This window comes from Nerophis lumbriciformis, linkage group LG03 (assembly GCF_033978685.3).
Source record: "Nerophis lumbriciformis linkage group LG03, RoL_Nlum_v2.1, whole genome shotgun sequence".
NCBI lineage: Eukaryota > Metazoa > Chordata > Actinopteri > Syngnathiformes > Syngnathidae > Nerophis > Nerophis lumbriciformis.
In genome coordinates this window covers 29721924-29792500 of record NC_084550.2, presented here as the reverse complement: position 1 = coordinate 29792500, position 70577 = coordinate 29721924, and the positions used below count along the sequence as shown (strand labels likewise).

At 41.4% G+C, this 70577-nt stretch overlaps 1 protein-coding gene across 3 annotated transcripts; it reads right to left on the bottom strand.

The window, feature by feature from the left end:
- Positions 1–28313: 28313 nt before the first annotated feature.
- ca8 (carbonic anhydrase VIII) lies at positions 28314–57529 on the bottom strand. Of its 3 annotated transcripts, none has more exons than XM_061936641.2 (9): positions 57265–57529; positions 50847–51062; positions 47361–47485; positions 44072–44167; positions 42064–42126; positions 40942–40990; positions 39896–40008; positions 29417–29607; positions 28314–29328 (listed from the first exon to the last, which is right to left on the bottom strand). In XM_061936641.2, the coding sequence occupies exons 1-8, from the start codon at positions 57335–57337 to the stop codon at positions 29470–29472; spliced, it is 873 nt and encodes a 290-aa protein (XP_061792625.1). In that variant the 5' UTR covers positions 57338–57529; the 3' UTR covers positions 28314–29328; positions 29417–29469. The 3 variants fall into 3 exon arrangements, with proteins under 3 accessions (XP_061792625.1, XP_061792640.1, XP_061792632.1); XM_061936656.1 differs by having other exon boundaries at positions 50847–51032; positions 57265–57528; XM_061936648.1 differs by having other exon boundaries at positions 28315–29328; positions 50847–51038; positions 57265–57527.
- Positions 57530–70577: the final 13048 nt, after the last annotated feature.

Below are 70577 nucleotides of genomic sequence, written 5' to 3'. Positions count from 1 at the left end.
CGGTAACAACACACAACAACAGCAGTCACGTTTTCGTCTACCGGAAAGCAGTTTGCCTGCCGTAAACAGCAATGTTGTGACACTCTTAAACTCTACTGTACATGCATATGTGACAATAACATCTAGGGCTTTTAGAGAGTGCAGTGCACAACTGCGCACACAACAAGGAGACGAAGCAGAATAACGAGGAAGATACAGCCGTGGCGACGCCGACGACGAGTAAGATGAAGAAATACGCTTGTACGTTACAAGCTGCAGCTGGGATTGGACCTGGATAGCCTCCGGGAAGAAGTAGTGGACTACCAAGTGCTTGGCAGTGAAGATCTTCCTCAGGAAGCAAAGATTGATCGGTTTTGGGCCATGCTAGGGAGAGATGGAAGATTCCAGACTCTAGTGCATTTGATGAAAGCATTTTTGTGCGTGCCACACAGCAATGCATCATCAGAGAGGGTGTTCAGCATGGTTAGAAAAATAGTGACAGGGAATAGAACAAGGATGGACAATTCAACCCTTAACTCAACAATGAGTAGATGAGTGTTATGTGTGTGTATATGTGTAAATAAATGAACACTGAAATTCAAGTATTTCTTTTATTTATATATACATATATAATAAATATATATATATATATATATATATATTTATATATATATATACATATATATATATATATATATATATATATATATATATATATATATATATATATATATATATATATATATATATATATGAAATACTTGACTTGGTGAATTCTAGCTGTAAATATACTCCTCCCCTCTTACCACGCCCCCAGCCACGCCCCTCACCCACCACCTCCCGAAATCGGAGGTCTCAAGGTTGGCAAGTATGTCGTAAACAGCTGTTGTACTCGGTCACAAAACAGTTCAAAGAAAAGATGCCTGGAGCCTGCGTCAGGTCCTGCTTCTTCTCCGCTTTGTAGATCTTGGGTCAAGACAAGATTTTCCTGTGGATCACAATAGATCAAAGAAACTGACACCTTCATGTCGCTTCCCATCGTACACAGTGGAGTTTGACAAGCCTTTTGCTTGGTAAGATCAAAGACAGCTTTTGTCTCCTCGCCGGGAACTCATGGGAACAAAAAGTTTTGTGATAACTTACAAACAATTATTCTGACAATAAGGGCTGTCAAAATAATCGAATGAATCGTGATTGTTATTTGTGACAAATCTTAACGTATTCAAATACATAGATATATAATTAAATCATATTTTTAATTTAGATGAGGGTTGTCCAAACCCCGCCAGTGTCTTCAGTTTGGGCCCACGAGACACCAGTTTAACTTTAATAAGCAACTTCGCCGTGCATTCCTATTACATTGAAATACATTGAGGTCTGACATCTTGTGGACAATGTGACAAACTCATGATGCATGCAGCATTTACTTATATGACCCAATCCAAACAATCCTCCCTAGTCATGGTGCAGGAATGCAAAACCTTCAACCAGCACAAAAAGTACAAAAAACATGAAGCAACCTGCTCACTGACTGTTGAAGTCAAGTTAATTATATTTATATAGCGCTTTTTCTCTAGTGACTCAAAGTGCTTTACATAGTGAAAGAGAATATGTAAGAAACATTTAAAGCAGTGTGGGTGGCACTGGGAGCAGGTGGGTAAAGTGTCTTGCCCAAGGACACAACGGCAGGGACTAGGATGGCCGGAGCAGGGATCGAACCTGGAACCCTCAATTTGCTGGCACGGCCACTTTATACCGCCCCTGTAAATATGTATTTTTTAAAACGTCCCATCTCCATAAAAAATGTTAAATTATACCCATCCATCCATCCATCTTCTTCCGCTTATCCGAGGTCAGGTCGCGGGGGCAGCAGCCTAAGCAGGGAAGCCCAGACTTCCCTCTCCCCAGCCACTTCGTCCAGCTCCTCCCGGGGGATCCCGAGGCGTTCCCAGGCCAGCCGGGAGACATAGTCTTCCCAGCGTGTCCTGGGTCTTCCCCGTGGCCTCCTACCGGTCGGACGTGCCCTAAACACCTCCAGAGGGAGGCGATCGGGTGGCATCCTGACCAGATGCCCGAACCACCTCATCTGGCTCCTCTCGATGTGGAGGAGCAGCGGCTTTACTTTGAGCTCCCCCCGGATGACAGAGCTTCTCACCCTATCTCTAAGGGAGAGCCCTGCCACCCGGCGGAGGAAACTCATTTCGGCCGCTTGTACCTGTGATCTTGTCCTTTCGGTCATAACCCAAAGCTCATGACCATAGGTGAGGATGGGAACGTAGATCGACCGGTAAATTGAGAGCTTTGCCTTCCGGCTAAGCTCCTTCTTCACCACAACGGATCGATACAGCGTCCGCATTACTGAAGATGCCGCACCGATCCGCCTGTCGATCTCACGATCCACTCTTCCCTCACTCGTGAACAAGACTCCGAGGTACTTGAACTCCTCCACTTGGGGCAGGGTCTCCTACCCAACCCGAAGATGGCATTGCACCCTTTTCCGGGCGAGAACCATGGACTCGGACTTGGAGGTGCTGATTCTCATCCCAGTCGCTTCACACTCGGCTGCGAACCGATCCAGCGAGAGCTGAAGATCCTGGCCAGATGAAGCCATCAGGACCACATCATCTGCAAAAAGCAGAGACCTAATCCTGCAGCCACCAAACCAGATCCCCTCAACGCCTTGACTGTGCCTAGAAATTCTGTCCATAAAAGTTATGAACAGAATCGGTGACAAAGGGCAGCCTTGGCGGAGTCCAACCCTCACTGGAAACGTGTCCGACTTACTGCCGGCAATGCGGACCAAGCTCTGACACTGATCATACAGGGAGCGGACCGCCAAAATCAGACAGTCCGATACCCCATACTCTCTGAGCACTCCCCACAGAACTTCCCGAGGGACACGGTCGAATGCCTTCTCCAAGTCCACAAAACACATGTAGACTGGTTGGGCAAACTCCCATGCACCCTCAAGGACCCTGCCGAGAGTATAGAGCTGGTCCACAGTTCCACGACCAGGACGAAAACCACACTGTTCCTCCTGAATCCGAGGTTCGACTATCCGGCGTAGCCTCCTCTCCAGTACACCTGAATAGACCTTACCGGGAAGGCTGAGGAGTGTGATCCCACGATAGTTAGAACACACCCTCCGGTTCCCCTTCTTAAAGAGAGGAACCACCACCCCGGTCTGCCAATCCAGAGGTACCGCCCCCGATGTCCACGCGATGCTGCAGAGTTATATAAATTATACCCATTTAAATAATAAATGTACATGAAGAATGTGTTGAAAATGTTAGCATGCAAATCAAGTAGCAACATATGACTAATGTGTATACATGCTAAATTAGCTACAAAAATAAATACAAATAAAAAGCTAGCATGCTAATGTTAACATGCTAACAGGTATCATTTGTCAGGTAACAAACTATTTGAAGCTGAAATGTGCCTAGCTGCACAATGAGCATGCTAATATTGGAATATTAGAATGAGCTACATGTTAATATTGGAATATTAAAATGAGCTACATGCTAATATTAAAATATTAAAATGAGCTACATGCTAATATTGGAATATTAAAATGAGCATGCTAATATTGGAATACTAAAATGAGCATGTTAATATTGGAATATTAAAATGAGCTACATGCTAATATTGGAATATTAAAATGAGCTACATGCTAATATTTGAATATTAAAATGAGCTACATGCTAATATTGGAATATTAAAATGAGCTACATGCTAATATTGGAATATTAAAATGAGATACATGCTAATATTGGAATATTAAAATGAGCTACATGCTAATATTGGAATATTAAAATGAGCTACATGCTAATATTGGAATATTAAAATGAGCATGCTAATATTGGAATATTAAAATAAGCTACATGCTAGTATTGGAATATTAAAATGAGCTACATGCTAATATTGGAATATTAAAATGAGCTACATGCTAGTATTGGAATATTAACATGAGCTACATACTAATATTGGAATATTAAAATGACCTACATGCTAATATTGGAATATTAAAATGAGCTACATGCTAATATTGGAATATTAAAATGAGCATGCTAATATTGGAATATTAAAATGAGCTACATGCTAATATTGAATATTAAAATGAGCTACATGCTAATATTGGAATATTAAAATGAGCTACATGCTAATATTGGAATATTAAAATGAGATACATGCTAATATTGGAATATTAAAATGAGCTACATGCTAATATTGGAATATTAAAATGAGCTACAGGCAAGACTTTGGACACCTCTTCTCTAGCGGTGAACATCTCAATCAGTGGCTGTAAAGAAACTATTTGTTAAAAAAACAACATCATCCGTCTGAAGCAGAGCATTTTTACGTTCATTCATCTTAAAATATTTCCCAGGATGATTTGAAAGAGAAGAGAAAGCGAGAGAAGGAAAGAAAGGAGGAGTGTTGAGAGAAGAAATGGAGCGCAGCACATCAATCATTTGGATGATTATTATGGCAGTTGGCATGGCAACAAGCTCCCATCCCCCGCTCCGCTCCTCTCTTTCTCTCTTTTTCTTTCTCAAAGCAGTAGAAACACACTTAAGTGTGCAGCATGCTAATCTATTAGCAATAATAACATCCATGCTGATCATGTCACGTGCCGTACGTTGTGCTCGTCAGCTTCTCTTGCTGCTGGGAACAGATGGTAGGGAGGAAAGTGAAAGTGAAAGTGAAAGTACATAGAGCAGATGCATGTGAGCATGAAGAAGACAATGACAATCTTCCTCTTTCAGCTAAAGAAAAAGACTGAATGCTGACATTAGTGCCAACTAAAACTCCTCCACTAAAAGGAAAACAAATATCATTTCTAATCTAAACTGTACAACAACAATAATAATAATAATATAATTTATAATCTAAACTGTACAATAATAATAATAATAATAATATAATTTATAATCTAAAGTGTACAACAAACCTTTCAAAACATGTGTGAAGCAATGAATGTATTCCATGTTGGAAGAAGGCTGAAACATAACAAAACATGTGTGAAGCAATGAATGTGTGCCATGTTGGAAGAAGGCTGAAACATAACAAAACATGTGTGAAGCAATGAATGTCTTCCATGTTGGAAGAAGGCTGAAACATAACAAAACATGTGTGAAGCAATGAATGTCTTCCATGTTGGAAGAAGGCTGAAACATAACAAAACATGTGTGAAGCAATGAATGTATTCCATGTTGGAAGAAGGCTGAAACATAACAAAACATGTGTGAAGCAATGAATGTGTGCCATGTTGGAAGAAGGCTGAAACATAACAAAACATGTGTGAAGCAATGAATGTGTGCCATGTTGGAAGAAGGCTGAAACATAACAAAATGTGGAAAAAGTGAATCGCTGTGAATACTTTCTGGATGCACTTTATTTGTGGAACATGTACATTTAAAATATTCTGAGCTTACTGCTGCCACATGTTGCTTACATTATTAAAAACACACACAAGTTACCACTGGTTTACTTCCACAACAAGCTGGCTAACGTTTGCTGTGGTCTGGAACAACATGGCACACCAGCAACTATGAGAAATGCAGCCAATATTAATTACATACATATAATGTGTCATGACACATGTAAGAACTTTGAACAGGTCACGAGGGAGGCGCTGGACATTGAGTCCGAGTGGACGATGTTCCGTACCTCTGTTGTCGAGGCGGCCGATTGAAGCTGTGGCCGCAAGGTGGTTGGTGCCTGTCGTGGCGGTAATCCTAGAACTCGTTGGTGGACGCCGGCGGTGAGGGATGCCGTCAGGCTGAAGAAGGAGTCCTATCGGGTTCTTTTGGCTCATGGGACTCCTGAGGCAGCAGACAGGTACCGACAGGCCAAGCGGTGTGCGACTTCAGCGGTCGCGGAGGCAAAAACTCGGACATGGGAGGAGTTCGGGGAGGCCATGGAAAAAGACTTCCGGACGGCTTCGAAGCAATTCTGGACCACCATCCGCCGCCTCAGGAAGGGGAAGCAGTGCAGTGTCAACACCGTGTATGGTGGGGATGGTGCTCTGCTGACCTCGACTGCGGATGTTGTGGATCGGTGGGGAGAATACTTCGAAGACCTCCTCAATCCTACAAGCACGTCTTCCTATGAGGAAGCAGGGCCTGGGGAATCTGTGGTGGGCTCTCCTATTTCTGGGGCTGAGGTTGCCGAGGTAGTTAAAAAGCTCCTCGGTGGCAAGGCCCCGGGGGTGGATGAGATCCGCCCGGAGATCCTTAAGGCTCTGGATGTTGTGGGGCTGTCTTGGTTGACAAGACTCTGCAACATCGCGTGGACATCGGGGGCGGTACCTCTGGATTGGCAGACCGGGGTGGTGGTTCCTCTCTTTAAGAAGGGGAACCGGAGGGTGTGTTCCAACTATCGTGGGATCACACTCCTCAGCCTTCCCGGTAAGGTCTATTCAGGTGTACTGGAGAGGAGGCTACGCCGGATAGTTGAACCTCGGATTCAGGAGGAACAGTGTGGTTTTCGTCCTGGTCGTGGAACTGTGGACCAGCTCTATACTCTCGGCAGGGTCCTTGAGGGTGCATGGGAGTTTGCCCAACCAGTCTACATGTGCTTTGTGGACTTGGAAAAAGTCCTGTGGGGAGTGCTCAGAGAGTATGGGGTAACGGACTGTCTTATTGTGGCAGTTCGCTCCCTGTATAATCAGTGTCAGAGCTTGGTCCGCATTGCCGGCAGTAAGTCGAACACGTTTCCAGTGAGGGTTGGACTCCTCCAAGGCTGCCCTTTGTCACCGATTCTGTTCATAACCTTTATGGACAGAATTTCTAGGCGCAGTCAGGGCGTTGAGGGTATCTGGTTTGGTGGCTGCAGGATTAGGTCTCTGCTATTTGCAGATGATGTGGTCCTGATGGCTTCCTCCGGCCAAGATCTTCAGCTCTCACTGGATCGGTTCGCAGCCGAGTGTGATTAGACTGGAATGGGAATCAGCACCTCCAAGTCCGAGTCCATGGTTCTCTCCCGGGAAAGGGTGGAGTGTCATCTCCGGGTTGGGGAGGAGATCTTGCCCCAAGTGGAGGAGTTCAAGTACCTCGGAGTCTTGTTCACGAGTGGGGGAAGAGTGGATCGTGAGATCGACAGGCGGATCGGTGCGGCGTCTTCAGTAATGCGGACGCTGTATCGATCCGTTGTGGTGAAGAAGGAGCTGAGCCGGAAGGCAAAGCTCTCGATTTACCGGTCGATCTACGTTCCCATCCTCACCTATGGTCATGAGCTTTGGGTCATGACCGAAAGGACAAGATCACGGGTACAAGCGGCCGAAATGAGTTTCCTCCGCCGAGTGGCGGGGCTCTCCCTTAGAGATAGGGTGAGAAGCTCTGTCATCCGGGAGGAGCTCAAAGTAAAGCCGCTGCTCCTCCACATCGAGAGGAGCCAGATGAGGTGGTTCGGGCATCTGGTCAGGATGCCACCCAAACGCCTCCCTAGGAAGGTGTTTCGGGCACGTCCGACCGGTAGGAGGCCACGGGGAAGACCCAGGACACGCTGGGAAGACTATCTCTCCCGGCTGGCCTGGGAACGCCTCGGGATCCCCCGGGAGGAGCTGGACGAAGTGGCTGGGGAAAGGGAAGTCTGGGCTTCCCTGCTTAAGCTGCTGCCCCCGCGACCCGACCTCGGATAAGCGGAAGAAGATGGATGGATGGATGGATGGATATAATGTGTCATGACACATGTAAATATAAATTAAACACACAGAGGACATACAGTAAGTAAAGGAAATTAAATGAACTCAAATATAGTTACAAGTGAGACATAATGATGCAATACATATGTGCATACAGCTCGCCTAAATAGCATGCTAGCATGGATTAGCTTGCAGTCATGCAATCATGTCTGATTAACACTCCACACAAGTCAATAACATCAACAAAGCTCACCTTTGTGTATTTACACACAGTATACAACATTTGGCGGACAAAATGAGACAAAGAAGGAGTGGCATAAAACACATCTTTCTGTGGCAGCGTCAGAGAAAGTTGTACATGTAAACAAAGTATGGTGAGTTCAAGGGTCGCAGAAATGAGTAGGACAAAATGGTGCTTGCCAGTAAAGCATAAACACAAACCTATCAAAGAGTGGACTTTCTAACAATTAGGAAGGTTTGTCCTCCTACAGTTACAGTGAATACACTTATTATTATTATTATTATTATTATTTATATTATTATTATTATTATTATTATTATTATGTGTGTCAGTTACAGTGAATACACTTATTATTATTATTATTATTATTACTATTATTATTATGTGTGTCAGTTACAGTGAATACACTTATAATAATAATAATAATAATAATAATAATAATAATAATAATGTGTGTCAGTTACAGCGAATACACTTATTATTATTATTATTATTATTATTATTATTATTATGTGTGTCAGTTACAGTGAATACACTTATTATTACTATTATTATTATTATTATTATGTGTCAGTTACAGTGAATACACTTATTATTATTATTATTATTATTATTATTATTATTATTATTATGTGTGTCAGTTACAGTGAATACACTTATTATTATTATTATTATTATCATGTGTGTCAGTTACAGTGAATACACTTATTATTATTATTATTATTATTATTACTATTATGTGTGTCAGTTACAGTGAATACACTTATTATTATTATTTTTATTATTATGTGTGTCAGTTACAGTGAATACACTTATTATTATTATTATTATTATTATTATTATGTGTGTCAGTTACAATGAATACACTTATTATTATTATTATTAATATTATGTGTGTCAGTTACAGTGAATACACTTATTATTATTATTATTATTATGTGTGTCAGTTACAGTGAATACACCTATTATTATTATTATTATTATTATTATTATTATTATTATTATCATGTGTGTCAGTTACAGTGAATACACTTATTATTATTATTATTATAATTATTAGTATTATTATTATGTGTGTCAGTTACAGTGAATACACTTATTATTATTATTATTATTATTATTACTATTATATGTGTCAGTTACAGTGAATACACTTAATAATAATAATAATAATAATAATAATAATAATATTATTATTATTATTATTATTATTATTATGTGTGTCAGTTACAGTGAATACACTTATTATTATTATTATTATTATGTGTGTCAGTTACAGTGAATACACATTATTATTATTATTATTATTATTATTATCATGTGTGTCAGTTACAGTGAATACACTTAATAATAATAATAATAATAATAATAATAATAATAATAATAATAATATTATTATCATTATTATGTGTGTCAGTTACAGGGAATACACTTATTATTATTATTATTATTATGTGTGTCAGTTACAGTGAATACACTTATTATTATTATTATTATTATTATTATTATGTGTGTCAGTTACAGTGAATATACTTATTATTATTATTATTATTATTATTATTATTATTATGTGTGTCAGTTACAGTGAATACACTTATTATTATTATTATTATTATTATTATGTGTGTCAGTTACAGTGAATACACTTATTATTATTATTATTATTATTATTATGTGTGTCAGTTACAGTGAATACACTTATTATTATTATTATTGTGTGTGAGAGGCAGTTACACACTTATTATTATTATTATTATTATTATTATTATTATTATTATATTGTTATTATTAGTAGTATTATTATTATGATGATGATGCCAGTTGGCCAGCAGAATGCTGAAGATTGCAGACTTACAACAACATATTTATGTTCTGGCATATTCTGTGCTTTTCAACGCCTTCTTTTTTCTCCTCACAACGGTGGAAAACTACTTAGATCTTTTTATTTCCACGGCAGCACAGCGCCCCCTGCTGACTGCCGACTTAAAACTTAAACTTAAAGTGTAGTCTAACATTCTTAGGTTAGAATACAGTACACCATATACAGTAAATAAAGAGGCATGGCAATCTCAACAGCTTTCAGTTAGCTATAGACTTTTGATAATATAATGTGAGTAACTATAACCATTACAACTGTTTGCTTTGAATATTGTTGAATAATAATTACAAATGAAACATATAAAGAATTGGAAGAATGTCTCTTCTGAGTTGAAAAATTATAGTTGATACACTTAGACAGTTTTTAGTGGTTTTAAAATGTTACTTAAAATTACATGAAGTAATACGTATAACATTTGAATTAGGAATATTGATTTAGTGTTTATTAGGACAATAAATGCTGTAATTTTAAAACATCATATGCAGGATTGGACACATTTCACAGTGATTGATATCAGTAATGCATTCTTCTCGATACCAATACATAAAGAAAGTCAATTTTGGTTTGCATTTACTTACAAAAGGGAAAAGATACACCTATACAAGACTACCTCAAGGGTATGCGGAAAGTCAGACAATCTTTTCACAAGCAATGCATGCAAGCATGTCCAAATTCCACCCTCCAGGAGGAAGACAAAAGTCTTGATGTACGTAGATGACATATTATTAGCATCACCGGATAAGAAAACCTGTAGAAAAGATACATTAGCCTTATTAAATCATCTACACAGTGAAGGACACGAAGTAAGCAAAACAAAAGTCCAATTATGCAAAACAGAAGTAAACTATCTAGGACATTCTCTAAATAAAGATGGACATTGTGGGAAGCGGAAAAACAGCAGTGCTGCAAGCACCAAAACCACAAACAAAGAAGCAAATTATGTAATTTCTAGGATTAACTAATTACTGTAGAAGTTGGATACCAAATTACGCTGAAATGGTAGCTCCATTAAGTAAATTTATGAAAAATATCTAAAAATGTCATCACTTGTAGAGTGGAATTTAGAAGCTGAAGCAACATTCTGTGAAATAAAAATAGAATAGGATGTGCGGTTGTTACAGCAACGAAAGTTTTGAAAGCTATCAAGTGACCATCAAAATTATTCAATGCAAGCTGCACAACTGGTAGCACTAAAGCCTGTAAGTTAATGAAATATCAAAATGTTACAATACACACAGATAGTCAATATGCATTCTCAGCAGTACACACATTTGCACAACACTGGCAAAATAGAGGAATGATAACATCAACAGGAAAACCTGTAACACATGGAGAACTATTAAAATAATTATTAAAAGCGGTACAGTTACCAGCTAAAATAGCAATATGCAAATGTGCGGCACACACCAACGGAACGGACGCAATATCACGTTTGCGGACAAAACTGCAAAACAAACAGCAGAAGAAGAAATACAAGTTTTTAAACTACAGGCTAGTGACATGAATTATGATATACTAAAAGACATGCAACAACAAAGTACTCCAAAAGAAAAAGATAAACGGATAAAAAATATATATAATTAAAAAAACAGAGCAACTTTGAACAAAGAAGACATCTATGTATGTCCAGACAATAAACGAATCTCACCAAAAAATCTGTATAAGTGACCAGCAGTATTGAGCCATGGTTGTAATCATGCCTCAACAGGAGGGAATATGAATCTTATACAGAAGTACTATACTACCTACAGCTTTTATTCTTATTCAAAAAAAAAATTGTAGGGAATGCATGACCTGTGCCAGGCCAATTCCCCAAACCACAACACCCGTTCCAGCATCTATGCATGGATTTTATGGAACAAAATAGGAGTGAAAAAAAAAAAAAAACAGTATTGTGTGGTCATAGTAGATGCATTTTCAAAGTGGGTAGAAATATTTCTTACAGGAAAAGCAGATGCGCTAACAGTAGCAAAAGCATTATGCAAAGATATAATACCAACATATGGTATACCCGAAAAACTATACAGTGACAAAGGATCCCATTTTGTAAATCAATTAATCAAGAATATAGGACCATTATTCCAAATTGATCTCAAAAACCACTGTGCTTATCATCCACAAAGCACAGGACTCGTGGAAAGGAAAAAAGTAACAATTAAAAACAGACTAAAGAAATGCATAGAAGTAAACAATTTAGGAACCATACTGGGAAAACACACACAGGTCTAACAATAGGACCCCTGACCAAAAGCACTCTCAAGGTCCACATTGTCAATGGACCCTTAACAAAGGATGAATGGTTTACTATTACCACAGGAGTATCGGGGCAAAACAATAATTGGTTGCTCATGGCGGAGCAAGCGGAAAAAGACTGGCCAAATTACTGGTGGTACCTCACCGGCCATCCAATACGGGGGAAATGGGATACTCTGGTCAATACATATATTATATTATATTTATTATTCTACTTATTTTTTGTCTGGTTTTGTACCATCCCGTGAGGTATATATTACTTTTTGTTATGTTTGGATGTATTTGTTTGGTTTTTATGCTTGTGAATCTGGACTATCCATTAAGTAAGACTACTTATTATGTTGAAGGGGGCAGGAAATGTAAGATTTTCTTCATCCTGTTCCTTCTCAAGCATAGGTGTGTAAATATGTGTTTAGTTGCTAAAGTTTTATTGTCTATTGATAATGAATGAATGAATTACTGGCCACGAGAGATAGCGAAGAAGCTAAATTCTTTAAAAGTCGAATAACTCTGAAACATCAAGACCCAAATCTAGTGTTTAACCATATCACTCCCTGATGGACAAAATATACCACCCAATGGCACACTGTTCAACACATCCAGATGGGGTTTCCAATTATGGGCATGGTCAAGTGGACTAGACCCATATTTCCCGGGGATTGTTTTTATAAATCAAACCATGCGCAACACCGAACAACCCAGAGTGAACACCTGTACTAAACGCGCTGGAGTCACAGTTGTAAGCGTACCATCTGATGATGTGGATAAATGGTTCAAAGTAACAATCGGTGTGTAATAATTGGTTCCTCCTTTGGCTGTTAATTGGTTACTCATGGCAAAAAGGTTTAATTAAAGTAATCAGCGAAACAACTCCTGAATGGAATTGCACTACATGGGACAAAATCTAGCCTGTAACCAAAGAAACAAAGCAGAAACCAATATTTGATAAACATGAGACAAAAGCTAATTACACCTGCATTAACATACTAGACTCTGGACAACAGTTAGGAAACTTATCGTCAGACAACTGCTTACACATAGTAAATGTATCAATATTTGTACAAAAATTGTTAACACGTCTGAACAGTTTGATACCCGAACATTGGAAAAGAACTACACGTGATGTAAACTGGCTAAGTGTTGGAGATCCAACTTATATCGATACAATAGATGTCCCCAGAGGTGTACCTGACGAGTACAAATTGGTAGATCAAATTGCAGCTGGATTCGAATCATTCGTCTGCTGGTGGTGTACGATTAACAAGAATGTTGACAGAATAAACTATGTCCACTACAACGTACAGAGACTAGGAAATTGGACACAGGCCAGATTTGAAGCCGTCGCTGATCAACTCGCCGCCACCTCCCTTATGGCCTTTCAAAACCGTATGGCGCTAGACATGTTGTTAGCGGAAAAAGGAGGTGTGTGCGCAATATTTGGTGAACAGTGTTGCACGTTCATACCAAACAACACTGATACAGAAGGTAGCCTGACAAAGCACTGGAAGGCTTGCGCACCCTCAACGGTAAAATGAAAGAGCACTCCGGCATCGACACATCTATGTGGGATGGTTGGTTGGGTGTGTTCGGCAAATACAAATCCTTGATATCGTCAATTCTAGTATCTATGGCTGTATTTGCAGCCATACTGACGTTGTGTGGATGTTGTTGTATTCCCTGTCTGCGTTCTCTGCTTAACCGTTTGATCACCACAGCGATTGGCCCAGCAGATGATAGAACTGTTCAGATGCACCTTCTGGCGGACAACAAGGAAGATGAATCTTATGAAGAGGATACCTACCTGGACGGTGTTCCTGATCTGTTTTCAGACCCTGGTGACTATATATATAGAAAAAATATAAAAATATGATGATGTTGAACTCTGAGTGTAAACATAACTTGGCCCTAAGGAAATTAACTATTAACTGAAAATCGCAAGAAGAAGTTATTAGGGATAAAACAATTCTGGGGAAGTTATGTGATAAACAGGAGGGAAATGTTAGAATAATTATGTATATATTATCACACTAACTTTAGTATGCTTAAAGTCCGTTGCTTTAGTTATTTAGCTATTGTGCTCAAGTTGGACTTTTTCTAATGTGAGCAAGGGCAAATACTTCTTGTCTGAGGGGTGGCCTCAGCTGTAGATGTTATCTTTGTTTGAGCCCGCCAACAGCCAAGGACTTCAACCGACTTCAGCGAAGATGGGATGACGGCATGTGGACGAGGCAGAGACTTCAAGGACCTCAACAAGATAAGATTCCAACACGCAGACGAAGCGGTGACGGGGTGAAAGCACAAGGCCCCCAGAACATTCCGTCACGTATCACGCGTCCTGGACCTGCTTTGCATAAAATATGTGACCACACCTTTTAGAGGCAACCTTAGTATTGCTGACTGTGGAACTCCTGAATAAAAAGAGGGATGCAAGAGCTGGACCTTAGAGCGTAGGGCGAGACTGTGACTAAGGGTCCGGCTCCATGCGTTCTCCGCATGAGCTAAATTGAACTCTGTCTCTGATTGATTCCTTGCTTCTTGTCTGATTAATAGATGTCATCAGTGTTTGAACCTGACAGTCAGTTACAGTGAATACACTTATTATTATTATTATTGTGTGTGATAGGCAGTTACACACTTATTATTATTATTATTATTATTATTATTATTATTATTATTATTATTATATTGTTATTATTAGTAGTATTATTATTATGATGATGATGCCAGTTGGCCAGCAGAATGCTGAAGATTGCAGACTTACAACAACATATTTATGTTCTGGCATATTCTGTGCTTTTCAACGCCTTCTTTTTTCTCCTCACAACGGTGGAAAACTACTTAGATCTTTTTATTTCCACGGCAGCACAGCGCCCCCTGCTGGCCAGCACGCATATTGTTGCTGTGCACTTATTCTGCATTGTGAACATCCATCCATACATTTCTACCGCTTGTCCCGTTCAGATGTCATAACTATATAAACAAACAACAAGATGATGTCACAACTATATAAACAAACAACAAGATTATGTCACAATTACATAAACAAACAACAAGATGATGTCACAACTATATAAACAAACAACAAGATGATGTCACAACTATATAAACAAACAACAAGATGATGTCACAACTATATAAACAAACAACAAGATGATGTCACAACTATATAAACAAACAACAAGATGATGTCACAACTATATAAACAAACAAGATGATGTCACAACTATATAAACAAACAACAAGATGATGTCACAGTTATAAAAACAAACAACAAGATGATGTCACAACTATATAAACAAACAACAAGATGATGTCACAACTATATAAACAAACAAGATGATGTCACAACTACATAAACAAACGACAAGATTATGTCACAACTATATAAACAAACAACAAGATTATTTCACAACTATATAAACAAACAACAAGATGATGTCACAACTATATAAACAAACAACAAGATGTGTGTATAACATTCATTGAGTTCAACATGTTTTCTCTAGTTGTAGTTTTTGTGTGTGTGTATGTGTGTGAGTGTGTGTATGTGTGTGTGTGTGTGTGTGTGTGTGTGTGTGTGTGTGTGTGTGTGTGTGTGTGTGTGTGTGTGTGTGTGTGTGTGTGTGTGTGTGTGTGTGTGTGTGTGTGCGTGTGTGTAAAACATTCATTGAGTTGTTTTTAGTTGGAAGTAGACTTCTTGTAAGTAGAAAAATGAACATTTCCACTGACACACATGATGATATAAATGTTCTTTTTACTACTTTGAATGTAATCACAGAATATTTTTCTGCTGCCTTGTCATGTGACTTTTTACACTCAGTACGTTTCCATGCACTAAATGAGTCTGATTTGTCCAATAATTCAGTTTATTGGATTTTCACAATGAATGAAGTTGGAGTTTCTTATCCGTCATGTGAGTGATGGACATGCGCAGTGCGCCTCTCCTACACTAGGGGGCGACTGTGGTGATTTCATGGTGTTTAGTTGTGTTAGATCATGTAAATACAGTAGAAGAAGATGATGTGAGTGATGGACATGCGCAGTGCATGTAAATACAGTAGAAGAAGATGATGCTACATGCTAATAAACTAGCGGCTAGACGCTACTGAGCTAACAGCATACTTGCCAACCCTCCCGGATTTTCCGGGAGACTCCCGAAATTCAGCGCCTCTCCCGAAAACCTCCCGGGACAAATTTTCTCCCGAAAAACTCCCGAAATTCAGGCGGACCTGAGTGACGTGTTGACAACACACAACAACAGTGTCTACCGTAAAGCAGTTCGTCTGCCGTAAACAGCAATGTTGTGACACTTTTAAACAGGACAATACTGCCATCTACTGTACATGCATATGTGACCCACCCATAATGTGTCACATTTTTGTGTTGATTTATTTATTTTATTTTGTGGTTTGAATTCGTTTTTGGAGCTGTCATTACACATTTATCAGTATTCACATTGGTCAGTAGGGGGCAGTAGGGCGTTTCTTCCCAATTGAATGCTATCATCTGCAGACCGGAAGTGTCTTGTCATTCTGATGAGCGCGACCAGTCTGTGAACAATTGAAACGTCCTGTGTGCTTTTTCCTCCTGTATAACAGCTTAGTTTTGGTGAATCAACTCACTGAATAATATCTATGTGATCTTTATAAGTTAAAGTACACATTCTGATGGTGGAGCCTAACTCTTAAGTGTTTGTGAGTTGTAGTTTGTAAATGAACACTGAAATTCAAGTATTTATTTTATTTATATATACATATATATATATATATATATATATATATATATATATATATATATATATATATATATATATATATATATATATAGCTAGAATTCACTGAAAGTCAAGTATTTCTTATATATATATATATATATATACATATATATATATATCGTAACCACGCCCCCGCCCCCACCCCCCACCTCCCGAAATCGGAGGTCTCAAGGTTGGCAAGTATGGCTAACAGATAAGTACAACTTTCCACTGCTTTTTGCTTTTTGGTTTTGGTAATGTTTGAATGTGTTTAAATGACACTTGTGGTTATTAGGATGACCAAAGACATACAAAAAGATGTATTTTTAGTCAAGTGTTTGAGGAGGTTTGTGTTCAGCAGTTGTGTCCAAATGTGCTGACGTCATGTCACTTGATTATAGTGTCTTCTTTGGGAACATTGTGACATTATTCAACAAGTAGGAACATTGTTACATTATTCAACTAGTAAGAAGGTCTATTTGATCAAATACTTCAAAAATACTGACATATTTCAGCTTCCTGTAGCTTTACTTTGTGCTTGTTTGATTGGTGGAATGGACTCAAACGTCACGACTGCTTACGTGGGATTGGCGGAACAGAGTCACGTGACAGTGGGTGAAGCCGGAAGTAGTCTCGCTGACGTAATACATCTTTACAAGCCTTAATCGATGATTATAAATAATTGTGATATAAATACATTAATATTAAACTCCATTTAACGCAGTAGAAGTAGCGTTTCTTTTCTAAAATACTCAATTAAAAGTAAAAAGTATGTTACATTAAAACTACTCTGACAAGTACAATGTATCCAAAAGGTTGTTTAAGTAAATGTAACAGAGTAAAAGTAGCATTTATTCTTCTCTAAAATACTGTTGTGTACATAGGAGGAGGAGATGGCACAGACAGCAGGGGCGTGGTTTTAAGCTCTTTTATATATATATATATATATATATATATATATATATATATATATATATATATATATATATATATATATATATATATATATATATATATATATATACAAAATAATAATGATAATAAACAAGGGAATGGAGTGTGATAATATACAAGGGAATGGAGTTTGACAAAAATCCAAGCGTGTATGGTGTGAGACTATGTGTAGGAATGAATGAGTGTTACCAGGAGTGTTGAGCGAGAGGTGAGGAAGTCCAGGGGGGAACAAGACAAGCTTGGAGATCCGTGAGCAGGCAGGTAGTCAAAGGTCCGTGTCCAAGCGGGAGGTGGAGATCCAAGAGGCAGCCAGGGAATCAAAGGGAACGCGGGAAGACGAGACGCACAGCTCATAACATGTAACGAAGGCAGGATGCAGGAAGGACGACAAGGAAGGACACGAGACGATGAACACGACGGGGATGAAAACACCGGGAGCAAAGAGTGCGCATAGAGCTTGACGTTCTGGCGCGGGATAGCAGGTTGTGCAGGCGTTAGAAGGCAGGACCTCTGATCAACCACAGGTGCACTGATTGCTGGTTATTGATTGCAGCTGCCGGCTGCAGCAGGACTGACATGCGCCTGGCGCAGTCCTGGAAGTGTGCTCTTGGAGGTGCTCTCATCAGAGTGCACAGATGGCATGCGCCCAGACCGGGACAAATACTCAAGTAAAAGTAAAAAGTATGTTACGTTAAAATTACTCTGACAAGTGCAATGTATCCAAAAGGTTGTTGAAGTAAATGTAATGTGCACCCACCTCTGTAACCAAGTCATATGACTCCGAGGCAAAAACAAGTTAGAATATTAACAGTTAGCATGTGTCAAGTGACTTGTTATATGAATTTTTAAGTATTCAGCTGCAAAATTGGCAGACAAAAACAGTTACCATGCAAGTTAAACAGCAAGACAATGTTCAAAGTCGCACTTGCTTATGTTGTTAAAGTCAAATTTGAAGAATGCTATTTGATAATGGTCTCCACACACTTTACAGTGAGAACGGATCACCACGCTACGCCACACCCCCGACTGTCTTGTGTCACTCAGGTAAATGAAAATGGTCTCCACACACTTTCCAGTGAGAAAGGATCTCCACGCTACGCCACACCGCCCGACTGTCCTGCGTCACTCAGGTAAAGGTGACTTTTTATATTTGCACAAAGTATTTAAAGGCACATAAGTACATTGCTTTTTTAAGTGAGGTTTTTTACCCAGAATGCAATGTGTTAAAATGGTTGCCACCGAGTACCCACAATGCATTGCTCTGTTTGTTTTGGGCAAATTTTGGGGGTCAGTTCCATGTTTTTTATTTATTTTATTTTGTAATTTTCTTAGTAAAAATACATGACCTGATTGTTTGGAAGATCTACGTGTTAGTTGTAGGAAAAACGATGGTAAAACCATGAGGTTCTGACTTGTGTTTATGGTGTGTAGCTTTTCACACAGCATTGAAAACTACAATCTGTGATAGGGTAAATTGATTGGGTAGAACAGTCTACTCTTACATGTCAAGTACCTTGACAAACTACTACATTTGTCAAGCAATCTGTGATAGTAGAGCAGTCTACTCTTACATGTCAAGTACCTTGACAAACTACTACATTTGTCAAGTAATATGTGATAGTAGAGCAGTCTACTCTTACATGTCAAGTACCTTGACAAACTACTACATTTGTCAAGCAATCTGTGATAGTAGTATCATTGGGTAGAGCAGTCTACTCTTACATGTCAAGTAATGGATTTTCTGTTCATTTCTATAAAGAAAAGCAAACATTGACTATTGCAAAGGCAGTAATATGTGATAAAACAAGGCGGCAGGTAAAGAAGGACTTTCCTGTCCATTCCTTCTTTATCACACAGGATAAACTCCACAGGTGAACAGCTGATTTTATTACTTCCGGCGCTGACATAAGACAACCATGTGACTGGTATGTGACCATAGGATGAACAGATCTAGTACAGCACTAAGACTATAAAGGGCAGGGGTACCTAAAGTGTGCACAGGGTCCATCTGTGGACCGTGACTCCTTTTGTCATTGCTCCTAATTGCACATTACAAAAAAAATACACACATAATTTGGCAGTGCTGTACATGTTTGTTATTTATATTATTATATGTAGTATTGTTATATCTAGTGCTGCATATTATATTTACAATGTAGAGGAAGTTTATAAACTTTGTATAAAAGTGTATAAGCCTAATTGAAACGACGTGGTCGCATAGTGATGCGGGTGTGGTTCTCCCAAAGATGCAGACGGCTTCGGACACAGCTTGCAGGTAGGAAAATGATTTATTTTAAATATAAATCATATGATGAATAAACAAAAGACATGCACGTAGCACAAAAGGCAAAACAAAAGGACTAGCGTGGGAGCTAGCAGGAAAAAATAGCATAGCATGAAATCTAAGTAGTCGTTATCAGTTGTATGGGAACAAACTAGGAAGCCAGACCGAGTGAGGCCAGACCAAAGACTAAATAGCCCTCTGATTAGCGCCCGGGCAACAGGTGCGCGTCCCGGACACTAACCAGAGGCAGGTGTATACAATCTGCCGTCATGGCAACAGAAATAAACGAAACTCAAGGTGCTGAAAACACATGTGACTCAAACAAACAAACTATGATCCGGGCAGCGGATCGTAACAGTACCCCCCCCCCTTAAAGGACAGATTCCAGATGTCCCTTGACACTAAATAAAACTAGAACCCAGGCGGGCGACCACGGAAAGGCCACCTTTGTGGCTGCCGAGAAGGTGGGCGTGAGTGGCGCCAGAAGTTCAACAGCCGCAGAGTTCTAAGTCTATGTCTCGGGTGTCGCTGCTGTTTGCGCCACAGGCGTCCATACACACACCTCAGAGAGCGCCGCTTGCGCAGCCAGACCACTCGAGGTCGCTGAGACGACGATGAGGGCGAGGAAGGTGGCGGCGTCCTGGAAAAGCCCACCGGAGACGAGGAGAGAGAAGACGTCGCCGTGGAAGCAGGAGGAGTCGTCGTCGCCGTGGAGGCAGGAGGAGACGTCGTCGCCGTGGAGGCAGGAGGAGACGTCGTCGCCGTGGAGGCAGGAGGAGACGTCGTCGCCGTGGAGGCAGGAGGAGACGTCGTCGCCGTGGAGGCAGGAGGAGACGTCGTCGCCGTGGAGGCAGGAGGAGCCGACGTCGCCGTGGAGGCAGGAGGAGACGTCGTCGCCGTGGAGGCAGGAGGAGACGTCGTTGCCGTGGAGGCAGGTGCAGGTTCTGGTACCAGCCGTGGAGCAGGTGCAGGTTCTGGTACCAGCCGTGGAGCCGGCGCTGGTGTGGGTACCAGCCGTGGAGCCGGCGCTGGTGTGGGTACCAGCCGTGGAGCCGGCGCTGGTGTGGGTACCAGCCGTGGAGCCGGCGCTGGTGTGGGTACCAGCCGTGGAGCCGGCGTTGGTGTGGGTACCAGCCGTGGAGCCGGCGCTGGTGTGGGAACCAGCCGTGGAGCCGGCGCTGGTGTGGGAACCAGCCTTGGAGCCGGCGCTGGTGTGGGAACCAGCCTTGGAGCCGGCGCTGGTGTGGGAACCAGCCTTGGAGCCGGCGCTGGTGTGGGAACCAGCCTTGGAGCCGGCGCTGGTGTGGGAACCAGCCTTGGAGCCGGCGCTGGTGTGGGAACCAGCCTTGGAGCTTGGCATGGTGGAGCTTGGCGTGGTGGAGGTACAGGTGACGAAGCTTGGTGTGTCAGCCGAGGTGCAGGAACAGGTGCTAGCCGAGGTGCAGCTGGAGGTGGCCTAGCTGGCGGTTGTGGCTTAGCAGGCCAAAGGACTGGTGGCGGTGGCCGTGCAGGAGGTTGCGGCTTAGCACGCCGAAAGACTGGTGGCGGGGGCCGTGCAGGAGGTTGCGGCTTAGCACGCCGAAAGACTGGTGGCGGTGGCCGTGCAGGAGGTTGCGGCTTAGCACGCTGAAAGACTGGTGGCGGTGGCCGTGCAGGAGGTTGCGGTTTAGCACGCCGAAAAACTGGTGGCGGTGGCCGTGCAGGAGGTTGCCGCTTAGCACGCCAAAAAACTGGTGGCGGTGGCCGTGCAGGTGGTTGCGGCTTAGTACGCCGAAGTTGTGCCACCGCACCAGCACAGTTCCCAGTACTAGCCCCCCCCTCAAGACGCGGATACCAGACGCGCTCCTTGCGGTTTGGAACCGTCTTCAAGGGTGGGTGGGGGGAGGTATGGAGGCGGGTATACTCCTCCTCTTTAAATTGTCCAAATTGACTATTATCACCCCTCCCTTGAGATTGGGTGGGAGCACAGGGGGAAAAAAATGTGTGCAGTGGGCGGAGCAATAGTCACTGGGGGCGGAACCAAAGTCACTGGAGGTGGAGTCTGAAAATCAGAATGTGACTGACTAGACCTACACTTAATAAAAATGTCCTGATAATGTCTTATCTTAGAATGAAAGTCATTTGGTATTGGCTGACAGAAAGAATTAGAAGATGGAAAAAAAAATTCTTGCTCAATGAGGTCATCGGGAGTGGGCGGAGTTACCTCTTCGGGGGGCGCCAATGAAATGACGTCATTGTAGCAATTGTCCATGTGACTGACAGCCCAATCGGAGAAATGTTTGGCGAAGTGGTCGATTGGGTTGCCAAACGTCTGAGGAGGGGAAGTTTGAGCTGCATGTTGCTTGCTTCGGTCCGGGGGAGGATTTGCAGGAGCGGCGCGTCTTGACAGCGAGGGGAAGACCTTCTGGCCGGCTTCCGTCTTCGCTGACGCGTCCTGTACTGTGGGGGTGTGGCGATGTCCTCGGGCCAAACGGTGTGGATTAGGACCAGCTTTCCGTTGGGACCCCATATCAGGTCCTGCCGCTCCGAGGGGGAATAGCGAAGAGTTTTCGCTTCCATTGCTCGCAACACCTCCCACGTACCTTCGTCAAACTCCTCAATGGCTGCCGCGGGAGAATTGTTATTTGCTGGCTTCCTACTGAAACGACGTGGTCGCATAGTGATGCGGGTGTGGTTCTCCCAAGGATGCAGACGGCTTCGGACACAGCTTGCAGGTAGGAAAATGATTTATTTTAAATATAAATCATATGATGAATAAACAAAAGACATGCACGTAGCACAAAAGGCAAAACAAAAGGACTAGCGTGGGAGCTAGCAGGAAAAAATAGCATAGCATGAAATCTAAGTAGTCGTTATCAGTTGTATGGGAACAAACTAGGAAGCCAGACCGAGTGAGGCCAGGCCAAAGACTAAATAGCCCTCTGATTAGCGCCCGGGCAACAGGTGCGCGTCCCGGACACTAACCAGAGGCAGGTGTATACAATCTGCCGTCATGGCAACAGAAATAAACGAAACTCAAGGTGCTGAAAACACATGTGACTCAAACAAACAAACTATGATCCGGGCAGCGGATCGTAACACTAATCCTAACATAAATGTAGATGTTAACAGAGTGTATACAGTACAATTAAATAATCTTAGGCTTTTTATAGCTACATACAAGGTCACTTTGACTCATGGTAGCCTTTAAATACCCAGATAGCAGTGGTAATACAAAGGTGCCGTAACTTAATACCCAGATAGCAGTGGTAATACAAAGGCGTCGTAACTAAATACCCAGATAGCAGTGGTAATACATAGGTGTCGTAACTAAATACCCAGATAGCTGTGGTAATACAAAGGTGTCGTAACTTAATACCCAGATAGCAGCGGTAATACAAATGTGTCGTGACTAAACCGTTACTGAGAATGGTTGGCTGAATATGGTTTGATGCCAGTAGCATAAATGTTAACAATTATTCCAGCTGCTCAATGACATGTGCCACTGTTACTCCACTTACTATCACCATGGTAACGTTTCAGTCACTCAATTACATGTGCCACTGTTACTCCACTTACTATCACCATGGTAACGTTCCTACCAGATTGACTGTGTTACAATTGATACTGTAAATAATAAAGAGCCTCAACAGGTCACATGATCAAAGATGTTTGACCATGTTGATGTTTTTAAAAGCAATCCATGTAGAAATGTTATGAACTGAATACTTCATGAACAAAAGGCCTGCATGTGTACTAAGTGTGATATATTTACTGTCATTCTTCTTACATGATGCCTTTTTGCTCTTTCTTCAACTTTTGGTGATTCTTTTAAACCTTTTGTGTAATTATATCGATAATACAAGCTTCCAAAACAGATTTCAGTGATTATAAAGTATTTTCCACCTTTGATCTGGAGATGTATAACACTCAGTACTGTACATGTCATTTATGGATAAACTTCATCAGCTGTCTCCCTCCGCCTCTTTGGTCAGGAAAAAGCATAAAGAAATGAGACTTAAAGGAGAGAAAGAATGTGATGTACAGTAGAATCATAAGAGGGGAGGGCACTTGTGGTTCTGCTAGTTTAATCACAGTGTTGGCAGGCCAGTATAAAAGGTTGTATTTAAAAAGCTGACGGTATGGAAAAGAGTAGTAGTAAAAAGCTTCCATGAAAAATAAAGTGCTGGGGAAAAAAAGGATGTGGCAATAAGCCCAGAAGTTGGTCAACTTTGACATTCATCTGAGACCTGATGAAGATATGTGCTGCTGTCTATTCATCATCTAAACAGGAACAAAAGTCTGGGCCGGAAGATATAAACATCCCATCAGTCGGCATCCCAGTGAGAGCAGACATTGTACAGTAAGTGATTGTTTGTATTTCCTGTTTAGCACTCAGTGATACTGCTACTTGATGCTTAGTGTCTGACTACAGCTGCATCTGTTTAGCACACAGCTTCTAACATTTGTAGATCATCCTCCTTATAATCAGGGTCAAAAATATACATCTGTGGATCATCATTTGTCCCAAAGTAGTCTTTGTTGTCTCTCATGAAGTCTGCCATGATTAGTGGTGTTGTTCTTGAGGGGAAAGTCATGTATGTGAAATAAATACACCGTCGTATTGATTAAAATAAATCAAAATACATAAATATTATATGTTATTATGAATGTTAGCCTATACATATATACCTACAGCATGTATATAAACGCTGGTGGGGGTTTTACATCGCTTTATAGGCGAAATAAGTCGCATCCCATTAGCTGCATTGTTAGCCACCTATTGCTAGCTTTTTTTTTTATGCATTAGAATGCATAAAAAAATACTTGGGTAATATTCAGGTTACAAGATGTAAATTGTTGCAGCTTTTTGGAAGTTTTTTAGGCTTTAGAATGCATAGAAAAAGAAAGACGTGTTCTTGTCTTACATGAAGGTTGTGATGATAGGCAAACTTTAAATACAAATTCAGTTCAGATGTGACTATAAAAATCCTCTGCTTGGTTTCACCAGCACAATAGAACAGGGGTTAGGGCTGGTGCCTCACAATACAAAGGTCCTGGGTTCGAAAATAAAATAGTACAATATGCTTTAAAAATAACATATATATATATATATATATATATATATATATATATATATATATATATATATATATATATATATATATATATATATATACATGTGTGTATGTATTTATATCTGTACATAGGTATATGTATATATATATAGATGTAGATGTATATACATAGATGTATATGTGTGTTTGTATATATATACATACATATATATACATACATACATTATATATATATATATATATATATACATACATACAGGTAAAAGCCAGTAAATTAGAATATGTTGAAAAACTTGATTTATTTCAGTAATTGCATTCAAAAGGTGTAACTTGTACATTATATTTATTCATTGCACACAGACTGATGCATTCAAATGTTTATTTCATTTAATTTTGATGATTTGAAGTGGCAACAAATGAAAATCCAAAATTCCGTGTGTCACAAAATTAGAATATTACTTAAGGCTAATACAAAAAAGGGATTTTTAGAAATGTTGGCCAACTGAAAAGTATGAAAATGAAAAATATGAGCATGTACAATACTCAATACTTGGTTGGAGCTCCTTTTGCCTCAATTACTGCGTTAATGCGGCGTGGCATGGAGTCGATGAGTTTCTGGCACTGCTCAGGTGTTATGAGAGCCCAGGTTGCTCTGATAGTGGCCTTCAACTCTTCTGCGTTTTTGGGTCTGGCATTCTGCATCTTCCTTTTCACAATACCCCACAGATTTTCTATGGGGCTAAGGTCAGGGGAGTTGGCGGGCCAATTTAGAACAGAAATACCATGGTCCGTAAACCAGGCACGGGTAGATTTTGCGCTGTGTGCAGGCGCCAAGTCCTGTTGGAACTTGAAATCTCCATCTCCATAGAGCAGGTCAGCAGCAGGAAGCATGAAGTGCTCTAAAACTTGCTGGTAGACGGCTGCGTTGACCCTGGATCTCAGGAAACAGAGTGGACCGACACCAGCAGATGACATGGCACCCCAAACCATCACCCAACCATGCAAATTTTGAATTTCCTTTGGAAATCGAGGTCCCAGAGTCTGGAGGAAGACAGGAGAGGCACAGGATCCACGTTGCCTGAAGTCTATTGTAAAGTTTCCACCATCAGTGATGGTTTGAGCAACACTTTTTACAAACTGAGTTATAAACACATCCAGCAAGTTGCAGTACTGCTAAGTGCTGGACAAGAAACACAAACTACAAACATAACACAACAATCACTTACTGTACAATGTCTTCTCTCACTGGGATGTCAACTGACGGGATGTTTACATCTTTCAGCACAAGACTTGTGTTCCCGTTTACTTCCCGGTTTATGTCCTTACCTACTATCCAGCTGAGAGGCATGATTTATCATTTAGAATGAACTTTCACCAACTCAAGCTCCGTTACCTTCGCGATCTATGCGCATTGTTACTAAAAGTAGTTCCTTGACGTTTCCCCTTACCATAGCAATATCGCTAATACTCGGTTAATACGCAGGTCATGACGTGTAAAAGGAGTATAGTAAAAGAAAAACCTGTCCCATGTATGGATTGTGAATGATAAGCAAAACAAAAACAAAGTGCAGTTCCCCTTTAACTGCTTAAAAGGAGGTGTTTGCCTTGGAGCACATGGGATTGTTATGTCTGATAACATAGTTGGAGAGGTGGGCAACACAAGTCACATGGGATTGTTATGTCTGATAACACAGTTGAAGAGGTGGGCAACACAAGTCACAGTGGGATTGTTATGTCTGATAACATAGTTGGAGAGGTGGGCAACACAAGTCACAGTGGGATTATGTCTGATAACACAGTTGGAGAGGTGGGCAACACAAGTCACATGGGATTGTTATGTCTGATTACACAGTTGGAGAGGTGGGCAACACAAGTCACAGTGGGATTATGTGTGATAACACAGTTGGAGAAGTGGGCAACACAAGTCACAGTGGGATTGTTATGTCTGATAACATAGTTGGAGAGGTGGGCAACACAAGTCACAGTGGGATTATGTGTGATAACACAGTTGGAGAGGTGGGAAACACAAGTCACAGTGGGATTGTTATGTCTGATAACATAGTTGGAGAGGTGGGCAACACAAGTCACAGTGGGATTATGTCTGATAACACAGTTGAAGAGGTGGGCAACACAAGTCACAGTGGGATTATGTCTGATAACACAGTTGGAGAGGTGGGCAACACAAGTCACAGTAGGATTATGTCTGATAACATAGTTGGGCAACACAAGTCAAACTGCAGGTCAAAGTACATGAAATCTATCACCTTGACATCAGATCTATCAGGATGGTCACCTGAACCTGGAATAAGACATGAGAAAGTGGTAATACATGTTAGTCTAGTCATAATAAAGGAGTCCTAACTATGAGTCCAGTATTTCAGTCCCGGTTGTGACATTGCTGCTTTGCATTCTGGGACTTCTCTCCATGAAGGATGAAATTCATACCTGTAAACTCACCTGCTACAAGACTCAGTCAAACCCCATGCTGTTTATGAACGCTCAGCCAAATCCCAGCCACTCACCTCGCCCTTGGTCAACCTAGCAGTTCTTACCTAAGTCCCAGGTGGACTTGTCCTGCTGCACCCAGATCAGTGTCCACTTACCCTGAAAACAACATCCTCACTTTTCCCTTTTCCACTCCAGCACCCTTCCTCTCCTCAATTCAGGACATTTACTTTGTGTCGGCTCGGGCCCAGTCTTTTCAAATGCATTTCATTTTTTATTTATTTATATTCATTTCATTTATTTTGATTTTTTTTAATGTTTATATTTCAAATCTGGCAGGGAATGACACCCGAGTTCAGTTCAAAACTTGGGACACAGATCTGGCCCGCCACATGGTTTTATGTGGCCCGCAAAAGTGTGTTAGTAAAGCACTCACTTCATGTTCCTTAGTAGTCAAATCAGTTCTTACAATTTTGACAGAAAAAAATGCATGTGTTGCATACAATTACATGTCTTTTTAACTTGGGAACAATAATTAAAAAACAAAAAATATTCTGTTTGAAAAAATAAAAATAAAAGATACAAAAAAGGACATTATATATATCCAGTATTTCAAGACAAACCTTAGGGTCAGCTTTGTGTTATACGTATTATTATTAGTTATTTTCATCAACATTTCATCAATTTATTTTTTTTACAAAATAAAAATAGATCAACATTTTTCCTGCATACTTTGACTTTTAGTATGTGGCCCTTGTTGGAAGACAATATGACACCGCTGGATTATTAACATTTATTCCAAACATTTCTTTGTTAGACTAAAATGCCTTTCTTCCTGACTCATGATTAATTTGTATGTGAAAAATGGAATGATGAAATCCATAGGGAATTGTGTAATAACACATTGAGGCGATTATACATTATCATTCATATTTATTCACTGGAAGAAGTGGCCCTCTGAGAGCAGCCATAACTGCAAAGTGGCCCTCAATGAAAAGCAGTTTGACCCCCCTGATGTAGCTTGTTTACTTCACATTTGTTCAACTTTACTTATACTGCTGGTGTTCCTCAGGGGTCCGTCTTAGGTCCTCTCTTTTTCAGCATTTGGGCTCTTCAACTGCTGACTTCTGTTCACTAAACTTGTAAGAGACACTCCTAGAAGTACGAAATCAAATGTCTACTGTGGAGGACGCTGGTTGTCCGTAATACACTAAATAACAATAATAGAATGATAAAACGTTCCCAGCAGGCACAAGACAGTTAAGAACTTGTTCAATTAGGTCCTGACGTTGGGCAACTTGAACATAATATTGAAACAACATGCTTTTTGTTTCAACAATTTTGGGTTCTGACGTTGATTTGACCATTGAAATGCGCTCATTTCCCAAGCATTATTCTACAACACAAATACAACATTGAAATATGCTCATTTCCCAAGCATTATTCTACAACACACATTGAAACAACATGCTTTTTGACAAGGTTTATTCAATGTCAGGTTGTGACCTTGATTCCCGACCAACAACGTGGATCCAGCGTTGGACATCAACGTTGTCTCAATTACCAAATCAAAGTATTTTGCGACGTTGTTTGAAAGTCACTTTTAAAGGACATGTACGTATAATCAAGGTTGTATCAATGTCTTGTGCTTGCTGGGTTATTAGTAGCTTTTAGTCTCTGAGAGGTAAAGACAATGCTCCCGCTCTAAATGCCAAATATCTCTCTAGCACATATGCCAGATTAGTAAGTGAACTGGGCTAGATCTTCCGGGACCTGATCCATTATAATGAGGTTCCAGAGGACGGGTTCCTCAGGGACAGGAAGCTGACATTCATCTGTAAAGAAAAGAAGGTGAATGTGTACGATCTGACAGGTGACAGGTTAGGGAGTCTGTACTTTTGAAAAAGCCAAATTCCTCCTCACCTTGCTTGCCTTTGTGAGTGGGTGGTTGGTGGTGTGGCAGCAGAAGGTCAGAATCACTGAAAAGCTGCACGCACGGTGCGATCACTGAGCGGCTGGGTGGGGCGGAAGTTGTCCCCCAACATGCCATCGCTGCCATCAGCTGCCAGCTCTGCACCTTTCACGTGGGACCGCAGTCTCCGGAACTCCTCAATCTGCCGCCACACAAGAGGAAACACTTTCACTTTGTGGCCAAACCATCTCCATGCAGGACACCTTTCTTTTGTCAGTAGGGGTGCTTCAAAAAATGGATTCACATTCAAAACAGGAAGCACCAGTCCAGCCACACTCCACTCTTCATCAACAGCACAGCAGTGGAGATAGTAAGCAGCACCAAGTTCCTGGGGGTGCAGATAACTGACAATATAACCTGGTCCCTACAGACCGGAGCTCTTGTAAAAAGAGCTCAGCAGCGCATGCACTTTTTGCGTGGGATGAAAAGAGCACAGCTCTCTCAGCACATTCTACAGAGGCACTATAGAAAGCCTGCTGACCAACAGCATCTCTGTCTGGACTGGAGCCTGAAATGCCTCAGACTGGAAGTCTCTCCAGAGAGTGGTGAGGACGGCGGAAAAGATCATCAGGACTCCTCTTCCTCCTATCCAGGAGATGGCAAAAAGCCGCTGCCTGACCAGGGCTCAGAAAATCTGCAAAGACTCCTCCCACCCCCACCAAGGACTGTTTTCACTGCTGGACTCTAGAAAGAGGTTCTGCAGCCTCCGAAGCAGAGCCTCCAGGTTCTGTAACAGCTTCTTCCCTCAGGCTGTAAGACTCTTGAACGCATCATAATTAAATTATCCCCTCAATTCCCCCCAAAAATGGATTACACGGCTGGAATATAAAGACAATATAACATACATCCATAAACGTGCAATATATGTATTTATCTGTACAGTAATCTATTGATTTATAGCTGCACCTTATTGCTCTTTTATCCTGCACTACCATGAACTATTGCAACCTTCTTATCTGTTCTGTAAAGTTCACATTTGAATGACAATAAAAGGAAGTCGAAGTCTAAAAGGCAATTTTTGTTTATTCCGATTCTAAATTAAAGATTTTTTTTTAATATTGTATATAATAAATATTTTTATTTTTATGTCTTTTCAATTGCTTTGGAAATGTCTATCCTAAGTAGGGGTGTGAATCCTAAAAAATGCTGGGTTCATTTTTTTTCTACCCAAACGCTGGGTTGAGCCTGTTGGTGTCATGATCCGTTGTTTTGTTTTGGACTCCCTCAGTTGCTGTTTTGTGCACACCTGGATTTGTGTTTTACTTGCCATGACTACAGATTGTTTTCACCTGCCTCTGATTAGTGTTTGGGATGCTCACCGGCTCCTGGGCACTAATCAGAGAGCTACTTATTCCCGTTGTTTGCCACACTCAGGCTGGCTTCCTTCTCTTACGATTGTTTGGCATATTACTGCGTGGGTCGTTCTCCCAAGATGCAGACGGAACTCCGGAGGTAAGGACATGATTTATTTTCCATAAATCATGCGGGATACAAACAAAACAAGCGTGCCTATAGCACGGGAAGCTAACGGAATAGCTTACAAGGAAAGCTAAGCATATGAACAAGAAAACAAAAGGCTAAGTGTAGATCAGGAATCAAGAAGACGTGTTGCACGAAGCAAAGAAGGAAGCCAGCCTGAGTGTGGCGAACAACGGGAATAAGTAGCTCTCTGATTAGTGCCCAGGAGCAGGTGAGCATCTCAAACACTAATCAGAGGCAGGTAAAAACAATCTGCAGTCATGGCAACTAAAACACAAAACCAGGAACTGAGGGAGTCTAAAACAAGATCCAGGCAATGGATCATGACAGTTGGATGATATTTGTGGGTTATTTCTAAGGAGTTGGCTAGTTTTAGGTGTTCCATTTACCCCGGAAGTTGGAAGTGGGAGCTGGGAATGTCGTCCAAGTCCAGTTGTGAACGCTCCAGTTATGATGTCGGAAATCAAGATGGCCACATCCACAAAAGCTGTTTTTGCGCTTGCAAAATAGCGCCATTTTTGGAAAATGGAACGCACCATAACTTCGGCCTGTAGGAGTCATAAATCAGTATGATGTCTAGACTACAAAATATGGCAGAGTTCTTAAAAAGGACAAAACACGATGGCGGCCGGACACCTGACCTGGAGATTATTCCCCCCTCAAATCTAGACTGTCCCACTTGACCAGTGTGGCTTTTTCCCAGCAGGCACATGACGTTGAAACAACCTTGACAACTTGTTGAATGAGGTCCTGACTTTGAGCAACTCAAATACAACATGCTCTTTGACAACGTTTAATCAATGTTGGGTTCTGACGTTTATTTGACATTGAAATGTGGTTATTTCCCAACCGTTATTCTACAACTCAAATACAACGTTGGAACAACATGCTCTTTGACAACGTTTAATCAATGTTGGGTTCTGACGTTGATTTGACATTGAAATGTGGTTATTTCCCAACCAACAACGTGGATCCAACATTGGACATCAACATTGTCTCAATGTACAAATACAACAATTTCCCAACCTTGTTTCAGAGTCAGTTTTAAAGGACATTTACATATAATCAACATTGTATCAATGTCTCGTGCCTGCTGGGTGACTACTCTCAGACCGTGCACCTGTGACCCTTTCCTTGACAAGAAACACATTATTACCCTGAACAGGAAATTTGGTAGACAATAAATGATTAAATATGGCAGAGAGAAAACTGAGCAGAGCAATGGAAAGTGTCGCGACAAGAAGACACCACACTTTGACTTCTCAAAGACGCACAACATGACCTTCCTCACTCCAAATATTTGCGGAACATGTGGTTTCCTCAGGCTGTTTGACACCCGGTGTTTGTACATGAACGTAAGACCAGCTTGTGGTCTGTTTGACACCCGGTGTTTGTACTTGAACGTAAGACCAGCTTGTGGTCTGTTTGACACCCGGTGTTTGTACTTGAACGTAAGACCAGCTTGTGGTCTGTTTGACACCCGGTGTTTGTACATGAACGTAAGACCAGCTTGTGGTCTGTTTGACACCCGGTGTTTGTACATGAACATAAGACCAGCTTGTGGTCTGTTTGACACCCGGTGTTTGTACATGAACATAAGACCAGCTTGTGGTCTGTTTGACACACGGTGTTTGTACATGAACATAAGACCAGCTTGTGGTCTGTTTGACACCCGGTGTTTGTACATGTACATAAGACCAGCTTGTGGTCTGTTTGACACCCGGTGTTTGTACATGAACGTAAGACAAGCTTGTGGGTGGTTTGACACCCGGTGTTTGTACATGAACATAAGACCAGCTTGTGGTCTGTTTGACACCCGGTGTTTGTACATGAACGTAAGACCAGCTTGTGGTCTGTTTGACACCCAGTGTTTGTACTTGAACGTAAGACCAGCTTGTGGTCTGTTTGACACCCGGTGTTTGTACATGAACATAAGACCAGCTTGTGGTCTGTTTGACACCCGGTGTTTGTACATGAACGTAAGACCAGCTTGTGGTCTGTTTGACACCCGGTGTTTGTACATGAACATAAGACCAGCTTGTGGTCTGTTTGACACCCGGTGTTTGTACATGAACATAAGACCAGCTTGTGGTCTGTTTGACACCCGGTGTTTGTACATGAACGTAAGACCAGCTTGTGGTCTGTTTGACACCCGGTGTTTGTACATGAACATAAGACCAGCTTGTGGTCTGTTTGACACCCGGTGTTTGTACATGAACATAAGACCAGCTTGTGGTCTGTTTGACACCCGGTGTTTGTACATGTACATAAGACCAGCTTGTGGTCTGTTTGACACCCGGTGTTTGTACATGAACGTAAGACCAGCTTGTGGTCTGTTTGACACCCGGTGTTTGTACATGAACGTAAGACAAGCTTGTGGGTGGTTTGACACCCGGTGTTTGTACATGAACATAAGACCAGCTTGTGGTCTGTTTGACACCCGGTGTTTGTACATGAACGTAAGACCAGCTCGTGGTCTGTTTGACACCCGGTGTTTGTACATGAACATAAGACCAGCTTGTGGTCTGTTTGACACCCGGTGTTTGTATATGTACGTAAGACCAGCTTGTGGTCTGTTTGACACCCGGTGTTTGTACATGAACGTAAGACCAGCTTGTGGGTGGTTTGACACCCGGTGTTTGTACATGAACATAAGACCAGCTTGTGGTCTGTTTGACACCCGGTGTTTGTACATGTACGTAAGACCAGCTTGTGGTCTGTTTGACACCCGGTGTTTGTACATGAACGTAAGACCAGCTTGTGGTCTGTTTGACACCCGGTGTTTGTACATGTACGTAAGACCAGCTTGTGGTCTGTTTAACACCCGGTGTTTGTACATGAACGTAAGACCAGCTTGTGGTCTGTTTGACACCCGGTGTTTGTACATGAACGTAAGACAAGCTTGTGGGTGGTTTGACACCCGGTGTTTGTACATGAACATAAGACCAGCTTGTGGTCTGTTTGACACCCGGTGTTTGTACATGAACGTAAGACCAGCTCGTGGTCTGTTTGACACCCGGTGTTTGTACATGAACATAAGACCAGCTTGTGGTCTGTTTGACACCCGGTGTTTGTACATGTACGTAAGACCAGCTTGTGGTCTGTTTGACACCCGGTGTTTGTACATGAACGTAAGACCAGCTTGTGGTCTGTTTGACACCCGGTGTTTGTACATGAACGTAAGACCAGCTTGTGGTCTGTTTGACACCCGGTGTTTGTACATGAACATAAGACCAGCTTGTGGTCTGTTTGACACCCGGTGTTTGTACATGTACGTAAGACCAGCTTGTGGTCTGTTTGACACCCGGTGTTTGTACATGAACGTAAGACCAGCTTGTGGTCTGTTTGACACCCGGTGTTTGTACATGAACATAAGACCAGCTTGTGGTCTGTTTGACACCCGGTGTTTGTACATGAACGTAAGACCAGCTTGTGGTCTGTTTGACACCCGGTGTTTGTACATGAACATAAGACCAGCTTGTGGTCTGTTTGACACCCGGTGTTTGTACATGAACATAAGACCAGCTTGTGGGTGGTTTGACACCCGGTGTTTGTACATGAACATAAGACCAGCTTGTGGGTGGTTTGACACCCGGTGTTTGTACATGAACATAAGACCAGCTTGTGGTCTGTTTGACACCCGGTGTTTGTACATGAACATAAGACCAGCTTGTGGTCTGTTTGACACCCGGTGTTTGTACATGTACATAAGACCAGCTTGTGGTCTGTTTGACACCCGGTGTTTGTACATGAACGTAAGACAAGCTTGTGGGTGGTTTGACACCCGGTGTTTGTACATGAACATAAGACCAGCTTGTGGTCTGTTTGACACCCGGTGTTTGTACATGAACGTAAGACCAGCTTGTGGTCTGTTTGACACCCGGTGTTTGTATTTGAACGTAAGACCAGCTTGTGGTCTGTTTGACACCCGGTGTTTGTACATGAACGTAAGACCAGCTTGTGGTCTGTTTGACACCCGGTGTTTGTACATGAACATAAGACCAGCTTGTGGTCTGTTTGACACCCGGTGTTTGTACATGAACATAAGACCAGCTTGTGGGTGGTTTGACACCCGGTGTTTGTACATGTACATAAGACCAGCTTGTGGTCTGTTTGACACCCGGTGTTTGTACATGAACGTAAGACCAGCTCGTGGTCTGTTTGACACCCGGTGTTTGTACATGAACATAAGACCAGCTTGTGGTCTGTTTGACACCCGGTGTTTGTATATGTACGTAAGACCAGCTTGTGGTCTGTTTGACACCCGGTGTTTGTACATGAACGTAAGACCAGCTTGTGGGTGGTTTGACACCCGGTGTTTGTACATGAACATAAGACCAGCTTGTGGTCTGTTTGACACCCGGTGTTTGTACATGTACGTAAGACCAGCTTGTGGTCTGTTTGACACCCGGTGTTTGTACATGAACGTAAGACCAGCTTGTGGTCTGTTTGACACCCGGTGTTTGTACTTGAACGTAAGACCAGCTTGTGGTCTGTTTGACACCCGGTGTTTGTACATGAACATAAGACCAGCTTGTGGTCTGTTTGACACCCGGTGTTTGTACATGAACGTAAGACCAGCTTGTGGTCTGTTTGACACCCGGTGTTTGTACATGAACATAAGACCAGCTTGTGGTCTGTTTGACACCCGGTGTTTGTACATGAACATAAGACCAGCTTGTGGTCTGTTTGACACCCGGTGTTTGTACATGTACATAAGACCAGCTTGTGGTCTGTTTGACACCCGGTGTTTGTACATGAACGTAAGACCAGCTTGTGGTCTGTTTGACACCCGGTGTTTGTACATGAACGTAAGACAAGCTTGTGGGTGGTTTGACACCCGGTGTTTGTACATGAACATAAGACCAGCTTGTGGTCTGTTTGACACCCGGTGTTGTACATGAACGTAAGACCAGCTCGTGGTCTGTTTGACACCCGGTGTTTGTACATGAACATAAGACCAGCTTGTGGTCTGTTTGACACCCGGTGTTTGTATATGTACGTAAGACCAGCTTGTGGTCTGTTTGACACCCGGTGTTTGTACATGAACGTAAGACCAGATTGTGGGTGGTTTGACACCCGGTGTTTGTACATGAACATAAGACCAGCTTGTGGTCTGTTTGACACCCGGTGTTTGTACATGTACGTAAGACCAGCTTGTGGTCTGTTTGACACCCGGTGTTTGTACATGTACGTAAGACCAGCTTGTGGTCTGTTTGACACCCGGTGTTTGTACATGAACGTAAGACCAGCTTGTGGTCTGTTTGACACCCGGTGTTTGTACATGAACGTAAGACAAGCTTGTGGGTGGTTTGACACCCGGTGTTTGTACATGAACATAAGACCAGCTTGTGGTCTGTTTGACACCCGGTGTTTGTACATGAACGTAAGACCAGCTCGTGGTCTGTTTGACACCCGGTGTTTGTACATGAACATAAGACCAGCTTGTGGTCTGTTTGACACCCGGTGTTTGTACATGAACGTAAGACCAGCTTGTGGTCTGTTTGACACCCGGTGTTTGTACATGAACGTAAGACCAGCTCGTGGTCTGTTTGACACCCGGTGTTTGTACATGAACATAAGACCAGCTTGTGGTCTGTTTGACACCCGGTGTTTGTATATGTACGTAAGACCAGCTTGTGGTCTGTTTGACACCCGGTGTTTGTACATGAACGTAAGACCAGCTTGTGGGTGGTTTGACACCCGGTGTTTGTACATGAACATAAGACCAGCTTGTGGTCTGTTTGACACCCGGTGTTTGTACATGTACGTAAGACCAGCTTGTGGTCTGTTTGACACCCGGTGTTTGTGCATGTACGTAAGACCAGCTTGTGGTCTGTTTGACACCCGGTGTTTGTACATGAACGTAAGACAAGCTTGTGGGTGGTTTGACACCCGGTGTTTGTACATGAACATAAGACCAGCTTGTGGTCTGTTTGACACCCGGTGTTTGTACATGAACATAAGACCAGCTCGTGGTCTGTTTGACACCCGGTGTTTGTACATGAACATAAGACCAGCTTGTGGTCTGTTTGACACCCGGTGTTTGTACATGTACGTAAGACCAGCTTGTGGTCTGTTTGACACCCGGTGTTTGTACATGAACGTAAGACCAGCTTGTGGTCTGTTTGACACCCGGTGTTTGTACATGAACGTAAGACCAGCTCGTGGTCTGTTTGACACCCGGTGTTTGTACATGAACATAAGACCAGCTTGTGGTCTGTTTGACACCCGGTGTTTGTATATGTACGTAAGACCAGCTTGTGGTCTGTTTGACACCCGGTGTTTGTACATGAACGTAAGACCAGCTTGTGGGTGGTTTGACACCCGGTGTTTGTACATGAACATAAGACCAGCTTGTGGTCTGTTTGACACCCGGTGTTTGTACATGTACGTAAGACCAGCTTGTGGTCTGTTTGACACCCGGTGTTTGTACATGAACGTAAGACCAGCTTGTGGTCTGTTTGACACCCGGTGTTTGTACTTGAACGTAAGACCAGCTTGTGGTCTGTTTGACACCCGGTGTTTGTACATGAACATAAGACCAGCTTGTGGTCTGTTTGACACCCGGTGTTTGTACATGAACGTAAGACCAGCTTGTGGTCTGTTTGACACCCGGTGTTTGTACATGAACATAAGACCAGCTTGTGGTCTGTTTGACACCCGGTGTTTGTACATGAACATAAGACCAGCTTGTGGTCTGTTTGACACCCGGTGTTTGTACATGTACATAAGACCAGCTTGTGGTCTGTTTGACACCCGGTGTTTGTACATGAACGTAAGACCAGCTTGTGGTCTGTTTGACACCCGGTGTTTGTACATGAACGTAAGACAAGCTTGTGGGTGGTTTGACACCCGGTGTTTGTACATGAACATAAGACCAGCTTGTGGTCTGTTTGACACCCGGTGTTTGTACATGAACGTAAGACCAGCTCGTGGTCTGTTTGACACCCGGTGTTTGTACATGAACATAAGACCAGCTTGTGGTCTGTTTGACACCCGGTGTTTGTATATGTACGTAAGACCAGCTTGTGGTCTGTTTGACACCCGGTGTTTGTACATGAACGTAAGACCAGATTGTGGGTGGTTTGACACCCGGTGTTTGTACATGAACATAAGACCAGCTTGTGGTCTGTTTGACACCCGGTGTTTGTACATGTACGTAAGACCAGCTTGTGGTCTGTTTGACACCCGGTGTTTGTACATGTACGTAAGACCAGCTTGTGGTCTGTTTGACACCCGGTGTTTGTACATGAACGTAAGACCAGCTTGTGGTCTGTTTGACACCCGGTGTTTGTACATGAACGTAAGACAAGCTTGTGGGTGGTTTGACACCCGGTGTTTGTACATGAACATAAGACCAGCTTGTGGTCTGTTTGACACCCGGTGTTTGTACATGAACGTAAGACCAGCTCGTGGTCTGTTTGACACCCGGTGTTTGTACATGAACATAAGACCAGCTTGTGGTCTGTTTGACACCCGGTGTTTGTACATGTACGTAAGACCAGCTTGTGGTCTGTTTGACACCCGGTGTTTGTACATGAACGTAAGACCAGCTTGTGGTCTGTTTGACACCCGGTGTTTGTACATGAACGTAAGACCAGCTTGTGGTCTGTTTGACACCCGGTGTTTGTACATGAACATAAGACCAGCTTGTGGTCTGTTTGACACCCGGTGTTTGTACATGTACGTAAGACCAGCTTGTGGTCTGTTTGACACCCGGTGTTTGTACATGAACGTAAGACCAGCTTGTGGTCTGTTTGACACCCGGTGTTTGTACATGAACATAAGACCAGCTTGTGGTCTGTTTGACACCCGGTGTTTGTACATGAACGTAAGACCAGCTTGTGGTCTGTTTGACACCCGGTGTTTGTACATGAACATAAGACCAGCTTGTGGGTGGTTTGACACCCGGTGTTTGTACATGAACATAAGACCAGCTTGTGGTCTGTTTGACACCCGGTGTTTGTACATGAACATAAGACCAGCTTGTGGGTGGTTTGACACCCGGTGTTTGTACATGAACATAAGACCAGCTTGTGGGTGGTTTGACACCCGGTGTTTGTACATGAACATAAGACCAGCTTGTGGGTGTTTTGACACCTGGTGTTGGCAGATGAAGCGTGACTAATTGCAAAGTAACGTTGCGATTTTGCACACCAACTGAGCAAGTATGCTTGGTAGAAAACACGCCAACGTTGCTTGATGCTAATTCCGACTAGAAACTTGGGAATTCCGACTTCCCAGTACAAACGGGTTAAGAAACACTTCCATAGATCAGGTTTCATACCTTGGGCCATTTGCGGCACAGTAACTAGTTTTTTAATGACATGCAGCATATTGTAAACACAAAATGAAAGAAGTCCTCACATTAGATATATGTGAATAATTATGTAAATACACATCTTCTTCAGTCCATGTTGACTCACTTGGCATTAGTTTTAGCGTGTAATAGTAAACAAAAGGGGCAGCACGGTGGGAGAGGGGTTAGTGCATCTGCCTCACAATACGAAGGTCCTGAGTAATCTTGGGTTCAATCCCGGGCTCGGATCTTTCTGTGTGGAGTTTGCATGTTCTCCCCGTGACTGCGTGGGTTCTCTCCGGGTACTCCGGCTTCCTCCCACCTCCAAAGACATGCACCTGGGGATAGGCCCCTCCCACCTCCATAGACATGCACCTGGGGATAGGTTGATTGACAACACTAAATGGTCCCTAGTGTGTGAATGTGAGTGTGAATGTTGTCTGTCTATCTGTGTTGGCCCTGCCATGAGGTGGCAACTTGTCCAGGGTGTACCCCGCCTTCCGCCCGATTGTAGCTGAGATAGGCTCCAGTGACCCCAAAGGGAATGAGCAGTAGAAAAAGGATGGATGGATAGTAAACAAAAGCTAAAAGAATATCATTCTTCATGTGGCCCTCGCTGGGAAGACTGAGGACACCTGCAAGTAATTACCTGCAACTGTGATATGGTGAGAGGGTAGCGATAGAGGATCCAGGTCACGTTCTCACTACAGGGCGGTGTTGTCAGAGATCCTTTATACACCCAGTAGTCTCTCAATAGTGGGTCTGAGGACACAGGTCACTCTGTTAATATCGCAATGACAATCATATTTTCAGTGGGCACCACTCCATTCCATTCTTGGGGGTAACAAATCGATTCAGAATCTATACTCGATTCAAAATCAATACTTTTCTAATAACACTGGGTGTCAGTGCTATGATGAACGACATTCCTTCATTAAATAGATAAACATCTCTGATCAATGTCTATATTACTTCGAAGAAAACTGCTTTTGTTGAATAAAACTCTAGCCAAACATTTAATAAAGTCAAATTCAAATAAAAGTCTAGAGCAGATATAGATCATCTACATCAACTATATGATTTGTCTGAGTGGCTGGACAGGACAGATTGAAAAAAAATAAATAGATCTTAGATTTATTTTTCCTTTTTTTTCCACCCCTAATGAATAATGTTCCTAAATGATTGATGAGTAGCCATGATAACATTCTTAATAATAGTTGTTTGTAGTAAGGACTTCAAGAATCAATAAATGTAAATAGGAAAGGAAGTGAGTGCTTACCAGGCAGGAGAGTGTTGGGGTTGAAGCAGGGTATTATGAGATGATGTTATGCTTACCAGGCAGGAGAGTGTTGGGGTTGAAGCAGGGTATTATGAGATGATGTTATGCTTACCAGGCAGGAGAGTGTTGGGGTTGAAGCAGGGTATTATGAGATGATGTTATTGTTATGCTTACCAGGCAGGAGAGTGTTGGGGTTGAAGCAGGGTATTATGAGATGATGTTATTGTTATGCTTACCAGGCAGGAGAGTGTTGGGGTTGAAGCAGGGTATTATGAGATTATGTTATGCTTACCAGGCAGGAGAGGGTTGGGGTTGAAGCAGGGTATTATGAGATGATGTTATTGTTATGCTTACCAGGCAGGAGAGTGTTGGGGTTGAAGCAGGGTATTATGAGATGATGTTATTGTTATGCTTACCAGGCAGGAGACTGTTGGGGTTGAAGCAGGGAATGATCTTGCTTTTCCCCTGATGGAAATACAAGGCACAATCTTTATTTGTTAGCTTTCATTGCTCTTCAAAACTGCATCATCAAATCCCACCCAGGAATGACACCGAGTTCAGTTCAAAACTTGGGAGACGACCATTTTTGCAGCAAATTCCTAAAAAGAGCAGAGTGCACCTGTTGTGTAGAGGAGCTTGGACAAGCGGAAACACATTGACAGATCCTTGCATTGACATTTCAACCTTGCTAGCGAACATAGAACACTGGGGTTCAAAACTTGTGATTGACATCACTGAGGCGCTCCTCAAGGCTCCCCTTTAAGTCCTCTCCTTTTTGCCAGTGGTTTTTCGTAACGTGTTTCATGTCACTAAGGTGTTGCTGCAGCTTGTTGTTCAATCAGGAGTCACGCCATGGCAATATTGCACAAATAAGCTTCAACTCTACTCAAGTACGGTAGTTTAAGTCTTAACTACGGAGATGTGCGTAGCCACAGATCCACGCAGCACACCCAATAGAAGAGGCTTTTTTTAGAACAACTCAATTGTAGAACAGTGATGGCGGAAGCTGCTGTGCAAGGCACTAACCACGACCTACCAGGAGCAGTGAGGGGTTTCGTATCTTGCTTAGAACACCTCTACATGTGCTCACCAGACTGGGATTGAACCAGCAACCCTCAGATTACAAGACGGACAATCTACTCACTGAGCCTCAAATGCAGTCAGTAGTTATTTGTTCTTTACTCATACTAGTGGTGTTCCTCAAGGCTCCATCTTCGGTCCTCTCTTTTTCATCATTTGGACTCTTCAATTGCTGGTCCGCCAGTTCAGTGCAAAAAACATTTTGCAGCAGACTCTCCAAAACACTAAAGTGCAGTCCTAGAGATGATCTTTGACCAGCTAATTTACAGAAAGTCCTTAAAAACAGCGGAGTGCTCTTGTAACTCTGACAAAATAAATATCTACCGCTGGTTTTCCGGAATATACTAAATAAGACAAATAGTGAAAGGAGAAGTCCGGTCCTTAGCTTTCTAGAAATGTGGTCCCCAAAACGATGGGGCCGAATATCCCTGGTATACTACTAGTGCCACTGATCTCACCTTGTACTGCAGGTCCTGCAGAACCTCGGTGATGGCTTTCAGACCCAGATGCTCCTTGCCGATCTGTTGGCACATTTTACATTGGAAGGGTCACCAGAGAAAGCCTGTATTGTTTTAGAGACCACGGATCATTCCAGCTAATCACCAAGTGAAAACATGCTGGCTTCCTCGCACAAACACTACTCAAACAATTGGAGGAAGGAAAACTATCATACTATAAAATGTCCCTTATGAAACAAGGTGCAGGTACAGTTGGACAATTTGTGATTCATATTCCCAGCAGGAACAAGACATTCAACACAAATACAACGTTTAAAAACAACATGCTTTTTGACAACGTTTAATCAATGTTGGGTTCTGATGTTGATTTGACCATTGAAATTTGGTCATTTCCCAACCAATATTCTACAACACAAATACAATGTTTAAAAACAGCATGCTTTTTACTGACGTTCAGTCAATGTTGGGTTCTGACGTTGATTTGACATTGAAATTTGGTCATTTCCCAACCAATATTCTACAACTCAAACCTAATGTTGAAACAACATGCTTTTTGACAACGTTTAATCAATGTTGGGTTGTGATGTTGATTTGATTATTGACTTTTGGTCATTTCCCAACCAATATTCTACAACACAAATACAATGTTGAAACAACATGTTTTTTACTGAAATTTAATCAATGTTGAGTTCTGATGTTGATTTGACATTGAAATTTGGTCATTTCCCAACCAATATTCTGCAACTCAAACCTAATGTTGAAACAACATGCTTTTTGACGACATTTAATCAATGTTGGGTTCTGACGTTGATTTGACATTGAATTTTGGTCATTTCCCAACCAATATTCTACAACACAAATACAACGTTGCAACAACATGCTTTTTGACGACATTTAATCAATGTTGGGTTCTGATGTTGATTTGACATTGACTTTTGGTCATTTCCCAACCGATATTCTACAACACAAATACAACGTTGGAACAACATGCTTTTTGACGACATTTAATCAATGTCGGGTTCTGAGGTTGATTTGACATTGAATTTTGGTCATTTCCCAACCAATATTCTACAACACAAATACAACGTTGGAACAACATGCTTTTTGACGACATTTAATCAATGTCGGGTTCTGACGTTGATTTGACATTGAAATTTGGTCATTTCCCAACCAATATTCTACAACTCAAACTTAGTGTTGAAACAACATGCTTTTTGACAACGTTTAATCAATGTTGGGTTGTGATGTTGATTTGATTATTGACTTTTGGTCATTTCCCAACCAATATTCTACAACACAAATACAACGTTGAAACAACATGCTTTTCACTGACATTTAATCAATGTTGAGTTCTGATGTTGATTTGACATTGAAATTTGGTCATTTCCCAACCAATATTCTACAACACAAATACAACGTTGAAACAACATGCTTTTTGACCACATTTAATCAATGTTGGGTTGTGATGTTGATTTGACATTGAATTTTGGTCATTTCCCAACCAATATTCTACAACACAAATACAACGTTGAAACAACATGCTTTTTGACGACATTTAATCAATGTTGGGTTCTGACGTTGATTTGACATTGAATTTTGGTCATTTCCCAACCAATATTCTACAACACAAATACAACGTTGCAACAACATGCTTTTTGACAACGTTTAATCAATGTTGGGTTCTGACGTTGATTTGACATTGAATTTTGGTCATTTCCCAACCAACAAGGTGGATCCAACGTTAGACACCAACGTTGTCTCAATGTACAAATACAACTATTTTGTAACGTGGACCCTGAAAGAGCCAAGCGGTAGAAAATGGTTTCAGAGTCAGTTTTAAAGGACGTGTATGTGTAATGAAGGTTGTATCAATGTCTTGTGCCTGCTGGGTTATTGCTTGAAGAAGGTTTTTCAGCGGTGCAGAATGTTGTTCAGTGTTTGGAAAGTTCCACGGCTGTGCAGGTGGAAGCCATTTAAAATCTCCGTTGTTGTCATGAGTTGTACGTACCTGCACGAAAAGAGCAACGATGAGGACTCCATTCTTCTTGGCCAGAGCGTCCTCCAGGGAGTTGAACAGGGTGGTGTTCCAGTGGATCAGATGGAGCTACATGAGGGACAACAAGATGAATTGTTGTTGTCAACAGGTGTGCAGAACAGTAATGAGCCAAAGTGGGCAGCTGCTGTTGACTTAAGACTCTTATCTAAGACATTTCAGACCTGACCACAGATCTTGACCCATGGTACCTAAGCTTTGTTGAGCCACGGACCTTTAAGAATCAGATCAGAGCTAAGGAGCCTCTTCCCCACAAATATTCCCTTAAACACAAATTTGTGTCCAATGCATCCATCCATGCTCTCATTGACGCCAAGTACACTTTTTGTACGCACATCTTTTCGCACGATTCCGCTTTCGGTCAAAATGTTCGGCAAATTTCGTATTCTGTTGTCGTCACCACAATCTCATCCTTCTTATGGGAAAAGTTGCTTCGTGTTTCGTACTAATCGGTCTAAGTATGACCTTTTAGAATGGATTACTAAGGAAAACTGAGGTGCCACTGTATTAAAATCCAACAGTGCCATATTTCAGTACCTGGGTTGCGCCTGACGTCAAACTACCTTGTAATATTTATATAACCTGGGGTGGTTTTATATATAAATCACTTCTTGGTCTGGTTCCCCCGTATTTAAGATCTTGTATGCGTAGACACTCCAGTCGCTACAGTTTGGGCTCACAGGACATCGTTGGTGTGTTGGTTCCTCCAGCCAACACAAGTCTGGCTTTAAAAAAAAGTCTTCAGATTCTCTGCTCCATGGTTATGGAATTACAAAATGATCGGAGGCTACCTGAACTCATCCCTTTGGGGGAATTTCAGGCCATTTTAAAGGATGGAGAAGCACTGTACATGTTTTTATTGAATCCTTTTATGATTATGTTGTTAGTCATGTGTGTTTAACTTTAGTGTGTGACTGCTGCTGTTTGTTGGTGAAAACTCTTTTTTCTGCCATCTTGGCCAGGTCACTCTTGTAAAAGACATTTTAATCTCAGTGACATTTTTACCTGCTTACATAAAGGAAAAAGAAAGAAAGAACCAAAGTTATTTCACTCTCATGCTTTATTAATTAAGGATTTACATAAATATAGTACAGTGCATCCCATTTATGGTCACAGGAAGTCCTGGTCCACCATGTCCTTCTAATCAGGACAAACAGTACTTACAATTGGAGACCCCAGAGTGCGTTTATGTCGACGTGTGGTGTGTTATTGTTAACCTCACCATTATTACTCACATTTACAAAAGCAGATGTGCGGTTACGTCAAAATAAATTAGAATTTTCAAACACTGGATTTGTATACACTGAATTTTTACACACGTCATTTTTAAACACTGGATTTGTATACAGTGCATTCTTATACACTGATTTTTTAAACACTGAATTTGTATACACTGAATTTTTTTAATGAATTTTTATATACGGTACTAAATTTGTACACACTTAACTTTTAAACATTGAATTTGTATATGAATGTTTATACACTAAATTTGTCTACACTGAAGTTTTCTGAATTTTTATTCACGGAATCTTTGTATACTGAATTTTGAAACACTGAATTTGTGCATGCTGAGTGTTTGTACACTTCATTTTTAAACACTGAATTTGTATTCACTGATTTTTTTTGTATATATGGTACTACATTTTTATACACTCAATTTTCAAACAATGATTTTTTTTTTACACACTTAATTTTCAAACACTGAATTTATATACACTGAATTTTTATGAATTTTTGTACACTGGATTTTGTATGCTACATTTTTATACACTTAATTTTTAAACACTGAGTTTTTATACACTGAAATTTTAAACACTGGATTTGTATACACTGAATTCTTTTAATGAATTTTTAAATACGGTACTAAATTTGTACACACTTAACTTTTAAACATTGAATTTGTATACAATTAATTTTTATACACTAAATTTGTCAACACTGATTTTTTCTGAATTTTTATTCACGGAATCTTTGTATACTGAATTTTGAAACACTGAATTTGTACACACTGAATTTTTTTAATTAATTTGTAAACACTGAATTTTTGCATGCTGAATGTTTGTACACTTCATTTTTAAACACTGAATTTGTATTCACTGATTTTTTTTTTGTACATATGGTACTACATTTTTATACACTCAATTTTCAAACAATTATTTTTTTTTACACACTTAATTTTCAAACACTGAATTTGTATACACTGAATTTTTATGAATTTTTGTACACTGAATTTTGCATGCTAAATTTTTATACACTTAATTTTTAAACACTGAGTTTTTATACACTGAATTTTTTTTATGAATTTGTATATACGGTACAAAATTTTTATACGCTCAATTTTTAAACACTGATTTTTTTACACACTTAATTTTTAAACACTAAATTTGTATACACTCAATTTTTTAAATACATTTTTATACACTCAATTTTTATGAATTTTTGTACACTCAATTTTTATGAATTTTTGTACACTGAATTTTGTATGCTAAATTTTTATACACTTAATTTTTAAACACTGAGTTTTTATACACTGAAATTTTAAACACTGAATTTGTATACACTGAATTTTTTTTATGAATTTGTATATACGGTACAAAATTTTTATACACTAAATTTTTAAACACTGATTTTTTACACACTTAATTTTTAAACACTAAATTTGTATACACTCAATTTTTTAAATACATTTTTATACACTCAATTTTTACACACTGAATTTTTCAATACTGAATTTTTATATACTTAATTTTTACACACGCATTTTGTGAACAATTTTTTTGTTTTAATGAAATTGTCAGCGTAAAAATTCAGTTCACAAAATTCAGGGGCAGAAAAAGTTGTGTTACAAAAATTGAGTGTGAAAAAAGCATGAAATAAATCTCGATGAAGTGAACACATTAACACATTAACTATCAGTGTGACAAATGTCTGCCATTTCATTACAACAGCACAGAATGTATTTTTAAACCCTTTTTCATCAGCTCCTGTTCAAAGGAGAATTGTGTTGAGTGAACTTTAACAAGACTTTAACCAGACATTACACCACAACCTTGAGGAAAAGTCACTAAAAACTTCACACAAACACACAACATGCTTTTTGTGGGCTTTCTCAAGGTTTCTGCTCATGCTGACACTTCCATGGCCAAGTGTGTGTGTGTGTGTGTGTGTGTGTGCGTGCGTGCGTGCGTGCGTGCGTGCGTGCGTGCGTGTGTGCGTGCGTGCGTGCGTGCGTGTGTGTGTGTACCTCCATAGGAAAGGCCTTAAAGTTGACAGTGTGCTCGGATCCTCTCTGGTTCTCCTTGCCCCAATGAAAGCGAACCTCATGAAGTTCATACTCGTGGTCAGCAGGCAGTGGACCCCCGCTGACCACTGAGGACGGCACAAGCAGGACTTAGTACACCGTGTGCAAATTGACAAGTAAAAATTGCAATTTCATTTTAAAATTCAAAAAACAAAGCATTGGGTTTTTGGTGTCGTAGAGCAAAAAAACAGAAAGGGAAAAACAGAACAAAATGTCTTTCTTTTTTTTCCATTTGCAGACACTGGGAGTTTTTCCAAAGTAAAAGAGTGCATGAGAGTGTGAAGCTGGCTAAAATGTCTTTGGAGCGCCACAAACAAACCACATACTCAGTGGCCTAGTGGTTAGAGTGTCCGCCCTGAGATGGGTAGGTTGTGAGTTCAAACCCCGGCCGAGTCATACCAAAGACTAACAAAAAAATGGGAGCCATTACCTCCCTGCTTGGCACTCAGCATCAAGGGTTGGAATTGGGGGTTAAATCACCAAAAATGATTCCCGGGCATGGCCACTGCTGCTGCCCACTGCTCCCCTCACCTCCCAGGGGGTGATCAAGGGGATGGGTCAAATGCAGAGGACACATTTCGCCACACCTAGTGTGTGTGTGTGACAATCATTGCTACTTTAACTTTAACTTAACAAATAAATGATTTCAGACATGGCACAATGAGGGCTGACATCCACAGCAATCTTTACGCACGTATCCACAGAAACTGTAACAAATGACCAAAACAGATGTTTTTTTTTTCATATTCCAACACCAAAACCAGAAGTAGCAATTTTAAAGGGGAACTGCACTTTTTTGGACTTTTTCCTACCGTTCAAAATCATTCTAACTCGTAGATAAAAGTCAGCTTACAGCAGAGCCAATAGGAGGTCAGTTCGCCCATAAAACCCAATAAAAAACATCCAAAAACCGCCAACAATACTCTAATTATGTGGTGACTGGAATATTACCAAGTATTAATGATATTGTTGTTATGAATATTAACAAGTATTACTGATATTGTTATTATGAATATTAACAAGTATTAGTGATATTGTTATTATAAATATTAACAAGTATTAGTGATATTGTTATTATAAATATTAACAAGTATTAGTGATATTGTTATTATAAATATTGATAAGTATTAGTGATATTGTTGTTATGAATATTAACAAGTATTAGTGATATTATTATTATAAATATTAACAAGTATTAGTGATATTGTTATTATAAATATTAACAAGTATTAGTGAAATTGTTATTATAAATATTAACAAGTATTAGTCATATTGTTATTACAAATATTAACAAGTATTAGTGATATTGTTATTATAAATATTAATAAGTATTAGTGATATTGTTATTATAAAAATGAACAAGTATTAGTGATATTGTTATTATAAAATGAACAAGTATTAGTGATATTGTTGTTATGAATATTAACAAGTATTAGTGATATTGCTATTATAAATATTAACAAGTATTAGTCATATTGTTATTATAAAAATGAACAAGTATTAGTGATATTGTTATTATAAATATTAACAAGTATTAGTCATATTGTTATTATGAATATGAACAAGTATTAATGATATTGTTGTTATGAATATTAACATGTATTGGGATATTGTTATTATGAATATTAACAAGTATTAGTGATATTATTATTATAAATATTAACAAGTATTAATTATATTGTTATTATAAATATTAACAAGTATTAGTCATATTGTTATTATAAAAATGAACAAGTATTAGTCATATTATTATAAATATTAACAAGTATTAATGATATTGTTATTATAAATATTAACAAGTATTAATGATATTGTTGTTATGAATATTAACAAGTAGTGATATTGTTATTATGAATATTAACAAGTATTAGTGATATTGTTATTATGAATATTAACAAGTATTAGTGATATTGTTCTTATGAATATTAACAAGTATTAGTGATATTGTTATTATAAATAATAACAAGTATTAATGATATTGTTATTATGAATATTAACAAGAATTAGTGGTATTGTTATTATAAATATTAACAAGTATTAGTGATATTGTTATTATAAATATTAACAAGTATTAGTGATATTGTTATTATAAATATTAACAAGTATTAGTGATATTGTTATTATAAATATTAACAAGTATTAGTGATATTATTATTATTGTTATACAATATTATGTCAGACCCACTCGACATCCATTGCTTTCGGTCTCCCCTAGAGGGGGGGGTTACCCACATATGCGGTCCTCTCCAAGGTTTCTCATAGTCATTCACATCGACGTCCCACTGGGGTGAGTTTTTCCTTGCCCGTATGTGGGCTTTGTACCGAGGATGTCGTTGTGGCTTGTGCAGCCCTTTGAGACACTTGTGATTTAGGGCTATATAAATAAAGATTGATTGATTGATTGATTGATTAACAAGTATTAGTGATATTGTTATTATAAGCGCTAACGTGTGTCTGCCAATGTTTACATCATGGAGAGGTCAGGTGCTTCCTCACTCCCTTTGCTTGTGAAAGTTTATTCTAGATCAAGGGTGTCCAAAGTGCGGCCCGCCGACGTTTTCTATTTGGTCCGCGAAACGTCATGAGTTCGATAAGGAATGTTGCCTGCAATGAGATTGTCTGTCTTCATTTTTAAAAGAAAAATTTTGCTGCTGCTATTTAGTCGCCATTAATGCGACAAAATTTAGGACAAATTACTTATACGACCCAATGCAAACAACCTTCCCTAGTCATGGTCCAAAAAAAAAAAATACATCCAACCAACACAAAGAGTCAACAAACATGGTCACACATAACACAACCTGCTCACTGAACTTTGTGGATATTATAAAAAGTGTCCACGGACCATATAAAATTCAATATTACACCAATTTAAACCCATTACAATGCATGATGGGAAAATGGAAAACACTCCCCACACATATTTTAGATGCTTGATATTTCTGATTGATTACAAAACTTTAAGGAGGTCGTCATGGAAGTAAACAATGTAGGAGTCAAACTTTCACATACTCTCAATATCCAATTATATTGATTATATATAAATATATATATATACATTTATATATATATATATATATATATATATATATATATATATATATATATATATATATATATATATATATATATATATATATATATGTGTGTGTATATATATATATAAAAATATATATACATACATATATATATATATATATATATATATATATATATATATATATATATATATATATATGGTCTGTTTTTCGTTTCTGTTTACTAGCCGCTGCTTGTTTTCTCCATTGCCATTCAAGTGATACAAATTCAATGACCAAAACATACACTTACCTGTATGGTGTGTATGTGTGTGTGTGTGTGTGTGTGTGTGTGTGTGTGTGTGTGTGTGTGTGTGTGTGTGTGTGTGTGTGTGTGTGTGTGCGCGTTTACCTGACTTGGACTTGAGAATAATGCGCACGGCGTGTCCATCGTTGATGACCTCACAGTCGCGACACACCACATAGTTGGATGCCAGACGTACATCCAGCAGGGTGGGGTCGTACTGAGCCTCCCTAGAGTTGAGGTTGATGGGGGACTGGTACTCCCCGTTGGCTGCTGGGAAATGGAGTCCCCACTCTACACCTGTGTGGGCAACATCACCTGCACCTTTTAACATGGATTATTTTTTATTAGGAGCATTGCCTTAACATCTTCCATTACCGTAATGTTCACTTCAAATCTGCTTGTGCTTACCGGCCTCAATGCTATTTCATGTGGTAATGATAAGTGTGATTGCAGCCACGCGTAAGAGTGCCACTTGCTCAATAAATGACGCTTGCAAGTACCCGTAAGCAAGCAACACCAAAACTTTGATGTTTCATTGAGAATATAGAACATTACACACGCCACTCAAAAGTCTGTCAAAATGTTTGAGTACGACTTTGGTAAGCTATGAGAATTACGGCTACAGTAGTCAGACGTACTGTGCTTCAACATACGGTATTATTATGGGGTGTATAAGGACCACAAAATGGCACCTATTATCTGGGACAGTATGTGGTGTTTAGTTTTGCAATATTATGCAAAAGCAACTTTTCTTACCGATTAGTACCTGCTGTATTTGGGATCTGTATAAATCCCCAAAATGTATGCGCGTCTGCCATTTTAGTCAATAAGCTCCTTCGTGTTCTCTATCCTCTCGTTGTGGGACATTCATCCTCCGCTGTTGCCATTTCTAATACAAAGTAGCGTACACTTCTAACTTATATCTGTGAGTAGACTCGCTATGGAAGAGCTAAAAACTACCGCTACAACAAAGATGACGGGGAGAAGATGCTGTCCAAGTGGAGGCACGTAAATAAAACGACGCATCCTGAAGAGACTGTCAGAAAGTGAGTTGAAGATGATGTGTAAAACATCAACATTTTGAGCAAAGAACATGTTATGTAGACCACAAGGAAGTCTTTAAATGTATAATATGACCCTTTAATGCGCCTAATAATCCGGTGTGCCCTATAGTCTGAAAAATAGTGTATTGACCACATAAGCATGCAATAGTAACTTTAGCAGTATCACAACAGCACTTACATACTTTCAGTCACCAAACTAATGTTAGTTATGACACATGCAAATGGTCTCACTACAATTCAACTCAAGTTTTTGACATGATTGTATTATTGGCCATCCAAATATTCCCAGACTTCAAATAACTACTTATTGATCATTTCTGATTACACACATTAACAACTATTTGCTTTGTCACAAATATGAAGATGCGTGGTACTAGGGTTGTACGGTATACCAGTGCTAATAAAGTACCCTGGTACTAATAAAGTACCCTGGTACTAATAAAGTACCCTGGCATAACCCTACTTGGTACTCATTGACCTACTATGGATGCATCAAAATGGCTCCTTGCGTCATTGTATTTGTTGTAAGCGTCACTGGGTTGAAAACCTTTGGACACCCCTGTACTACAAGTCTATCTATGGTCTTAGCACAACTAGCATTTACCCCTGTACTACAAGTCTATGGTCTTAGCACAACTAGCATGCACCCCTGTACTACAAGTCTATGGTCTTAGCACAACTAGCATGCACCCCTGTACTACAAGTCTATGGTCTTAGCACAACTAGCATGCACCCCTGTACTACAAGTCTATGGTCTTAGCACAACTAGCATGCACCACTGTATTACAAGTCTATGGTCTTAGCACAACTAGCATGCACCCCTGTACTACAAGTCTATGGTCTTAGCACAACTAGCATGCACCCCTGTACTACAAGTCTATGGTCTTAGCACAACTAGCATGCACCCCTGTACTACAAGTCTATGGTCTTAGCACAACTAGCATGCACCACAAGCAGTAGTCCAGTACTTCAAAGTAAAAGTGCTGAGACATCACAACAAATATAATTTGTCCTTGCCGTGTGCAGAGAAGAACATGTGAAGGTCAATCAGCACCGGCCTTTACTTCACTCCTGATCCCATTTGTCTTTTATTATTTTGTTGTCTTGTTACACTTGTGTGACAGATTATTTTGTTGTCTTGTTACACTTGTGTGACTGATTATTTTGTTGTCTTGTTACACTTGTGTGACAGATTATTTTGTTGTCTTGTTACACTTGTGTGACTGACTATTTTGTTGTCTTGTTACACTTGTGTGACTGATTATTTTGTTGTCTTGTTGCACTTGTGTGACTGACTATTTTGTTGTCTTATTACACTTGTGTGACTGATTATTTTGTTGTCTTGTTACACTTGTGTGACTGACTATTTTGTTGTCTTGTTACACTTGTGTGACGGATTATTTTGTTGTCTTGTTACACTTGTGTGACTGATTATTTTGTTTTCTTGTTACACTTGTGTGACTGATTATTTTGTTGTCTTGTTACACTTGTGTGACTGATTATTTTCTTGTCTTGTTACACTTGTGTGACAGATTATTTTGTTGTCTTGTTACACTTGTGTGACTGACTATTTTGTTGTCTTGTTACACTTGTGTTACTGACCATTTTGTTGTCTTGTTACACTTGTGTGACTGATTATTTTGTTGTCTTGTTACACTTGTGTGACTGATTATTTTGTTGTCTTGTTACACTTGTGTGACTGATTATTTTGTTGTCTTGTTACACTTGTGTGACAGATTATTTTGTTGTCTTGTTACACTTGTGTGACAGATTATTTTGTTGTCTTGTTACACTTGTGTGACTGATTATTTTGTTGTCTTGTTACACTTGTGTGACAGATTATTTTCTTGTCTTGTTACACTTGTGTGACTGATTATTTTGTTGTCTTGTTACACTTGTGTGACTGATTATTTTGTTGTCTTGTTACACTTGTGTGACAGATTATTTTGTTGTCTTGTTACACTTGTGTGACTGACTATTTTGTTGTCTTGTTACACTTGTGTGACTGATTATTTTGTTGTCTTGTTACACTTGTGTGACTGACTATTTTGTTGTCTTGTTACACTTGTGTGACGGATTATTTTGTTGTCTTGTTACACTTGTGTGACTGATTATTTTGTTGTCTTGTTACACTTGTGTGACAGATTATTTTGTTGTCTTGTTACACTTGTGTGACTGACTATTTTGTTGTCTTGTTACACTTGTGTGACTGACTATTTTGTTGTCTTGTTACACTTGTGTGACTGATTATTTTGTTGTCTTGTTACACTTGTGTGACTGATTATTTTGTTGTCTTGTGACTGATCAAACACAAGCTCAAGGTTTGTGAGGCTGGTTTTAACAGATGCACCCAGAGCACCAAGGGAGTTCTTGATCAGGGGGATCTTTTTATTGGGAGCAATGATCAGAGTTTACGTTTTATTAGAATGTATCTGAAGGAAATTCGAGGACAAGCAGTTATTGATACAGGATACACATTCCAGGAACTCAGATAAAAAGTGAAACTCTGAATATTTGAAGGAGCAATACAGTTGAATATCATCTTCAAACTAACGGGTCAACCGAGCAAGAGAAATCAGGTACAACAAAAACAGAACAGAGCCCTGGGCAACTCCACATGACATCAGTAAAAGCAACTTTAAAAGTTCTTCCATTGATATGAAACATAACCCACTGGAGAACAGCACCAGAATACCCCTTGTCAGATTTGAGTCCATGAACCAGTACCCTGTGATCCACAGCATCAAAGGCAGAAGTCAAAGCAACTACATTACTCAACTATGCAATCTCATTGTTGCCAACAGTCCAAGTTACCAGCCGCCATTTCAGTTTCCATCTTGATATTGTACCAAGTAGTAACACATGGTGAACATGGCCCATGTCTAGGAGTTAGAGTTTGTGCTATGCAACCAGAGCGGACTCAGACTCAGTGAGTGAATTGGAGAGTTTGGGGGCCTTCGCATTCTCTCTTTCCTCAGCAACCAAAGTCTTGTCAACAGTTTTCTGAAGGCCTGAATACGTTCAGTGTAGCAAAAGAAAGGCTGCACAAACATTTGTGCTCGCGGGGCCTTCGGTTGGGATAATGAAGTAACTATTCACACGGTTGCTCTCCTATCAGGCCGATATTCAAGCATTCTTCAGCTTGTTGTTTTCATAAAGTCATAACATGTTACGATATGGACTAGCATTGCATTTCTTCTCTTTATGAGCACTAAGGGAATTAATTGGTCAAGGTTCACTGAAGTGCAGCATGCTGAACTTGACTTTTCAAAGGTGTTAGAAACCAAAGGGTAAGGGGCAGAGGACCTCCGAAATGCCCGCTAGGTAGGGATGGGAATCAAAAACCCTTTCTTGTCCAGAACCAGTTCCCAGCGTATCAATTCCTTCCCAATTTTTCAAAGTTTCCTTATGGATGCCAGTGGTTGGGAGAGACGTGCGTAGTGATCTCAGAAAACAAAAAGATGTGCACCCGGGCAAAATAAACTCTCTAGAGATGACCACAGTTTAGGAGAAACGATTGCAACAGCGCTACTTGTAATAACTGCAAGGTGGCTACTTCATCAAGAGGAGGACATCCCAGCAATGTGCTGAAACACACACCATGTAACAAGTGAAAATGTACGTTGTGTTTTTGAACCGTGTCGATCTCATCGCAGCCAATTTGACCACTCTAAGTCTAAGACTAGATCAAACCAGTTTAAGCCTAAGACTAGACCTGACCAATCACAGTTTAAGACGAGATCTAACCAATGTAAGTCTAAGACTAAATGTGACCAATCTAAGTCTAAGACTAGATCTGACCAATCAAAGTTTAAGACTAGATGTGACCAATTTAGGTCTAAGACTAGATCTAACCAAACTTAGTCTAAGACTAGATCTAACAATCTAAGTCTAAGACTATCTAACCAATCTAAGTCTAAGACGAGATGTGACCAATCTAAGTCTAAGACTAGATCGTACCAATAAAAGTCCAAGACTAGATGTGACCAATCTAAGTCTAAGACTAGATCGTACCAATAAAAGTCCAAGACTAGATGTGACCAATCTAAGTCTAAGACGAGATGTGACCAATTTAAGTCTAAGACTAGATGTGACCAATCTAAGTCAAAGATTAGATGTGACCAATCTATGTCAAAGACTAGCTGTGACCAATCTAAGATTATATGTGACCAATCTAAGTCTAAGACTAGATGTGACCAATCTAAGTCTAAGACTAGATGTGACCAATCTAAGTCTAAGACTAGATGTGACCAATCAAAGTCTAAGACGAGAGATGACCAATCTAAGTCTAAGACTAGATGTGACCAATCTAAGTCTAAGACTAGATCTGACCAATCTAAGTGTAAGACTAGATCTGACCAATCTAAGTCTATGGTCATGAAGTGATGAAGCTTACTTGGATGAGAGGCCAAACGTCCTCTAAGACAAACCAAACAGTCCAGTCGTGATCAACACTCTGAGACTACAAAGACCTGGATGAATGACTAAAAAGACCTGGATGAATGACTATAAAGACCTGGATGAATGACTAAAAAGACCTGGATGAGTGACAACAAAGACCTGGATGAATGACTATAAAGACCTGGATGAATGACTAAAAAGACGTGGATGAATGACAAATCCACAGACATTTCACGAGTGGACTCCTGATAAGTTTGGTTCCTTAGTTTGACACCTGTGTCATGTTTGGTTCCTTAGTTTGACACCTGTGTCATGTTTGGTTCCTTAGTTTGACACCTGTGTCATGTTTGGTTCCTTAGTTTGACACCTGTGTCATGTTTGGTTCCTTAGTTTGACACCTGTGTAATGTTTGGTTCCTTAGTTTGACACCTGTGTCATGTTTCTAGCCTCATGTGTCATTCTTCTATTTCCAAACCTGAAGGAACGTGAACAGCACTTTGCTCTCCCTGCAGTGTTGTTGTTACAAGCTTGTATGTCCACAAGAAGTACACAAACACAGCAGTGTTGTTGTTGCAAGGGTGTTTGTTTGCTTGTAGGTCCACAAGAAGTACACAAACACAGCAGTGTTGTTGTTGCAAAAGTGTTTGTTTGCTTGTAGGTCCACAAGAAGTACACAAACACAGCAGTGTTGTTGTTGCAAAGGTGTTTGTTTGCTTGTAGGTCCACAAGAAGTACACAAACACAGCAGTGTTGTTGTTGCAAGGGTGTTTGTTTGCTTGTAGGTCCACAAGAAGTACACAAACACAGCAGTGTTGCTGTTGCTAGCTTGTAGGTCCACAAGAAGTACATACTAGACAGCTGTTAGACTGAGTGAAATATAGACAATCCATGCACATTGTGTTGCACCTATTGTACTTACAGTATTAATAGATCACGGCACATTCCTCAGTACAGGTAGCAGGAAAAAGCAGAAATTTGATGTCAGGAGTCAGGAAGACAAGTTTAGTTGCTAGCTAATTACTCCTTAGAACTTATCTGTAGACCCCATCCGTGCCTACCTTCCTCGTAGCCCCACTCCAGCTCATCTTTCCCGGGGTTACGATCCGAGTCCTCGTTGACTTTGTCAGCCATGCTGCTTGGCAGTCTGCTCACTGTGGATGGAAAGCAGTGCCAGTGTTCTCCGGGACAGGAACCCAAGTCTGGATGGACCAACAACCGCCTGGACCTTCAATCTTGACTCCTTTTTTCCCCAACTGTCGACACTGAACTTTTCTTGGACTAACCTTCCTGAGTCTGGTGTACAGTATGTGGAGTTGTCCTTCACTCTGTTTTCTTTAACTCCGCCCACTCTCTCTCTCTCTCTCCTTGTCACCACACTCATCCCCCTCTCGCTCGTCCCTCTGCAGGTGCACTCCTTCACCTTGGCTTGCTTCCATCTTTGGGTCAGTTACCCACACAAATACTTGCTTGTGTGTTGAGGCTGGCCAGGGGGTCATGGTTTGTGTGGGGGGCCAAACAGCATTGGATGAGAGAACCGTGGCCAAATGAAACTAGGACTCGTCATAAAAGTTGAATAAAAAGCATGCCCTTGTCGTTTCTCTCTCATTCCTTTTTTTCTGTCTTCTCTATCCTCCGGGCTGCCCATGTTAATTGCCCCACTTTCCTTAAGAAGGAAGTGTCCTCAGAGAAGGCAGACTAGACTCCCTTGTTTGGTGAGAGCAGGACTTGGATCCTATACTCTGGCTGTCTGGACCACGTAGCATAACTTTAGCTGCACTAGAACCGAGACATTGCAGATTTAAACACTTATTTCATCATCATTCACAATACTTTTGTGAGAACTTTTGTTTTAGGCCAGGGGTCGAGAACCTTTTTGGCTGAGAGAGCCATTAAAGCCAAATATTTTAAAATGTATTTCCGTGAGAGCCATATAATATTTTTTAACACTGAATACAACTAATCACGTGCATTTTTAAGTAAGACCAACATTTTTGGAGTATAATAAGTCTGTTATTCTTTTTAATAACATTGTTATTCTGAAGCTAACCAATAATAAATAACGTACTTCTGACCATTTTTGCGACTTCTTGAACAGGTGCAGTCGAAAATGGATGGATGGATTAAAATGCATGAGAACGTTTTATATTTTGAACGTTATTTTTAACATTGTGATTACCAGCGGAATTATTAATTACTTATCGTGTTAAGCAATGTCAGCTAAGATTTATCCGAGAGCCAGATGCAGTCATCAAAAGAGCCACATCTGGCTCGAGAGCCATAGCTTCCCTACCCCTGTTGTAGGCATTCTAATAAAAATCAGAAAAAGTCAACTAACAATGGGATGATATTTGCTCTATTCTCACAATAAAGTGTTCTAAAAAAACATTTCCATCACTGTTTTGTATACATGCTGTACATGTCATGTAGTATCCGGTACATACCTAATAACATGTTGTATCCACTTATTTTAGTCTTTTTTTTTTATTTTTTATTTTTTTATTTTTTTTTTTTATGTCCTGTCCAGCTTCTCAGGCAAATCATATAGTTGATGTAGATGCCCATGTCACATATGTACGTATGTGAGCATATGTGAATTTGCATGTACAATACATTCGACTCCCAGAGTGCGTGGGAGCCAGAGCACGGCCCCATCACCCCCGAGAGCCCAACCCACAAACAGGAGGCGTGGTGCCCAGGGAACCAGGGACCACCGCCCCCACGCAGCCAAGCCGGCCAGCGACAGGAACCCCAGAGCCCGACCCACCGTACCGCCCACAAGGGCCAGCAGCAGGCCGCAGACAGACGCACCCGGCAGAGGACAGGGCACGAGAAAAGCAGGGGACAGCCAGACCCCAAGCCAGCGAGAGACCACACCCCACACGGGCAGAAAGGCGAGACGCCCCGCCCGAGGGACCCAGAGACTCCCCGCAACCGGACGGGAAGACCGCCCCCGCCCCACCGGCAACCGGGCCCCCACGAGCCCACCCCCCACCCCCGGAGAGCGCGGCGAGGCCACCCCCCGGCCACCCCACCCAAACCGGCCGCCGCAGGACCACCCAGGCACAGGGCCACGGGAACCACCCACCCCACCCGCAGGGACCCCAACGATGGAGATGGAACAACCAGCAACCGCCCCGCCGAGCCCCCCCCCTGAGGGAGGGGAAAAATTAAAAAATAATATTAATAAAATATATTAAAAAAATAAATAAATTAATTAATTTATTAATTAATTAATTTAAAAAAAAAAGAAATAAAAGAAGATCACAGACATGCTGACAAACAAGGTCACTACCCCAGCAACTGGCCGACTCGCAGCACCTCGGAATACCTTGCAGCACCAAGCTACCACAATAGGCGCAGGGACTAGGCCCAACAGGCCCCAACCAAGACGGGCACCTGGAAGGGATGGACAGCGGGACCCAGGAGCTCCAGACACGCAGTTCGGATGCAGTAGCCTGAGGCGTCGACCCCCGTCTGACAGGCAGGCCCAGAGCGTACCCCCAGAAATATACATACATACATACATATATACATACACATACACACATACACGTATACATACCCACACATACACATATATACATATACATACACATATGTACACATACACATATATAAACATACATACATACACACACATATACACACATATACACAGTTCGTCAGCCCCGACAGCCATCACGCGCGCGCGCTGCCACCAGTCACAACATCAGCCACACCCCTGCACCAGACCCAGCAGCCACGGGCGCCCACACCACAAACAAACGGCAGCAGAAACAGCAGCCGCAATAACCCCAGACAGCCAGCACCAGCCAATCAAATCAAAGCGATCAAAAAAAAAACTGCGACCAGCAACCACACGCCACCAGGGCCACGGAGACCAGCCGGCGCCAGCCCGCCGGTCAGCCCGAACGCCAACACGCAAACAAGAGACACCAACAACTCCCCCAACCAAAAGGCCCCCCACCCCAACCCAAACCCGCACAAACACACCACCGCCCAAACAACCGAGACACAGCATCCAGACCAGACACGGGGGCTGCGCCGCCACCACACCAAGTCACCAACAGAGACCCCACAGCGCAAGGTCGGGCCACACGGGCACGGACCCCATCCAACAGGAAGTGAGACCCGCGCGACGCCACACACAAATAAATAATAAGATTAAAAAGAAATAAAAAATAAAAAAATAAAATAAAATAAAAAATAAAATAAAATTTAAAAAATAAAATAAAATAAAAATAAGTAAATAATAAAAATAAAAATAATAAATACATTAAAAATAGAAAAATATATATAACAATAATAAATGAATAAAAGCCTGGCAGGCCACCTGACCGCAGTCCCCGCCGGCCGACGAGGCAATGAGGGGTGCGCCGAACCCCAAACCCCCCATGCATGTGTACAAGGCCCCCAGAGTGTCTACTGTGTAGTTAAAATTAGGAGGTCAGCCGTTACAGCCGACCTCCAGTCCCTATTGATGTGTGTACTGTAGCGTGAGTGAGATATGTATGCTTGTGGGAACTAATAATGCGATTAAAATTGGGGGACATCAAGGTCATGGTGGGTCCCAACCAAACCAAGCCCCCCAAATCCTAAGTGTCTAATATGCAGCTAAGATTGAGGGATGGACGAGCAGGGGACAAGACAGGAGGACTGGAGCCCCATTGGAGGCATCCTCAACCCCCCGCCATGCCTCCCCGCAGGACAATCCCCAAAGTCCTATATATGTGTGACTGTGTGCGCTATAAGTAGGAGGAGTAGAGGGCCCGCACATCCCCCCCAGTCCACACGGCCGACAACCAGGAACTACGGCCAGGAGGCCGCCACAGCCCGTGACCCACACCAGACCACTTTAACGTGACGCCACGCGAGCCCCTCCCCCCGCCAAACAAAGCCAGCCCCCGCCCGCCCCAACCCAACCCTGCAGAGCCCATACCGGCAACCAAACGCAGAGAAACCGCACAGCCCCCACGCCCAATGCAAACACCGCATCCCGGCCATCCACACAGCAACGTGCCCATACGAGTCCCGGCCAGGGGAAGGAGCCCCCCAACGGGGGAAGAAGCCAATGCATCCCGTCCGCCCGCCAGCCCCCAAACCAGCCGGCAAGCCAACGCCAGCCAGCCCCACAACCCCACAAGCGCACAGACACCAGCCACAGTCCCCCAACCACTCCAACCCAACACAGCGATGCCAACCGCTGGTATCACCGCAGCAACCATCACCACCACCGCCCGTCCGCAGCGTAAACACCCGCGGCCGCCGAAACCAAAACAAAAAAGCGACCGACCCCGTAAACCACAACAACGCACACCCCCGGCTACCACCGAGGCCACCAACCCACTTACCCCAACTCATCCACAGCCAGGCCAATTGAGCCACCGGACATCCACACCCATGCACACACCTACACATTCATATACACATACATACACACATACATATATGCATATACATATACATACACATACACACATATACACACGCATGCATATACATATAAACATACACATCCACACATATATACACATTAATACACCCACACACATATACATAAGCCCACATATACACAAACACATACATACACAACACACACAAAAAAAATAAAATAAAAAATAAATTAAAATAAATTAAAATAAATTAATTAATTAATTAATAAAAAAAATTTAAAAAAATAAATAAAAAAAATAAAAATAAAAAATAGAAAGAAAATAAAAAATAAAAAATAAAATAAAAATAAACCCTTTAAATAAAATAAAATAAATAAAAATAAACAAGAGGCCTGGTCGCCAACAGTGCCCAACGCCACCAAACCCCGCAGCCCCTCCCGCACGTCCAGGCCCCCCCCGCCCACCACCCACCAGGCATCCCATCCGGCAAAAAACCATAAGGGCCCAGCCCTGCGCCCACAGCCGGCATACCACGGCACCTCAGCAGACCCGGCGCCGCGATCAGCAATGCACACCGGGGCAGCGACACATACATATGTACCTACATACATACACACAGATTTCACCATACATATATACAAACGTACACACACCCACATACACGCGTACTCATATATAATTTAACAGAATAAGTTAAATATATTAAATAGATTTTAAAAAAATAAAATAAATAAATAAATAAATAATATATTTATATTTTAGTCTTTTTAAACATACGGCTGTGCATTCATTTCACAGACTGTCAAGACTTGGACTGTGGAGTTTTTGTTTTCCCAAGATGCAAAAGGATTTGGATCGGACATGGCTTGAAGGTAAATACATTTTTAATAATATAACTATAAAGAAAGGATCAAACAAAAAGCGCGCACAGGGGCGCAGGTACAAAACTTGACTAATGAAAACAAAAGACTTGCACGGGGGCAAAAAACTATGAACAATAAAAAAAAACACTAACTGTGGCAATAATAAACAAACTTACTTGGCATGGACCTGAAGTGCGCAGACGTGGACAGAGTGTGACAGGGGGCATAAATGCGAGGATAGCAGGGTGAGAAAGGCTATGACTCCAGGACGAACAACAGAAAATCAAAAGCTTAAATAACACAGACATGATTAACAACAGGTGCGTGACTCAAAACAGGTGCGTGACATGACAGGTGAAACTAATGGGTAACTATGGTGACAAGACAAGAGAGTGAAAAGACAGAAACTAAACAAAACATGACTTAAAACAAAACATGATTACACAAACATGACAGAGCCCCTCCCTTAAGGACAGATACCAGATGTCCATAAAAATTAACAAGAGTATTGGGAGGGCGGGAGGGGGACATGGCGGTGGGTTGCCAGACCACGTGTCCCCGTATCCACCGGGGCAGAGTTAGGTGGCGGCGGCGAGTGGAACGCCGCTGCAGCAGGCGAGGCGGGCGCCCAGGGATTGGCCACATTCGTGGCCGACTGGGAGGTGGGCGCACTTGGCGTGGCGGGCGACCAGGTAGCGGCCATATCCGTGGCCGACGAGGAGGCAGGCGCGTCGTCAACTTGGCAGGCGTGGCAGCTCGGCGTGGCAAGTCAGGCGGCAAAGCTCGGCGTGACGCGTCCAGCGGCGAAGCTCGGCGTGACGCGTCCAGCGGCGAAGCTCGGCGTGACACGTCCAGCGGCGAAGCTCGGCGTGACGCGTCCAGCGGCGAAGCTCGGCGTGGGTCTTGGTCTTGGCGTGGGTCTTGGTCTTGGTGTGGGTCTTGGTCTTGGTGTGGGTCTTGGTCTTGGCATGGCGAGTCTTGGTCTTGGCATGGCGAGTCTTGGTCTTGGCATGGCGAGTCTTTGTCTTGGCATGGCGAGTCTTTGTCTTGGCATGGCGAGTCTTGGTCTTGGCATGGCGAGTCTTGGTCTTGGCATGGCGAGTCTTGGTCTTGGCATGGCGAGTCTTGGTCTTGGCATGACGAGTCTTGGTCTTGGCATGGCGAGTCTTGGTCTTGGCATGGCGAGTCTTGGTCTTGGCATGGCGAGTCTTGGTCTTGGCATGGCGAGTCTTGGTCTTGGCATGGCGAGTCTTGGTCTTGGCATGGCGAGTCTTGGTCTTGGCATGGCGTGTCTTGGTCTTGGCATGGCGTGTCTTGGTCTTGGTCTTGGCTTAGCGGGTCTTAGTCTTGGTCTTGGTCTTGGTCTTGGTTTTGGTCTTGGCTTGGCGTGTCTTGGTCTTGGCATGGCGTGTCTTGGTCTTGGCATGGCGTGTCTTGGTCTTGGCATGGCGTGTCTTGGTCTTGGCTTTGTTGAGCTGGTACCGGAGCTTGGTGTCGTGGAGCTGGTACCGGAGCTTGGCGTCGTGGAGCTTGTACTGGAGCTTGGCGTCGTGGAGCTGGTACCGGAGCTTGGCGTCGTGGAGCTGGTACCGGAGCTTGGCGTCGTGGAGCTGGTACCGGAGCTTGGCGTCGTGGTGCTGGTACCGGAGCTTGGCGTCATGGAGCTGGTACCGGAACTTGGCGTCGTGGAGCTGGTACCGGAGCTTGGCGTCGTGGAGTTGGTACCAGAGCTTGGCGTCGTGGAGCTGGTACCGGAGCTTGGCGTCGTGGAGCTGGTACCGGAGCTTGGCGTCGTGGAGCTACTGGTGCAGGTGGAGGTGGTCTAGCTGGGGGTTGCGGCTTGGCATGGTGAAAGACCGGTGGTGGTGGCCGTGCTGGAGGCTGTGGCTTGGCGGGTCGGTAGACTGGTGAGGGCGGTCGTGCTGGAGGCTGTGGCTTGACAGGTCGGAAGACTGGTGAGGGCGGTCGTGCTGGAGGCTGTGGCTTGACAGGTCGGTAGACTGGTGGTGGCGGCCGTGAGGGAGGCTGTGGCTTGACATGGTGATGCAGAGCCACCCCACCTACACAGCTCCCGACCCCAGCCCCCCCCTCAAGGGGCGGATACCAGACGCGCTCCCTGCGGTCTGGAACTCTCTGTAGGGGTGGGCGGGGGAGGGCAGAAATTTTCCCTTTATTTTGGCCACAACATTTTTCTTTATCCCCCACCTGGTGTTGTGTGGGCGGAAAAAAAGAAAAAAATTGTGACGGGGGCGGGACTTGAGTCTTGGGGGGCGGGGCATGAGTCTTGGGGGGCGGGGCATGAAATTGGGATGGCTGTGACTGACTAGACCTGATGTTCAAAATCATATTTTGGTAGTGTTGAATCATGGTCATGGGATTGGAGTCTTTTGCTGGAGGTGAGTGATCAAAAGAAAAAGAGTTGAAAAAAAAATCCTGGTCTGTGACGTCATTTTGGAGCTGCGGAGCTGGCAGCAGCCTGCTTCCGCCCGGAGTGGGAGGAGCCTGCGGAAGCGCTGCGTGCGGTCTGCTCGCCTTCCCTGACGTCCTCGGTCTGGAGCGCCGCTTCCGGGATTGCGGTGACGCAGCCTCGTCCTCGGACCAAATGGAGCTAATGGGAATAAGCTTCCCATTTGGCCCCCACGTCAGGTCTCGCTCCGCCATGGCTCCTAACGACTCCCAACTTCCTTCTTCGACCAAATTCTTTGCGGGAAAGCGATTGGCTGGAGTCATAATGTCAGGACTTGGACTGTGGAGTTTTTGTTTTCCCAAGATGCAAAAGGATTTGGATCGGACATGGCTTGAAGGTAAATACATTTTTAATAATATAACTATAAAGAAAGGATCAAACAAAAAGCGCGCACAGGGGCGGAGGTACAAAACTTGACTAATGAAAACAAAAGACTTGCACGGGGGCAAAAAACTATGAACAATAAAAAAAAACACTAACTGTGGCAATAATAAACAAACTTACTTGGCATGGACCTGAAGTGCGCAGACGTGGACAGAGTGTGACAGGGGGCATAAATGCGAGGATAGCAGGGTGAGAAAGGCTATGACTCCAGGACGAACAACAGAAAATCAAAAGCTTAAATAACACAGACATGATTAACAACAGGTGCGTGACTCAAAACAGGTGCGTGACATGACAGGTGAAACTAATGGGTAACTATGGTGACAAGACAAGGGAGTGAAAAGACAGAAACTAAACAAAACATGACTTAAAACAAAACATGATTACACAAACATGACACAGACAATGTCAACAACAACACTACTGATCATGGCAGACTTCATGAGGGACTACAAAGACTACTTTGGGACAAATGACCATCTAGAACAGGGGCGTCCAAACGTTTTGACTTGGGGGCCACATTGGGCTAAAAAGTCATTATATATATTTATATGTATATATATAGAGAGAGAGAAACAAAGAGAGAGAGAGAGAGACTATACCAGTGGTTCTTAACCTTGTTGGAGGTACCGAACCCCATGCGCATTCATTGAACCCTTCTTTAGTGAAAATTTTTTATTTTTTTTATTTTTCAAATTCAAGACAAAGTTATATGTTTTTTACTGGTGCTCATAATGAACCGTGCATGAACATCACCTTGTTCAAAGAACAAAACCAACACAGTGCATAAACTCACAACAAATTACACACCTGAAAACCAGTGTGACTTCTGCTGTTGCCGTATCCGTAATACGACGATAGGGAGAAGTTTTTATTTACACGATGAGTCGGGTGTGTCTTGACGTACGCGGTGGAGGCTCCACCCAACCACTGAGGCCGACTCACCGAACCCCTAGGGTTCGATCGAACCCAGGTTAAGAACCACTGGACTATACATATACAGGTAAAAGCCAGTAAATTAGAATCTTTTGAAAAACTTGATTTATTTCAGTAATGTCATCTGCTGGTGTCGGTCCACTCTGTTTCCTGAGATCCAGGGTCAACGCAGCCGTCTACCAGCAAGTTTTAGAGCACTTCATGCTTCCTGCTGCTGACCTGCTCTATGGAGATGGAGATTTCAAGTTCCAACAGGACTTGGCGCCTGCACACAGCGCAAAATCTACCCGTGCCTGGTTTACGGACCATGGTATTTCTGTTCTAAATTAGCCCGCCAACTCCCCTGACCTTAGCCCCATAGAAAATCTGTGGGGTATTGTGAAAAGGAAGATGCAGAATGCCAGACCCAAAAACGCAGAAGAGTTGAAGGCCACTATCAGAGCAACCTGGGCTCTCATAACACCTGAGCAGTGCCAGAAACTCATCGACTCCATGCCACGCCGCATTAACGCAGTAATTGAGGCAAAAGGAGCTCCAACCAAGTATTGAGTATTGTACATGCTCATATTTTTCATTTTCATACTTTTCAGTTGGCCAACATTTCTAAAAATCCCTTTTTTGTATTAGCCTTAAGTAATATTCTAATTTTGTGACACACGGAATTTTGGATTTTCATTTGTTGCCACTTCAAATCATCAAAATTAAATGAAATAAACATTTGAATGCATCAGTCTGTGTGCAATGAATAAATATAATGTACAAGTTACACCTTTTGAATGCAATTACTGAAATAAATCAAGTTTTTCAAAAGATTCTAATTTACTGGCTTTTACCTGTATGTATATATATATATATATATATATATATATATATATATATATATATATATATATATATATATATATATATATATATATATATATATATATATATATATATATATATATATATATATATATATATACGGCGTGGCGCAGTGGAAGAGTGGCCGTGCGCGACCCGAGGGTCCCTGGTTCAATCCCCACCTAGTACCAACCTCGTCATGTCCGTTGTGTCCTGAGCAAGACACTTCACCCTTGCTCCTGATGGGTGCTGGTTAGCGCCTTGCATGGCAGCTCCCTCCATCAGTGTGTGAATGTGTGTGTGAATGGGTAAATGTGGAAGTAGTGTCAAAGCGCTTTGAGTACCTTGAAGGTAGAAAAGCGCTATACAAGTACAACCCATTTATCATTTATCATATATATATATATATATGTGTGTGTACATATTATGTTAATATAATGGATATATAATAAATATAATTAGATATTAAGAGTATGTGAAAGTTTGACTCCTACATTGTTTACTTCCATGACGACCTCTTTAGAATTTTGTAAACAATAAGAAATATCAAGCATCTAAAATGCACCAAACATGGATAAGTGTGGAGAGTGTTTTGCATTTTCCCATCATGCACTCTAATGGATTTAAATGGTGATTGGATGTTTTTTTTATTTTGTTATAATATCCACAAAGTTCAGTGAGCATGTCTGTTGACATTTTGTGTTGGGTTAGATTTTTTTATTATTATTATTATTTATTTAGCACCATGACTAGAAAGGTTGTTTGCACTGGGTCATATAAATAAATGCTGTGCATTAGGCACTCAGTGAAAGGTTGTTGAACAGGGAATATTTGTAATGTCCACTAGATGGCAACGCTTGTAGTGTTAGACTTCAAATAAAAGCAGTCTCCATGCAGGGCCAGCTTCCTTATCAAGCTCATGATGACTTCAGATAAGTGGAAGGACACATTCCTTTGTTAAAATAAATACTTATTAAAAATATTTGCCTAACCTGTTATTTCAAAACAAGTTGTCCACCAAATTGTACACTAACAACAATAACGGTGGATTTTAAGGTTAAAAAACAAATAGGTTATATTTTTTGCTGTAAAAAACACCATCAAATTCTGGCAACTGAGCAAAATCTACAGATTTTGTTTTACAGTGTACTTAAATATATATATATATATATATATATATACTAATCAAGTGCATAGGCACATTTGTAATAATATCATGTGGCGCACCCTTTGATATGTATATTGAAATATTATTCACTGTTAGAGAGCCCTCTGAGGGCAGTCATTACTGCATGAATACATACAATAAACATAGCTCTATACTCCTCTCTACAGGACAACATGGATCACTACAACCTTCTTCTTGCTGTTCAGGGGAAATACTAAGTTGTCATCATGACTATCATGGCAAATAGTCAGCACTTTGTCATTAAATACACTCATTTTCACTCAGAAAACACTCGGCTCTCCAAGCACCACTATCATGACAACATTAAATACAGTAGTGTAGTACACCTAAGTATTCATTAAGTACCACCATAATGACAACATTAAATACAGTAGTGTAGTAGACCTAAGTATTCATTAAGTACCACCATAATGACAACATTAAATACAGTAGTGTAGTAGACCTAAGTATTCATTAAGTACCACCATAATGACAACATTAAATACAGTAGTGTAGTAGACCTAAGTATTCATTAAGTACCACCATAATGACAACATTAAATACAGTAGTGTAGTAGACCTAAGTATTCATTAAGTACCACCATAATGACAACATTAAATACAGTAGTGTAGTAGACCTAAGTATTCATTAAGTACCACCATAAAAACAACATTAAATACAGTAGTGTAGTAGACCTAAGTATTCATTAAGTACCACCATAATGACAACATTAAATACAGTAGTGTAGTAGACCTAAGTATTCATTAAGTACCACCATAATGACAACATTAAATACAGTAGCGTAGTAGGCCTAAGTATTCATAACAAACAAGGCAGAGGTTTTATTGAACAAGTATATTTCATATTTGTGGCCAATGTAACTGTACACACAGTTTGAACAGTAACACTGTGTTTGAATATGGGAAAATAAAACACTGTACTTTTGGCAGGCCTCTAGGGGGCACCATTTGGTGAAGAAACACTTCACTAATAGATTATATTTGGAGTTACATATATTTTTTTGTCAAATTTACTGGGGAAAAAAAAGTGTGCAATGAATCAAATTTGCCTGAAAGTATCTCTAAATCTGGATTTGCAAAAGATAAATTTGACAGAGTTTATGTAAAAATAGACAAACACAATGGTGTTCTGACTCACTCTGAGTGCTGTACTTTGTATTTTGTTATTATGCTGAGGCTGAGGTGCAAAACAAGCAAGAAGCTAGCTTGCTTATGTCAGAATGCTAACCATTGTGTCATGAGCTGTGGACCCCACTTTGATTGATTGATTGATTGATTGAGACTTTTATTAGTAGATTGCACAGTACAGTACATATTCCCGACAATTGACCACTAAATGGTAACACCCCACTAAGTTTTTACACTTGTTTAAGTTGGGGTCCACGTAAATCAATTCACTCTGGTCCCCCTGGTAAATAAAATCTGGTAACCATTGTGTCATGAGCTGTGGACCCCACTCTGGTCCCCCTGGTAAATAAAACTGTTGTAAGAACTTGCCTGCTAATGTTTAGTTGCTTCTTGGGGACCAGACAGATGTTATGCTTTATTAGCACATATTCATAAATGACTACCGACTTTGAAGGAGTGAGAATGGATTGAAGTATATATCATTAGCTGTTGAAGTATATATCATTAACTGTTGAAGTATACATCATTAACTGTTGAAGTATATATCATTAACTGTTGAAGTATATATCATTAACTGTTGAAGTATATATCATTAACTGTTAAAGTGGCCATCATTGCAACGTGGCCTGAATGAGACTATTAAACAACTTGCACTGAGCCTGGTCTATAAAATCCGCTACACCTCCCTGATACCGAAGTACATGTCAAACTACTTCCTACTTCCTACTCCGCCATAACCACAACACCAGGGGGAGCTCCACTAACCACGTTAAACCCAGATTCCCATCTAACAAAGGTCTTAACTCATTCTCTTTCTATGCCACATCAATGTGGAAAGCGCTCCCAACAGGTATAAAAGAAAGGGCATCTCTATCCTCCTTCAAAAGCGCACTAAAAGAACACCTCCAGGCAACTTAAACCCTAAACTAACACCCTCCCCCCTCCACATCCCACCTCCCCGGATTGTAAATAATCAAATGTAAATAATCAAATGTATTTCTAATGTATATACTTGTTCTTATGCTATCTGAACTCACTATGTTCTCTGCTCGCTGTACATATCCTACCAAGTCACACCTACACTGTTACCATGTCCATTTCTCTGATCATGCAATTGTTGATGACTGAAGTGCTGATATCAACCAAACCCTCCTCATCCCACACCCCGG

What these genes read in the sequence shown, in the direction of transcription:
- ca8 (XM_061936641.2), bottom strand. Translation starts at nt 57,337, where the DNA reads ATGGCTGACAAAGTCAACGAGGACTCGGATCGTAACCCCGGGAAAGAT. An exon ending in GGAGTGGGGCTACGAGGAAG is followed by an intron (nt 51,063 to 57,264) that starts GTAGGCACGGAT and finishes CCATGTTAAAAG; the next exon opens with GTGCAGGTGATGTTGCCCAC. An exon ending in TGCAGGACCTGCAGTACAAG is followed by an intron (nt 40,991 to 42,063) that starts GTGAGATCAGTG and finishes TATTTCCATCAG; the next exon opens with GGGAAAAGCAAGATCATTCC.